Genomic DNA, 72,089 nt, shown 5'->3' with positions numbered 1-72,089 from the left:
CATAAAGATAACAAATAATTTAAAAGTGCTTTGTCGCTATTTGAAAACTCAGAAAATATGTCCTTATTTTAGTCTTTTAGAGCACTAACCATAATTTTGATGCCAATAAGACCCTCTCATATATGTAATTTCTAAAGGAATGCTCTAGGTATTACAGTTTTGATTACATCAAGATGATGTCAGGCGTTCCACACTTTTGTAATAAATATAGAATGTTAGCAATCTAGTTGTTCATTAGGATACTGTTGAGAGGCAGAGGCCAGGGGCACGGACTCTGAAAATTGAAGCCAGGTAGGAGGGTGCAAAGGCAACAATTTAACCACACTGAGCAGGCAGGAAGGGCCGTGGAAGCACAACAGACTATGGAGGGCAGTGGAAAGGGGGGCAGGGGCAACAAACCAACAATACAGGACTTGCAAGAGAGGCTGTTGGAGGGAAGATCTATTACGGGTCAAGGAAGCTAGGGGCGGTCCCCAGAGCCCCGGGAGCCACCACAGAACTGAGCAGGAGAGTGAGTCAGGGACAAAAGGGGCACCTTAATTTGAGCCGGGGTGCCTAGGAACGCTTGCTCCAAAAATGAAGAAAACAGACATATGAGACATGGAATTGGAGGCAGAATACAATGGCAGTTTAATGAGAAGATGCAACTTCAAAGAAACCGCAGAATAGAGACATAAAGTACAAAATACAGAATCCAGATAATCATACAGCTGTCATGATATTCTCTGTATCTCAATTAATGGACTGACAGAGAGAGAGAGAAAACACATCTATAAATGCATCATGAGAAACAAGTTACACCAAGGAAAATGTTACCTAGGAACACTCACATTTACTCTTAGAGCAAGCATTCCTGCAATTACAATACAACATCTTTTAAATGCAAAAGTAAAGAGAACAATGGTTAAACATAACATGACATTTCATATAGGTAAAATAGAATAAGATACTTCAAGCAAAGCAGAGCAAGACATTTTAAGCAAAGGAAGACAAGAGCTCCCAGTTCTTGGGGAAAACCTGCACAGCCTGTTAACCTACATACAGACGGCAAGGTTGTCCGTTGATATCTGTGGGTGCTCCCTTTTTATATCATTTTGTGGGCTCCTTTGCACGCTACATCTACCTACGTATGCTACCCAAAAGCTTTGTCTGCAGATTTTACCAGACATTTCGTCATTTACCCACTTAATGCTGACAATGGACTGGGTGAAAAGGTCAGTCTCTCAGGCCAATCGCTTATCGTAAGTTCCATAGAGCAAGCAGAAAATAATGGGTATTGTACAGAAATTCAATATATTCATGTATAAAATCTCCTCAGTTCTCCTAACTTGATGCTCTGCGGTTGCCACTTCCTTAAAAGCGGGAAACCTGCCCAGGAAGCAAGTACCAGTCCAGGATGCAGCCTACTGTATGTCGACAGCTTCAGGGGGATGTTGAACTTTGATACCGAGCACGGAGCACTCGGGTAGGGTGGGGGCTACTAGTTTGGAGCAGAAGGCCTCGCAGACCTGCCTTCAGACTGCTATACACTAAAATTGCAGAGCTATGGTCAATTTAACAAAGAGGCCTACATATTGAACAGAAGGGCCTACACAGGGGTTTTATGCTGGCTGAGTGGTAAGGATGTCTCAGGATAATTATATAGCAACACAGGACCCGCTGGTCAATTTAATACGGCCTACAAATGCGGCTGGCAGGGCAAGGACAAGGGTCTCATACTTCAGGTGTGGACAGAACGGGCCAGGGGCCCCCTGTGATACAAAATCTACCCTCCTTCAAGGCTGTGGCAATGTAATAGACCATTGTGGGCAGAAGGAAGAGGCAATGGTAGTACAACCATACATGCCAACAGACCCGATTCAGCCAGGAAACGTCCAATGTTTTTAAGCTCAAATGGGCTTTATTTGATCTGTCTCCTGTCTACAATATCCTCTTTTTCAATGTAACTCAAAGGGGAAAATCAATACCCCAGTTTTTTTTCAAAATCTCCCTCTTATCAAGTTCAAAATGTTCGCAAGTATGGTACATTGGATCATGGAAGGAAATGGGATAGGGACATGGACTTGGATAACAGAGGACAGGAGAGACATGGAGAGGTGCACCAAACTGACCCTGCAGGGCAGGCATCAGGGTTTGCAGCAGCACAATACACCACACAGGGCATGCAGGACGGGAGTGCAGCACAACAATCCATAGAAAGCAAGAGGGAGGGGACAGGACCATGCACATGGACAACAGAGAACAGAGGGGCAAGAGGCAATGGTAGCTAGCTGACCATAATGGACAGACAGGAGAGAAGGCTGCAGCATAACAGACCATAAAGGTCAGGAGGGACGGATCAGGGGCATTACAATGGAACAGACAAGCCAGGAGGGAGGGAGTAGGGGTCTGCACATGTAAACAGAGGGCTGGGGGCAAGGGGGCAGGGCAGGAGCAGCAAGATAGCCATGGAGGTCAGGCAGGATGGGCACTAGAAGCAAGACACAACATGAAGAGCAACAGTGAGACTGTGATGGCATACACACAGACCATGGAGGGAAGGTGGGAGGGGGTCAGGGGCAGCTAACTGACCACACAGGGAAGGTGGGAGGGGCCATGGCAGCACAGAAGACCATGCATGGCAAGTGGGAGGGTTAGTGGCAGCACAATGGCTATGATGGGCAAGGAGGAGGGTGCAGGGGCATGCACAAAGGACGATGGAGGATAGAAGGGAGGGTTAGGACCTGTGCACAGACAAGAAAGTTCAGGGGAAGGGGCCTCACAACAGACCACACGGGGCAGGCAGGAGGAGCAGTTGCAGCACAACAGACCAGGGAGGGCAGAAGGGTGTGGCAGTACAATGGACCATGTAGGACAGGAGGAAGAGGATAGAGGCATGGCATGTGGACAGGCAGGGTGGAGGTGGCAGGGACAGGTTACAGTCATCTGACAATGCTAGGCAGGTGGGAGGGGAGTGGCAGCTCAACAGAACACTCAGAGTAGATAGGAGTGGCAGGTCCATGGGACATGGTGGGCAAAAAGGATGGAGCAGGGGCATGCACAAAGACATCGGAGGGCAGGGGGAAGGAGAATAGGGGCAGCAAGCTAAGCACAGAGTTTAAGCAGGAGGTCAATGATGGGGCATAGAATTGGGCAATGGAGGGCAGGAGGAGTGGACTGGTACATCATACTAAATTGAGGGCAGTGGCAGCACATCAGACCATGCATGGCAGGAGGGAGGAGGCTAGTCCATGGATTCACACAACAGAGGATAGGGAGGAGGGGGATGGGGCAGCAAGCTAACTGTTCAGAGAAGGCGGGTATTAGAAACGTTATTGTTTTTAAAACATTTTGTCTGTGCAAACTACTTAAAATATGAACAAGTATGCAGCATAATCTCACTTTTATTCAGGAAGAAGAAGACGTTAGTGACTGTGACTCCGGGCTCACTTGGCAAAAACACCCCCTGACCCTCCACCCCCTATCGCAAAATGTAATGCCCTTGAAAAGGGTAGGTGAACACAGTGTTATATAGAACATAGTCCTGAGAGCACGATTGAAAATGAAAACTAGATATAGTGTATGGTATAAACTATGCACCAAAAAGTGTGATATAAGATGAACCAGGCGTGAAATATAATATGCAATACATTGTGCGCAGTGACAGATTCATTGGAGAGCGCGAGATAGCACAGGCACTAGCGCGTGCTATGCGATATGCGCCTTGGAGTGTAATATGCACAGGGCAGTGTTGTGTAACCTAACTAGTCTCTAAAGTTGTAATATAAAATATGTGCTGGGGAGTGTAACGTTGCACATGCACTGTGACAAAGATATGGATCCCAAATTGTAATATGTATGGCATAGCACTGTGCGTTATAACATAGGCATCGAGGAAGGCACGTTTGATGGGGCAATATAACCCGTGCGAAGACAAGTGTGGCATGACATATTCACGGGGTGGTGTTACAGTGCACATGGGCTAGAGAGTGTCATAGCATATGCACTAGCTAGTGGAATACAACACAGAGGTGTGTGGCACTCGGCAGGCAATGGTGGGTGTAACACAGCATTGGGCTCTGTCAGGAGCGCGCTGTGACTCGCAAGTGATGTTCGTCCCCTTTCCAGAGAGTAAAATAAAAAGTATTACACATCCGGCAGTGGATGTGTGTTTTATTAACCGTGAGGGGGGTTTCTTGCATAGTTTTGGTCGAATTTTTGTCGAATCCCCTTTGAATGGCTTGGTGTGCATGTGTATTAAATGTGCCCGTCAATAGCTACCCATGTTTGTATAAATAAACGACAAGGGTGTCTACCGGGATTAGGCACGGTAGAGCATCAGACATGTCAGAGCTTCACTAGTGGTGTAAATACATTCCACGTGGATTAATTGCATGCATAGTCGCCTTTTAATGAATATCACGCAAATCGTCATGGTGATAGGTACGTACGGTTTGTCCAGCATGTCCTAGGTGTGTCTATAAATATATATTTTTTAAAAATAATAAAAAACAGTGGCCGGCCCTGGGGATTGGGGTCAAAAAAATATAATTAGGAGACAGGCCCTGGGGGATGGGGTCATCAGGGCCAATAAATTAGAATAAGAAGGGGAACCACACAGCCCCCCTTCTTAAAAAAATAAAATAAATAAAAGACTGGCATTGTGCCGGAGGCCATGCCCCCTCCGTGCAGCACTCTGCAAACGCGCCCCCAACAGGCATCTCCAGTATGCGCCAGGGAGCTGCGCTGCAGACAGGTGTTCTGAGGCCAAGCCCCTTTTTACACCTCTCTGCAACGCAGCTCTGTGGCGCTTACTGGAGGTACCTAGTGGTCTAGTGTGACCCTAGGGACCCTTAGGATTCAAGGGGACTTAATCTCTCAACTTAGAACAGCCACAGGGCGCGTTTACACAGTGGTTAAGGGAGGGGACGGGGCCTGAGGTGACGTGTGCAAACACGCACCATGGCACGTTTTAAATTGGGGATATAATTTCCCTTCAATACTGAGGGCCCCTGGGGGCTAACTAGCCCACCAAGTGCTTCCAGTAAGCGCCACTGAGCTGCATTGCAGAGAGGTGGTCCAGGCTGTGCCACTTTTTACACCTCTCTGCAACGCAGCTCTGTGGCACTTACTGGAGGTACCTAGTGGGCTAGTTGGACCCTAGGGACCCTCAGGATTCAAATGAACTTAATCTCCCAACTAAAAACGGACACAGGGCGTGTTTACACAATGGTGAAAGGAGGGGACGGGGCCTGAGTTAACGTGTGCAAAAACGCCCCGTGGCCTGTTTTAAGAGGTAGTTTTAATCCCCATGCCCTAATATATACTAGGGGCTTATAGAGGAGTGTAAAGATCCACTTCCAACAACAGAGTAGTGATGATGGAGATCTTTATTAGTAGCAAGTAAAGGAAGCACCTCCAGCTATTCTTCCAGCATTACAATACTGACCTTCCCTTCAAAGATCAACATTCTAATCCACAACAAGTTCTACATTCCATTACAGGAAGAACTCTACACATCTCCCTCCTTACATTTTTCTTTATAAATAAATAAACAATAAATAAATAAATAAATAAAATGAATAGACATTCTGTTATACATCTAATACAACACAATGGAAGAACATTAATCCCCCATATTCACATTTGGGGTATTACATTTGGAAACATTTCCTACGCTCCAGGCAGAACCATCAGTCATAATGAGAATGTCCTTTTTCACCATTTTGATTTGTATCGGTTGTGAGAACTTGCTTTCACCCTTAGTAACAATACCTCCACGTTTTATGACCACCCAATCACCAACCACAAAATGATGATCCTTGACACTCTTCTTGATATTATAATACCTTGCAGCAGCATGTTGTTGTTCCTTCACATCATTCTTCACTGCCTCACGATCTACCCACACACACTCTCTATTCTTAAGCCAACCTGGAACCTCCTTCATGCCAGGTTCCCGTCCCTTAAGAGAGACAAAAGGTGACACCCCTGTCACTGAATGTGGTGTAACCCTGTATGACCAAACTAATTTCTTGAGTTCCTCTGACCACATTAAGCCATTAGAAATAGAGAGTTGAATATTATCCATAATCAAACGATTAATTCGTTCAACCAACCCATTGGCCTGAGGTCTGAATAATGCAACCCTCTCATGGTTGATACCCATTCCACAGAGGAATTCCTGCATCCTTTTGGAAACCAACTGAACCCCATTATCCGACACAAGTGTCTTGGGAATCCCCTCATTTATAAATATTCTTTCCATGAACCCAATTACTTTTTCAGTTTCAATGCACTCAGTACTTTCAACAACAAACCATTTAGAGTGATAATCTACCAAAACCATCAAGAATTTGTTACGTGACCCCAGTTTGACAATGGGACCTAAAAAGTCAATCGCTACCTTCTCCCACGGACGTGTAGGAAACTCTGGACACGCTAATGGCGGTTGCCTTATGACTTTCGTCTTGTCACTTCTTGCACAGGCATAACAATCTTTGACCACACTTTCAATATCACTGTCCATACCTGGCCACCAAAATGACTGTCGAACTCGTCTCTTGGCCATGTTCCTGCCCAGATGTCCCTCATGAGCTATGTTCACAATCTTACCTCTTAGACTAACTGGTGGTACTAACTGGCTTCTCCTCCATAACTTCCCTTCGCTCAAACTCAATTCTGATGCAACATTCCAATAACCTTTGAAACGACTATCTTGTGCATGATCATCTTTCCATCCTGTTGACACACAATCCATAACAGCTTGTAAAGTCACATCATTCAACATACCAGACTCCCATTCTTCCTTATCAAACGCTTGCTGAACATTACACTTAATTACTTCTACACTATCTTCTGAATCTGCATCTACAATATCAGCTGGTAATCTGGACAAGCAATCTGCTACCACATTTTTCAATCCCTTCACATATTCCATCTCAAAATTGTATTCTATAACCGACAGAATCCACCTTGAGATCCTTGGCGTGACATTACCTTCTAAGCCTCTCCCTCCTTTAAACAGATGTATCAAAGGTTTGTGATCAGTACGGACCTTGAAGGGTAAACCCCAAACAAAGTAGCGGAAATGCTTAATTCCCCAACAGCAAGCTAAAGCTTCTTTCTCGATCACTGAGTATGAGGCTTCAGCACCCTGCAACCTCCTGGATGCAAACCCAATAATTCTTTCCTCTCCATTGTACACTTGAGCTAGAACAGCTCCAACTCCAACTGCACTCGCATCAGTTGTAATAATTGTTTTCGCATTAACATTGAAATGACCAAGCGTAGGAGCATGGAGTATACAGCACTTTACCGATTTAAAAGCTTCATCACACTTTTCATTCCAATTAAACACAACACCACTTTTCATCAACAGTCTGAGAGGTTCTACTATTTCTGTGAATCCTTTCACAAACTTGGAACAATATTCTGCCAACCCCAAAAAAGATTTCAATTGTTCCTTACTAAGTGGAATGGGGGCCTCACTAATAGCTGAAACAATACTCTTTTTAGGTCTAATCCCTGCCTCAGATATTTCATGACCTAAATATGTCACCATTTTCCTCTTAAGTTGACATTTTTCCTTTTTAATTGTAAGCCCATGTTTTTCCATCCTTCTCAAAACCTCTTCAATTACCTTATCGTGATGCTCATCATTTTTCCCTACAACTAACACATCGTCTTGGAAGAACAGCACGTTGTCCAACCCAGAAAACACTTGCTGCATAACCCTTTGAAACACCGCTGCAGCGGATGCCAAACCAAATGGCATCCTGCAATAGCGAAAGGCTCCCAATGGTGTCACAAATGACGTGAGATGCCTTGATTCCTTGCAAAGATCAATTTGGTGATACGCTGATGACATGTCTATCACACTGAAAACAGCTCCACCCCCCATTGCAGTCAACATCTCAGATATATTAGGTAGCGGCTGTCTATCTACCCATATGTTACGATTCAAATCACGCAAGTCCACACACAAACGAATTTTATTTCCTTCCTTGGGAGCAACCACAATGGGCGCCAACCATTCCGAGGCCTCAATGGGCTCAATAATCCCTTGACTCAACAACTTGTCCAATTCATCCTGGAGAGGCCCTCTCATCAAGTGAGGAACATTTCTAACTTTATGGACAATTGGTATGGCGTTCTTTTTCAAGATGATCTTATGAGAAAAATCCACTAGCTTCCCTAATTTGTCAGTGAAAACACCAGGGAATCTATCCATCAGATTCGTTCCATAATTACCCACATCGTGAACAAAGGTGGATATAACTGGTTCATTGGCATTAGGATTTAACATTATCCCCAGATCTTTTTGGTGACGCCAACCAAGCAAATTTGAACCCTGTTTTGTCAAATAAACACGCCCATAAATTTTCTTTTCTTCAAAGCTTATTAACATCCACTTGAAGCCCAATATTTCTATTGTCCTCCCCCCATAACCTACAGCTTTGATGTCTGGACTATCCCACTCTTCTACATTACTCTTTTCTCCCCACACTTCAAGGTACATGTCCCTAGATAAAAGCGTGTATAGGCTTCCGGAATCAATTAACATTTTCACATTGTTCATGTCTAGACAAATAATAGAATGAGGCTTTTCTAACTTACCCGTGCTCTCCATGGGAATTCCCATATTGTTGACAACATTACAATCTCCTTCCGCAGGAAAGGACAAACCATCTACACATAACATTAGCTCTTGGACACTTTCACAGGTATCGTCAACCTCTTGTACATATTGGGTTTTGGCATTGCACACTTTGGCAAGATGACCTCTTCTCCCACATGCTCTACAAATAGTATTTCTAGCCATGCACCTAGTACTTGAAGCTATATGGCCAGGAGCCCCACATCGATAACATTTAACATTACGAGTGAATGCTGTAATTGCCATACTTCTTGGGCGTGTGTACACAGGTATTCCCTTATTTTCATGAAACGTATCTACTTGTTTACCTACTGGCCTAGGTTCCGTCTTCCCCAAGCTTTTTACAGTTTTAGTTTCATCAACATATGCATGTATTTCCGATCCCTTAGAATTTAAATCTTTTGATATCACTTCTTTTGGTGCAACTGAGCTACTACATTTCTCCATTTCTTTCATCCAAAGATCTGTGTGCTCAAGCCCTTTAGCTATCTGTATGGCTTCTTCTAAGGTACAATCTTTGATAAGAAGTTTCTCGCGTACTCTCTTATTATTTGTACATCTCACAATTTGGTCACGTATGAGTGAATCTGCTAATGTTTCAAAGCGACAGGTTAAAGAAAGCCCCCTCAAAGCACCCACATATGTTGCTATATCTTCATCTGGTTTTTGTATACGACAAAAAAATTTATGCCTTTCTAGTACCACATTGATCTTAGCGACAAACCTCACTTCTAGCATCTGCATACTCATTTCATAGACATTAGATGGTTGATCATCAACCATCCCTAGAGAAATTTCAGGCAGATCTTCATACAAGCGTCGCCCTTCAACACCCAGGTGATGAAGCAGGATAGCTTGTTTGCGCACTGGACCATACTTGTCTGCTCCAGTTGCTAGGATATACGTTAAAAATAATTTTTTCCATTCTTTCCAAAGAATGGGAGGATCTCCAGGAGTGAGAAGAAAAGAAGGAGGGGTCGCTAACCCTTGGTCAGCCATGGCTGATAAGACCAGTCGTACTCTTATTAATCTGTACTTTAAATTATTGTCAGTCAAAATCCAAATCCAATAACCTGTGGAAGAATAATTAGTAATAAATAATTAACAATAAATAAATACTGGCCAAACGCTGTGGAATTTTGGTAATCCTCTTGTGGAGTGAAAAACGAGACGAAATCCCGGTTGGGCACCTTCCCAACTCTCCAAAATGGCCGCTGTACGTGCTATGCGTGGTGCGCGTCGTTTTCTACTGGCAGTTGGGCACAGTAAACCAAGAAATAAACCTTCCCAACTCTCTAAAATGGCCGCTGTACGTGCTATGCGTGGTGCGCGTCGTTTTCTACTGGCAGTTGGGCACAGTAAATAAGGAAATAAGAATCGTCATTATCATCTCCCCTCGCACGCTTGGAACGCAGATGCAACTTTGAAAAATGACGATCGCTTGGTGAAATGACGGTTAGTTGGCGATCTCTCAGTTACGATAGTAACAATGTTTTACCAATGAAAACGGTGGTAGATAGCAAGCGCGTTATCGATAAAGTTAAAAATAAACTAATCCTTTGATTTAGTAGGCGCGTGCATTTATTCCAATTTTCCTGAAGTCAAATATGGCCAAGTTCAACAACGCATGCACACAGAATTAAATCCTTCCCGAAAGAAGAGAGTTGTCCAATTCACAGTGTTCCGCACACACGCACGATTTACTTCCAAAAAAATAATTTCCTTTCTCCACAGAAAGTCACAGTCAAATAAGCAGGCGAAAGTCTAGCAAAGCAAGAAATTACCAAAATGCTGAAAACGCAAAGTGTAGAAGTAGAAGAAATCTTGAATTCCAACAAGATGCAGGTATATCCAAACCTGATATCTTGAACACATATCCAAGGAAACACAGCTTTCGAAGCAGTGGGTTCTTCTTAAACCGAAATTAATCCAGGGGTGGAGGTACTTGCTGTCTGCCCCCTGCGCAGCATGAGTCCATCGTCGCCAATGTAAAGATCCACTTCCAACAACAGAGTAGTGATGATGGAGATCTTTATTAGTAGCAAGTAAAGGAAGCACCTCCAGCTATTCTTCCAGCATTACAATACTGACCTTCCCTTCAAAGATCAACATTCTAATCCACAACAAGTTCTACATTCCATTACAGGAAGAACTCTACAAGGAGGTAAGGCTAATCACAGGGGGACCCCAACGCATAATGTTCCCTAGTGTATGTAGGTGTTTTCGCTGTATTCTAAGTGTCTTTTAACATAGCACTGGCTCTAGGACTGGTTAGTCAGACTCAATTACCACCAGTATCCGTCTGAAAAAGTTGAGGGTACAGGATGATTTTGCAACAAGGCTTCTTTCTGCTCTTCTTTTTGTTCTTTCTGCACGTTATCCTTCTTCCTGCACTTATCTTCGTATTTGAGGACTTCTGTTGCTTCTTTCTGCACTTCTTTTGTTTCTTTCTGTGCATTTTTTCTTCTTTCTTCACATGTCCTATCTCTGTAGGCATAGTTAGAAATTAGCATTTAAAAAACCTTTGAAATTAACAGAAAAAACCATAGGTTTCAGGCACGTTATAGTTAGGAATTAGCATTTAAAAAACCTCAGAAATTCACTGAAAAAACCATAGGTTTCAGGGGTGTTATAGTTAGCTGGACTTTTCACTTGTACAAAACCATTGAAATTCTCCCGTTATAGTTAGTTCAGCTAACTATAACTCGCGCGCCCGCAATGCACTGCTGATGACGTCACATATTACATCACTCATGACATGGTCAGTGACATCACTCATGACATCACTGATGACATCTCAAATGACATCACTGATGACATCATCCTTGTGATAGAGTGGCAGACCTCCTCTCACCCTAATATAACCTTTGATACACACATTCAAAAATAGAGACTAAAATTTTCAAAACAATGGACATACCAATACCAGTTACAACAACCTCTTCAGTAATTCTAAGATCCACATACACATCCACTCATTCACCAACAGTCCAATACAGTCACTCATACATGTACTCACTCATCATATGTACTCATACACCTATACATCCTGTTACACAATGCCACTCATCCATAGAGTTACTCACACACATAGTCACTCATGCTAATAAAGAATCAAACATACATTTACTTGCATATACAGTTATACACACACCACCACACTTACTTCTACGGAAACTTACACATACTTAGTCTTTTAAACAATCACTTATAGAAACACATACTTATTCATACAGGAACTCTTTCAATCTCTCACTCTCACATATACTCACATATATACAGCAATAGTCACATATACTAGTTTAAAACATATGTAGTTACTCATAAAGACACTATTGAGACAGTCATTCACTCACTAACACACCCATACACACACTCATCCACCCATACAGTCCTGCACACATACTGTGTTCAACACATACAAACAGTGAGTCACTCATTCATGCACCTATGCACTACGTAATACCCCCCACCGAACCATGCAGACACTCCGACTGATACTCAAAAAACCAACTAATAACCTATATAGACACCCATGTAGCTACTCACCAACCCATGCAGCCACTTATACACAAAGTGAGAGACTGATACAGATATTTACATATTTAAACATTACTCACTAAGCCATGTATTCACTAAGATACACTTAATCAGTCAGTTACACAATCAATTTTTCAAAAACAAATCATCCATTTAGACACTTATATACCCATTTATTCTTCCATCGACCTTGAGATATACATATATAAAACATATTTAATTTTCAGAATAACACACATTCACTGGATGATGTCATCAGTGATGTCATTTGAGATGTCATCAGTGATGTCATGAGTGATGTCACTGACCATGTCATGAGTGATGTAATATGTGACGTCATCAGCAGTGCATTGCGGGCGCGCGAGTTATAGTTAGCTGAACTAACTATAACGGGGGAATTTCAATGGTTTTGTACAAGTGAAAAGTCCAGCTAACTATAACACCCCTGAAACCTATGGTTTTTTCAGTGAATATATATATATATATATATTACCTACTGGCGGTCGCCAGTAGGTAGTTATAGTTAGGACCACGTTTCCATAGGAAAACCTCAACATTCTATTTTGAATAACTTTGGCGCCGGTCGACGAATCCTCGCGAATTTCTCAAAATAGGTGGGGCGCTACGCTCCGCTCCTACCCTGAAAGTCTCGGGGGGATCCGTTAAGCGGGGGCTGAGATAAAAGGGGGGTCCCAAAACGCGTTTTTCCCATGCATTTTTCCATAGGACCTTTAGAACGAGCTACAGCCCGAACGGCTGAACAGAATTACTCAAAATTTGGCAGAGAGGTAGTCCCTAGGTCAAGGAAGTGCCTTTTGTAGGTTTGGTGTAAATCTGTTCAGTAGATTCTGAGAAAATAGCCTTTAAATCAATATATATATCTGAGCCCGCTTACGGTACGCTTACCGTACGCTTACGGTAAGCGTACGGTGGCGTGCGCGAGCGCGATTCTGATTGGCTCTTAGATCTTAGTAAACATTCGAATCAGCCGAAACCAGGAAGCGGCGGCCGCCATTTTGTGTATTTCACTCTGAAAAAAAAGAGTGAAAACAAGGAAAGGGGGCAATGAGGAGAGTTACAGACCCCCTAACATTTGTAAGGGGGTCAAAGAAGGACAGAAAAGTACAAAGAAAACATTTATTGATTTTAAAAAAAATCACGGGGTACGCGTACGGTAAGCTTACGGTAAGCGTACGGTAGGAAAAAAAAAAAAAAAAATGAAAATCAGATTTAAGTGTTTAGATATTAGGGGGCTCTAAAAAGAGCCGTTGTGTTTATGAAATGATTTTTTAGTGGTACCTACAAGTAAGTACCGATGCAGAGTCTAAGGTTCAAGAGGAAGACTCTGTTCCCTTCATCATTGAAGTGCACACCATCTCCTCTATAAATGTCTTGCATGTCATAACGCAAGTTGTTGTGGTAAATGGCACCCATACCATAGTCACGGAGGAAAGCAGAAACAGATTTGTTGACGTGCTTTCTTGCTTTGTCATCGCACCGCGTGCCCACCGTGCGTGCACGGCACTAACTGCGTAAAGTGGGCGCGCGGTGCGCGAAGCGCACCGCGTGCTCACTGTGCACGCACGGTGCGCGAAGCGCACCGTGCGCGCACGGAACGAACTGCGTTAAGTGGGCGCGCACGCCACGAATGGCGTAAAGTAACTTAGCATTTAAAAAACCGTACAAATTCACTGAAAAAACCATAGGTTTCACACACGTTATAGTTAGGAATTAGCATTTAAAAAACCTTGCAAATTCACTGAAAAAACCATAGGTTTCACACATGTTATAGTTAGCGGAAATTTTACTGATAAAAAACCAATGAAATTCCCCCGTTATAGTTAGTGCAGGCAACTATAACTCACGCGACCGCAATCTTCTGCTGATGACATATGTGTCTTTATGAAAAAAAAATATTTGTAATATATGTATAGCTAAAAATGTATGGAAGAAGACATGGGCAAATAAGTGTCTAAATACAGTATTAGCATCAGCAGAGGATTGCGGTCGCGTGAGTTATAGTTGCCTGCACTAACTATAACGGGGGAATTTCATTGGTTTTTTATCAGTAAAATTTCCGCTAACTATAACATGTGTGAAACCTATGGTTTTTTCAGTGAATATATATATATATATATATATACATATATATATATATATATATATATATATATATATAATGGCAGGAAGTGGTGGGAACCAAAGGACACTTTCGGAATGCATTGATGTCTATATGATAAGCAGGATGCCTGCTAACACAGCACAGTTTCTCCTATTTCCAAATGGAACACTAGAGTGGAGTATATGGAGCAAGGGTAACAGTTTAAAAAAAAAGCTGATCGGGCATGAGTCTCATTCGTCTGTGGTTATTAAAATGTTGTTCTTCACCTCGATGGTCACAGTCTCAGCAAGGTAGTAGAGATGGGAGCCCTTCTAATGGGCTTGCAGTGAGTGGTTTTGGTCTATATGATCTTGTAGTGCAGTGCCACAAATCTCTGACATTTTGACCTTGAAATGAATGTGGGGAGGGTGATAATTGAGTAATTCGTCAATATCTGGTGAGACCACTGTTAGGCAGTAGGATTTAGCAAATTGAAAGGCTGGAGGAGAATACATTTTTGGAAAGGAAATAATTAACTATGTTGCTGATACCTTTTAAAGCTTGGGACTGAAGGATTTGATAACAGAGGGTAGGATTGTGCCTTCTTCATTTGTTGTGGATTTGCAACATTTACAAATGTTGGTGAAATCTCTAAGGGTAATGGCAAGGGGGTAAGTCATTTAAATACAATTAGAAAAGTGCTTTGGGATGAGACATTTATGGTTAAAACATATCACAAGCCTTCAAGGGTAATTTTGAAGAAAATAAAGGTCCAGATGTAGTTTAGGCAAGGATTCACAGATGGGTGACTAGACTATACCTTCAATGTAGAATATATATTTCTGGCATCGGCAATGTAGCAGTTAACTGCTTAGCAAGGATGGTACCGGTAAAGAAAGAACTAGTGTGTCCTTCAGAGATTGAAAGATATTATGAATATGTGTGCGTAGTTACCAATGGAGCCATTAGTGAAGGAGACTGGAGATAGGAATTACTAAAACCTTTACAGAAAGGGCAAGTGAGGATGCCAGAGAAATAAAGTGTGTGTTGACTTAAAGTTGTACTGAACAATAAAGGTGTGCCAGCACAAGAAGAAAGTAGATGTGCTCCATATCTTTGTAAACAAGGAGCATTTCTGCTCTCTCCTTTACTTTACTTACTGTTCTGCACGAAAACTTAGTAAATGCACTACCCCAAGTCTTAAAACTTACATAAAGAGTTCTTGACTACCAAAATCTCTCTATGAAAATCCAAGATCTAGGAGAATTCTTAAATGTCTAACAACTCTCCTGGGGCCACTCAATTTAACCCCCAGGGGGTAGAGGGTGACTTTTATAAAAAAAGATTAGTGTGGCTACTGTGGGCAGTGCCACACAATATTTGGGAACATGTTTGTGCTACCTCCGTACTCTCAGGGGCACCACAAGCCGACTATAAACATTTTAAAATGCCATTGCAAGGGCTTATGGGGCGCACACCATTTAATAGTACTCATGAATATATAAATATGTACATGTAGGCAGGTGGATACCTGTGATGATATCCTCCTACCAGTCAGTCCATACATCTAGCGTACACTAAACCCTAAGACCATGATAACCTCCCCACATATACTAGACAAATATAAGGGGGTGTAGTGATCAAAAAGCAAAAATGCTGGCTTTGTCAGGGTGTCACTCCATTTATAAAAACAGAAACATACTTTAACAGATGAATGGAACACCTTTAAAATTCGGTTGTATGACAGAAGCATGCATGGCTAAACCACACGTGCCTCTAGAATGCAGCCCCAACAACGAATGTGTCTTAACAACGCATTTCTTTACCACGCATGCCTTCACCACACAAAGGGATATGCATGGTAAAAATCCCCCCCCCCCGCCCTGAGACCTAAAAACCTGGCCCCGCGTACTAAAAATGACCCCAGACCCGCCCTTGAACTCTAAAACTGCCGCCATTCCTGAAAACTGTACTTTACCCCCCACCCTGAGCCCTAAAACTCTCCCCCACATTCTAAAACCATCCCAGACTGAGCCCCCCACCCTGGGCCCTAAAATAGCCCACAACCCTGAAAACCTTCCCTTCCCTTCCCCAGCCCTGCCTCAGCCCTAAATCTCAGCCCCCACATCCTAAAAACGTCCCCTACCCCAGCCCCCTCAGCCTGAGCCCTCAAAACTGACCCCCACCCTTCAAAAACTACCCTGACCTACTTGCCCTGAGACCTAAAACCTAGCCCTCTGCCCTAAAAACAACCTCAACCCCCAAACCCTAAAAACTACACCCACCCCTAAAATCTACCCCAACTCACCCAAAACCTAGCCGCAGTCCCACTTACCAAACCTCATCCTGGAGCTTCCTCTCCCAATCCTTCCTCTTCCTGTGACCGCCCATCCATGCACCTAGACCACACACTGCCTTAACCACGCATATGCGTGGTAAAGGCAAGCGTGGTTCAGCTTGCGGGGATACCTCACCCAGCGCTGCGAATGTCGTTTCCCTTAAAATTCTTGTGATAGTACCACCTAAAAATAACATCTTTTAGAACGTGTAAGGATTCATGCTAACCTGGTGATAATCATTATCACATTCCCATAATCTTCATTAAGTCATATAGAGCAAAATGTACAAAAGTGTCTGTTTGCGATCTCCAAATAGTGATTAAGTGGGAATCCCTATTTAGAAATTGCAAAATGATATGTACAAAAGTAAGTATTCTGCTATTAGAGATTTCATCAAATTTGCAATCGCAATTAGGAACTTTCCCATTTGGAAATTGCACTGATGTGATTTCCAAATAGGAAATCACAATTTGGAAAAGTCATATTTTGGATGCAGATTGATGATATAAGAACAAGGAAGTTTAGACATGCAGGGTGTGGTCACAACTCATAAGCTTAGGTAGGTGCTGGAAGGAAGGTGCGCTTCTGTATGATTACTTGCAGCGACATTTACATTGCCTACAACACCATTTCTAAGGCTGATGGGGATAAGGACCTTGGCAGCAGGAAGAGGAAAATTCAATTTTCTGATAAACAGCTGGAGCTTTTGACTAAGGAAAGTTCAGCACACACACACCAGTTGTTTGGCAAATCATCTTTTTCTGTACCCGAGGCCCAGAAAACAAAAATATGTAACAGCATCCTAGAAAAAGTGAACTCTCTTGGTGCCACATAGAGGACCATACCAAAAATAAGTAATTGCTAGTATGGCCTAAGATCCTGTACAAAGGAGAAGGTGACCAGCAGGATGCCTGATGCTTTTGGCACAGGTGGTGGTCGCTCCAAACATCCTCCTCCCACTCCTATGGAATCATGTATTGAGGCGGTACTTGAACCTTAAAGTGTGGTGGGAGTGTCAGACATTGGCACCTCCAATCCTGCGGGCTCCAGCCAAGGTACATTTTCCACAACATATTGTTTATTAGTCTTCAAGTACAATATATTAGCTACAAAAGTCCATTAAAAAGTTTGCTGTAATTTGTCAATGCATTATGGGATTTGCAGTACAGCCAAGTTATACAGTGTAGTATATGTTCATGTATAAACTACATATAGCTATATATAATCTTCATGTCAAAAACACATACATCATATTGTAATCCTTACACAAACTTAGTAACCATTTATTTACAATAACTATGTTCATAAATTTCCACCAATCACACCCAGGACATGTCTGAAAACATTGAGCCTGATGAAGTAATTGACACACAATTGGAAATTGATGACAGCACAATTCCTACATCCATAAGTCAAACTCCAACTACTAGGAGAGCAAATGTGGCGCTGCTGTCAGACTTTGAGGAAGGTGATGAAGAGCAATCATAAGGCAGGAATACAGCTTCATCTGTGCACAGGACTCACAGACAATGTAGGGTTCAACAACGTACAGTTCACAATGATGATGTCTATGAGGACATGTCAGACAATTCATAATTGTTTGGTGGGCTTGAGAAATCAATTGCCACAGTACAGCACCTGCAAGTCAAACAGATAAAAACTGTGAATAGGCATCTGCAAAGCATGTCATGTTCAATGGTGAAATTGCAGAAAGGTTGAGAGCGTTGGATTGTTGGCATGGAAAAGGAGCAACTTATGCAAAGCCAAAGGCACAAGTAGCACATGGCACGCTATGACGCACTTACAAAGTCAATAAATGGAAGGGCAGTAGCAGCCACCACCACTCTTGCCAGGAAAACTGTGAACATTCAAAATGACATAGGCAATGCTGCTAAGATGTAGCAGGTGGTCTGGTCCAAGTGACCGTAACTCTGGAGAGCATTCATACACATAACCTGGCAGTCCCCAACATATTATTACCACCTGAAAGCAAAGACGGCTCTAGCCTTAGTGGCATTTCTGTGCCAGATGGATGCTGTACAAGGTGAACACGCCAATACACATCTGACACAGATATATCCCAAACTCCACAGCCAAGTCCTTCTGAAAATGAGACCAACACCAGAGGGTGTGAAAACTAACTTTTGTATGTACTCAGATGTATGTTACGAGATTGTTATATTTGTGTGCTCAAACTTTTTTCTTAGTTTAAGCAGAGACAACCTATAAGGATACAGTTGATGATAGAGAATTACAACACTTAATTACAACCTGAATAAAAGGTTATCTTTCAGTATTGGAAAAACATTACCATTATATGTGTTGGTTATTTCTTAAATATGGTCATCAATCTTACCATAAAAATAGTTGTTTGTGAGCTCTGTGCACCGTGCTCGACCCTCTGCTGCACATGTCCTGTCCTGTTGAATCTGTAGTGGTGGTAGCTCATCAGCTGCGTTTGATTCTGGGTCTGTATTGATGTTGTGAAGACACTTCCTCATGGTAATGTTGTGAAGAATAGCACATGTGGCTGTGATTTTGCAACAGGTCTCTGGTCTGTAAAGTAGTGCTCCACCAGGCTTATGTAGGCATCTAAAACGTGATTTCAGTATTCCAAAAGTACCTTCACTTTTATTGCATTGTGCCCTGATGTACTGCCTTTCACTTCTGGTTCTTGCATTCAAGTATGGTGTTAGAGTCCAAGGGCGCGATGTATATGTACCTTTTCCTTAAATAATATGAGAAGGAAAAATGTGAATATTTTACAAACAGTCTATTGTGTACTGTATAAATTGAGTTTGTTATCCTCTTACCATGTAAAAAACCTTTGCCAAATGGTTATTTATTCCACTGTGGCGAAACCTAAAGCAGTCATGTGGGCTGCCTGGGTATCCGACTACAAGCTCAGTTATGATGCATGAACATTGAACACTACTTGAACATTGAACACTACTTGAGCATTGAGTGAATGGGTGATGTTCCTACTTCTATAAATTAATTCCTTTGCAGAGAGGAGACATATGGCAATATGTGTACCATTAACATAACCAATGACATTTTGGAAACTGTGCTTCCCGATAAACATTAGTTTTGTGTGTTGTAAATCTAGGAGAGTGTTTGGCAAAAACCCATTTGGTTCAATTTACCAACCAAGATGTCCAAAAAAACACGTATAAACCTAGAAAATGCACTTTGAGACACTCTCCTTGAGACTGCTATAACTGCCTGGTAACTCCCTGAATCAAAAAGGTGTAGACAACACAATACCTGCACTTGTGTTGGGATTGCATTGCTTCTAACTATTGGAGTTTGTAGATGAGGATGTAACTCTGCAATTTAACTCAAAATTACCTCACTACTTAGTCTATACTTTTCACGTATTTTATCTTCAGTCTTTTCAAACAGGATGACACTCACCATAAATATCCTCTCCTGTCTCCTTCTCTGCCTACCAGTCAAAATCCTCATCTTTGTTGCTAAGATAAACAGAGCTGCAATTTTGAAAGAGCCAGATGCATTTTAGGTGATTTTTTATAGTTTACACCTGACTCCCACCTGAAACACATTAAAGGTATTTTCATTTTCTAACCGGCCATTTTGCAACGGTGAACAACCTTTACAACGCAACTGTTACAACGCACTACACTTACAACGAAATTTTTACAACGCAACATCCACTACAACGCATTCCATTACATAGCATGACACTACAACACATGTTTAAAAACTACCTTTACAACGCATTCCATTACATCGCATACTACCTTTACAACGCATACCATTACAACGCAATCCAACACTTACCCTACTGTTGCACCCCCTGGAGTTAGAATAGTAATTTTTACCCCTATACTATGCGTTGTAATGGTATGTGTTGTAAAGGTAGTATGCGATGTAATGGAATGCGTTGTAAAGGTAGTTTTTAAACATGCGTTGTAGTGTCATGCTATGTAATGGAATGCTTTGTAGTGGATGTTGCGTTGTAAAAAATGCGTTGTAAGTGCATGCGTTGTAAAAGTGTGCGTTGTAACGACATACATCCTTTTGCAACTAATCGTAATTAGGAAATCTTTTGTACATAGAGTTATCCAATCGCTTTTGGTATAACTAATTTGCAATTTCCAATTCCAAAATACAAAAAAATGCGATTCCTTTCGTACATACGAGTACACCATGGCTGCATACATATGACCCTCAATGCATTAGTATAATTATCAATAAAGCATTTCAAGCTTACTAAAATATGAGCTTTCATTTTATAATAAACATACTGCAGCCTTAGAACCAAGCCACAAAAATGTCAACATCCTAGAACTCCTCAACAAACATCAAAGCTCTACAAATACTGAAAACAGTATGAAAACTCTCCTGAGGTCACCAAATTGACCTTCTACGGCACTTAGGGTGACCTCATAAACAAAACATTAGAGGGCCTCCTGCGGTGAATGCCACACTTTTGGCAGCCCTACAAACATGTAGGAACATACTAGTGGTGCTCCTTCCCTCTCTAGGGCACCACAAGCTGAATATGCAAATTATCAATCTCATTTGCAAGGGCTTATAGGGTGCATTGCTTTATACTGTGCATTAATTTACAAATATATACAAGTAAACAGGTGAAAATAGCTCTGGTGATAGCGTCCTAACAGTTCACACCGGTAGCAAACCCAGAACCTTTAGACCATGATAAGCTCATAAATAATAGAGAAAAAATAAGCAGAGTTTGTAATCAAATGGCAGGCCTACTAGCTTTGTCAGGTGTCACCACATTCATAAAAGCAGAAACATACCCTAACGGACCACTTCAACACCACTTAAACCACTATGCATTATTGCACCTTACAATGACATTAATTAGTACTTGCAATAACTTACTATTTACTTGGTGATAATCAATAAAAATACTCCAACTATCTTTCACAAAACATATGAAAAATGATTCCACAAAGATGTAGGAACACACTTGTGAGATCCCTGCCCTCCCTGGGGCACTACAAGCAGAATATGCAAATTATCAATAATCATTGCAAGGGCTTATGGGGCGCACTAATTAATATTGCAAATTAGTTTACAAATATGTACAAGCAGGAGGAAATATCTATGGTGACACCCTCGTAATAGTCCACACACCTAGCAAGCTTTGAACTCTAAGATCTTGATACCCATACATATAATAGATAACATTATGAGGTGTGTAGCTATCAATAGGCAGATCTACTGGCTTTGTCAGAGAGTCACCACATTCAGATTAGCAGAAACATAATTTAACATGCCACTTCAACACCATTAAAACGGCTGGGAATTATACCAATCTTACAATAACAGTAATAAGAACTTGCAATTACTGACTGCTAGCTTGGTGAAAACCAATGAAACATTCCCATGACATGCTTGGGGTGCTCATGCCCTCTCTGGAGCATCACAAGCAGAATATGTGGAATATGCAGGGGTGCCGAAGGAGCTGACCAGTGATGTACTTCTTGGTCCCCGAGGAAACGGGTGCGCCCAGAGACAGATATTGAACGAGATCAATGGCACCAAGTAATTTCAGTATCATCTCTGCCTCTGGTGGGCTGTTTTGAACCCTTTTAGTGTCATTTTGTTCCTGGCGGCCTGCTCTAGCCACCAGGAGGGGTCTCTTCAGGCCTCCTGCTCCCTGCCAATTGCCCGTTGGTCAGGGTGTGCTCACCCTGCCATCTTACGTAGCCTTTCATATTTATTTTCAAGAGTCTTGTTATGGCACCATATTTGCCTATGTACTTTAAAAGGGCCAATCAGAGCATATCTAGATATCAACAGTCCATATATATTTGACTTTTTTCCAGTGTTAACCCCTTCATGCCCAAAACTGAGACCTTTTTAAATGCTAATTTGTCAAAAACAGCAAAATTGATTAATAAAAAAATTGCAAAAAGTATGCTTTGTGAGAAAAGTTCTATTTTTTGCCAAATTTGGTGTAATTCAGTTCAGCCACTTTTTCTATATTGGAGAGTAACATTTCCTATTGGAATAAACATAGGAAATCACACTTTTGGGACCCCATCTTTCTTGGCTCTTGCCTGATCAGCGCAAACATTCCACTAAGGAGTTGATGTGAATGTTTTTTATAGGTTTCATGCAGATTTGTTAAATGGCACCAAAGTTATTAGCAACACTCTGGTCTGGCTATAACTAACTATACCTAACTATATCTGCACAGTGGCTACCAAATCAGTGTCATGTTTTAGAGTTTCGATATTAACTGATAGTTGCGGTTAGGTCAGAGTTTCCAATAAACCGAAAGCTGGTTTTTTTTCTGCTAATAGCTTTAGAGCACTGGGGCATCACAAGCAGAATATGCAAGTCATGAATAGCCCTCACAGGGGCTTACGGGTCATTCCAGGCCGCAGAGGATCCTATCATCCGTCCATTTATGCAGACATATAAGTCAAGTTCGCAAAACTAAATGGACTCCTGGACCCATGATGGAACTTCTGTCTGGCTCATGCATTCATGACCAGTTTCAGAACTCAAGAGGGTTGGCAGACCATTGCTGACACCCTGTCGTTGGTTCATCAATTTGGGACAAGGAATGCAAACTTAGAAGGAGCTCATGCACCCTTTTAAGGCTCCATGAGTCCTGCAGGGCACATAAACACAAATAAGGCATACTTATTATATGTAATACTGTAAAATAAAAAGAAACTAAAACTGACAGAGCCATCTAGTAAATCAAGGTTAAGGACAGGATTTGGTTGCAGGGTCTGTGGGAAGGCCAGGCACTGTGTCCAAAGTCCACTGTGCATGACTGACGGTTGTGCATAGCTTGGTTTGGCCACCTGAGCAAGGGTTGGGGCTGCAGGGGCTAGCTACCTTGTATAGGTTGAGCCAAAGGATGTGCAGCAGGGGCTAGCCACCCATTGTAAGTTGGGCACAGCAGGGGTGAGTCGCCTGGGGAAGGTTTGGCACAGGGCCAGGCCAAATGAAAGGCCCAGTGCCAACTTAAGCTGCTCATTATTAAAGGCTGTTAACAGCAGGGAATTGCCACCTGCAGTAGAGTAGGCGCATGGACAGGGTTTGTTGGGTTAGTATAAATAGGTTGGCCAGACATATGATTTAAATAAAAAAGAAATGTATTTTTTATTTTATACAAATTTGTTTATACATACAAATATTAGTATCTTCACAACTGAGATTGGCAGAGCAATTTACATTGACATGGTAGTGAAATCCAGACAATGGTACATAGTTGGGTCTGGTGGCACAGAGGACTAAAGCAGCCACTGCAGGGGCCTGTGTTTGACCTCATGGTCACAGGTTTAAATCCCGGCAGGTCCACTCAGCCTTTCATCCATCTGAAGTCGATAAAATGAGTACCATTGAGTTGGGGAACAATAAACATCTGTTATTCAGTGCCAAGACTTCTACGGGTAATCATGCGCTTTACAAATACACCTGTTATGTTATGATAGATATTTTAACATATTGAAATCAATCGGCCCGTTGAAGCTTGTTGTGACACATTCACACCAATAGTAAAACAGATACTACAGCCAATAGTGCAACAGTTACTACAGTTGACATGTAAATCACCACAAAGTGTTCTTTCAAGGCTAGTTAATTTTAACTGAGAGGATAAGTAGTGTGCAACCAAATAGATGTTATTTAAAGAGAGTACCTTGAAAAGGGTATTTTGTGTAGTTATTTGTCCTAAAGGTATGGTAAAGGTACGAAAGCCTGTGTAACCTGAGCTGAGGAACTATAGTGTGCATAGAAGCACCAAGATAAGTGCATGGCCTGGCTGCAGGCCTATGGCTGCGCATATCGAGTTTGGCTGCTGGGTCTGCACCTGACCACAGATGGGCTGACAACCTACTTTTCTGCAGTCTTTTATCATTTGTTTTTTAAAATTATTTTGGGGGGGGGTCGAGGTTCCTCACTTCCATTCCTGAAGCCTGCAGAAATCAGGGCCCAAGAAAGGCCAGAGAGTCCTCTTTGGTTCCCTGAAATCGAGCAACAAGACCAACATGGCTTCATAAGTCCTGTCAGTTTATGAACCCAGCTCCTGAGTCTGTGGAACTTGGGAGGGGGCTAATAAGGGTCCAGGAGTCATAGCCTGGGATCCATGGACCCAGAAACTGGGCTCACGTTCATGAGAACTTTCCTTAAGGATCATGGACCCTAGGCAATTTCTGTGCATATTTCGGACCCCCTCCCTCCCAATCGGGCTTGGGTGTCAGGATGTACTCTCTCCGCCACCTTGTGTTCCCTTTTAATTTTATTTTCAGGATACAGAAACCAAGTTCTGTGTCCAGTAATGGCAGCTGCAAAAGAAATTTCACAGTTGCAGGCAGCCAATCAGAGCCTTTCGAACTTGCAGTCTTGACACCAGGTCTGTAAACTCGAAATGGACAATGTTAGAAACAATACCCTAGTTCAATCACATTTTTTTTTATTTGGCCTCATGAACTGTCCATGAACCAGGATATGAGAACAGGTCACTCACTAAGGGTCTGATTAACAAACTGAACTTTTAAGTACACTTTGAATAAGTTTACTACTTTTCGGTATTCACAACAAACTGCAATTTTTGTAGTAACTTACACTTTTGTATGAACTTATATTTTTGTAGTAAGTCCAGTACTATAGATGGCCAACCACTGCAACTGAAAGCCTCTCTCTTAAAAAATAAAGAAGGTAGGACAAAAAATTGGGGAAAGCGTGTCAATCAGCATTTATCCCACTACCTGGAAATCAATAATTTGCTGCATCCAAGTCAGTCTGGTTTTCGCCCCCGTTGCAGCACGGAAACAGCGCTAGTGGAGGTGGTTGAGTACATCAGGGCTACTTTAGATGTCTGGGGCAGGGTTGTGCTGATATGTTGGATTTATCAACAGAATTCAACACAATACCCCACTCAACACTCCTGCCACGTCTCCAGACTTTCGGGATCAGGCGGTAGACGTGGAAATGGCTGGCTTCTTTCCTGGAAGGTAGAGGTCAAGAGGTTTGGTGTCCACCGTTTGCGTCGGGGTCTTGTGATCTACAGGTGGGAGTGCCACAGGGTTCTGCCTTGAGACCCAAGTTATTCAATATATACCTCACTCATCTGGTGTTCTAGGCAGAGACTATGGGTGCAAAAATAGTTTCATATGCGGATGACACCCTGTTACTTTTTAGGGAGGAAGTACTCCCTGACGAAAAAATCAGAACTTGTTTGTCGGATATTTTTCAGTGGCTATCTCACCACCAGCTTAAGTGTAATGTGAGCAAAACGTAGCTACTTTTTTTGGTACAAGATCAGACGAGCCATGGCAGTCCTTTTGGCCGGAGGATGCTCCCCCTCCAATAAGTCACACTAGCTCTGTTAAAAATCTTGGGATTAAGTTTGATGGTGGGCTCTATTTTCTGGCACAGGTTAATGCAGTAGTAGAGACTTGTTTTGGTCTGCTGCAAGTGCTGAGGACGTTCCTCCATTTTCTGTCTCTCTCTGCTAGGAAACTGGTAGACCAAGCTCTGATAACATCTAGACTTGACTATGGCAATGCACTGTACCTGGGCCTACCTGATTACTTAATCAGTGAGCTGCAGGTGGTCCAAAATGCTGCAGCCCGAGCGCTTCTCTGCTTGCCTCTGAGAAATTAGGTATCCCCCTATCTTAGAGAGCTGCATTGGCTTCCTATTAGCAAGAGGATTCTTTCAAGACCTTGCTATTGATCCACAGAGCTCTTCATCAGTCTGGCACAGGGTGTACCTGAGAGCAAGAGTTAGTTTTTATGCTCCCTCCAGGTGTCTGCGCTCACCAACCTTTTTCTGGCCAAAACCCAAGGATTCATAGGTCCAGAAGGGGGAGCAGGTCCTTCTCATTTTTTGGGATCCTCTCTTTGGAATACATTTCCTTTGGAGTTACGCTGCATCTCATCCACACTACAGTTCCAGAAGAAGTTGAAATCATGGCCTTTTTTTGCATGATTTATGTTGCTTCTCTCAGTTTCTCCCCACTGGTAATGCAGAGCGCCAGGACACTCCTCGCAGTAACAGTACACTTTAGAAATGCCTTTTACATTACATTACTTAATATAAAAAGTTCACCTACAGGAAACCTAGCAGCAGTGATTCTAAAGGATGTCTAGGCAACAGTCAAAGAGTAGTGTGTTTATGTCCTTTCTGAATACAGCTTCTGGTGGGCTACTTGTTAGGGGGAGTGCATACCACATCTTCGAGGCCAGAAGAACAAAAGATCTTCCTTATCTTCTGGCCTTGTGAATGCGGGAAAGTTGGAGCAGTTTGAGTTTTGTTGGATCTTAGTGATCTCTCCTGGACGCAAGGTTTGAAGCTGGGCCTGAGATAGAGTGGGCCCTTGTAGGAGTAGGCCCTAAACGCAAGGATGACTGCCTTGAACTCAATCCATTTTTCAATGGGAGCCAGACGGCGTTCTGGATGATTTGAAGACACTGAATCAGAAACGTAGGCAACCCCAGGTACAAGGTGTTGGCGTAGTCCAACATGGAGGTGATCAAGGCATGAACTATCATTTTGCAAAACTCCATGGTGATCAAATGCAGCATCCTTCTTAAAGATTTAAATGTAAAGAAGCAGGTGGAGGAGTGCGACTTGATTTGGGCCTCAAAGGTAATGTCGGAGTCAAACTTCACCCCAAGGGATTTCTTACCATGTGTGTCGTAAAGGAGGGGAACCCATTGCTGTAGGACGCTACAGGCTTGGTTTGGGTGAGGTCTTAGTGCCTTAAAAGTATCTCAGTTTTATTTGAGTTAAACATAAAACAGTGAGAGTCCATACAGTCAACAATTGAATTGATACAGACCTTGAAGGCGCCCATGGTAATAGGTGCTTTTTCCTGAAAGGCCAGAAGGAGTTCGGTATCATCTCACTCCCCAAGACTTGACCAATTTCACCAGTGGTTCCAGATATATATTATAATGTGTGGGCCTAAGAGCCAAGCCCTGGGGGACTCCACACTCTAATGGTTTAGCAACAGGAGTAAAAGGTGGAATGAAGACTGCTTGCAAGCTTTCATTAATGAAGGATTTCAACCAAAGCAGGGCTTGGTTCCTAATACCGATCTTTTCTTTTTTCTCTGATTTTTAAATTTTTTTATTTTATTTATTCATTACATTTTCCAACGGACTACAAAGAACCAGAAAGAAAGCAATCTAACAGGTATAGCACAGTACATATTGACAAATGGATGCAAAGTTCATGTCATAGGGCATATAAATACGCTCGACTATCAGTTTTACATTAATCAGGGCATCAGAATATGATACAAATACAAAGACATTGCCATAAACAGGCATAAGAACCCATTTCACAAAGAACCATACCTCAGGACTTTGAGTCTGATTCTGCTAATGTAGACATCTTAGATCAATGTAGGGGGACTAGACCTGCACCTCTCTTACCTCGCCCGTTAAGGCAAGTCACTCCCCAATGTGTATGCTTGCAAGCGTACGGCCGTACACATTATCAACCAGAATTTTCCTTTCTGTACACTATCAGTGGCTCACAAATGTCTCTAGAGCGGGATGGCAACGGAAGGAGGTCAGCGTAGGCAGTAAATGGATCCTTACAGTATATAAAATCAGAGTATGTGTCACGACTTTTAATACACTCAGCCAGGACATTAAGAATATCATCACAAAATACTGGGGCCTGGTCTCAACAGAGATAGGCATCACAAAGGATCCTATTTTTGCATTCAAGAGAGGAAAAAACATTAAAGACACAGTGGTTAAGGCATACTTAGAACCCCCCAAAACACCAGACATCAGGAGTCTACTGAGTTTTCCTCCACTAGTGGGTCACCATAGATGCGGCCACTGCAAGACTTACCGTCAGACAGTCGTAGGCCCTTCATTTATGCATGACTGTAGGACTTACAACCTTTCCCGACACACGAATTGTAACAGTACTAATGTGATATATGCCATCAAATGCCCCTGCGACATGATTTACGTAGGGCAGACCACACAGATGGTAAAGGCCAGAGTACTGCAGCATACGAGCAGGATTAGGTGCAATGTACAAGGGACCTCCTTGGTTGACCATTTTAACACTAAGAGCCATAGCCCAGACAGTCTGAATTGGTGGGTGATAGAGAAGATACAACCACACCCCAGAGGCGGCTCGATTGCTTCTGTTCTCAACCTGCAGGAGTGTAAATGGATCCATTCTCTGGACACGGTTAGCACAGGTTTGAATGAACTTGAAGAAACATCCAGACAAATGGGTCAACTTTAATCATGGCCACTGTAACCTAACCTATTCGTTTTTAAAGACAGTGTCATGTTTTCATGCCTATGACTCAACAGCTAGATGTACTGCATCATGGGATACCATTTCTCATGGCATCCCACACATAGCCAATGTTCGTATGACCCATTGTAACCAGCAGGCTCCTTAATTATATGTTCATCCATTGTTGATGGGGCTTTTGGCTGCGCTATGCACCGCCTTATGTGACCGCTGACCCTAATGATTAATCACTGCTACTGTTTTTGAAAGGATGTGCCATATGCGTGGAATGTAATCTTGTGATGGTGATTTACAATTTTCAGAATGTACTAGCATAACAGTGAGCACCTCATTTATCTACTTCAATGTGAATTTGGCAGGTTGCCCCCTTGACCACAATATTGATTATTCGTGGTCCCTACGGTCCTTGTTCAATTTTGCAGTTTTGACTTATGTAGAGATAATGGGGACTCATGACCCAACTCTTCATCCCCATATGTGGAATGTAACCTTGATGGTGATTTGAAATTTTCATAAATAATGAAGCATATTAATTGGCTAATTCAATTTAAATATGGAATATAACCTTGATGGTGGTTTTAATTTTTAATTTGCAATGTTTCATAATGGATGAAGCATAACAATTGGCTAATTCAATGTAAATTTGGCAGGTTGACCCATCGACCCCAATAATTGTGAATGTTTTTCCATTGTCCAACTCTACTTCCCCTTTAACCTTTAATTCCTTTTCTTTATGAGAAGTATGATTCTTTCACCCAAGACGATTAGTCTCTGTGGCCATTTTCCACACCCCCCCCCCGCAAGATTGACAGATCGATTGCAGACAGCATCAGCATCAGCATCTAGCTGCTGCGAGCGAGGTTGTGATTGCGCAATCGGCGCTGTGTGTCCTCGTGCACGCCGATGTCCATCCTTCTGTTTAATCACAAGGCGTGCTCGGCTCTTCAGGACTGAAGGAGCCTCTATCCATATCCACGGTAAGCCCGCACGCTGACCTTCCTGGATCCTTGACAATTCCGTTAAGTTACCGGATTTACCCCTCTGACCTTAAATATTTAATGTATTACTTTCCAGGACGTCTGCCTGGTATGGAGATTAACCTGTTCGGAATAGTCCCCTCCACACACTAGTGTTGGAACAATTTTCCTTCTGCTATTAAGCCGCACTGCTAGTGTGGTTATTAATTTTAACCCACCTTGCACATCGTACTTAGGTACTTAACACGGGCCTTTGTATTACTTGATTTTTAGACTCACATCCACTTCCCCCATGGAGTCTAACCAATACCGATTGATTTCTAGACCATTTCGAAAGCCAATACTCATGTCGGGACTCCATCCATTACCCAGGGTGAGTTACGGTCCCTTGCCTACTCACTTTTTAGTTAGGCTCTGGTGTACAACCCCTTAAACAATGTCTCCCCACTCATAGGCTGTCCACCTGTCCTGAAGAAGACCCGCAGCGACACACTCCTCATGTGTCGTTTGGGTCGAAACGTCGACGCTTAATACTGTGGTTCAGCCTCCACATACTCTCTGGGCTCGACGGAAAGCATCTTAGCCACCACCAGAGAGAATCACTAATTTATTGAGCTGACCCCATTTAGATCCATATATAATTGTATATAATTTCACTAATTGTATATACACCTTGTCACCAGCACTTGCACCCATGTCACTTTAAATACACTTGTCACCACCTTACTTTGTTTTCACCTGGACAGCCTTGCAAATATGTCTACCCATGTTCTGATTGTAAATATCCAATAACAAAAATTGTTTGCAAAATATCTTTGTGTTCTCTTTTTCTTATAGGGGTGTTTCAAATTGTTTTTGCTTTGTCACGCGCTACTGAGTTATTCTCCCTTAAATTGATTGAACATAAATATTTGTTTGCACTTTCTGTTGATTTTTTCTTGATACACAAAGCAATTGTTGTTCTCCGACAGAGCCATTGTAACTTTTTGTGTACTCACCCAGTTACTCCATTGTATAATACCTTAATAGCCAGGTGCGGCATGTAAGAGGGGGACGGAAACAGTAGGTGGCGTAATGAGCCTACACACTAAGATAATAAAGCTCCATGACGGGAGCTTCAAACACTCCCCTGGAGAATGGCTGTGTCAGGACCTTCCATCCCATTCTAGGCTGTTTTTTGCCCCATGCCAGTTTGATGAGCAAGGATCGGAGCGTATTAAAAAAGGTTCGGCCAGGATTATAAGGTATATTAATAAACAGATATAGGAGCTTGGGCAGAATGTTCATCTACATCAATGCCACTCTTCCAGCCAGGGAGAGCGGCAATGTGACCCATCTATCTATTCAGGAACGTATAGTTTCAGTCGTTGTGCCATAGTTGGCACGGAGGGTTCTTTCTCTGTCTTTGTTGATGACCACCCAAAAATATTTTATTTTCTGAACGCACCAGCTCAGCGGGAAATCAGGGGCAAATTGTGGAGTGAGTGGAAATATCTGGGACTTATTCCAGTTTAGTTTTATTCCCGATATGTCCCCAAATTTTATGAATTCCCGAAGGATCGGATTGAGGCTAGAGCTGGGGTCGTGCAGATAGAGGGTAATACCTATATGTGTGCAAAAGGTTTCCCCTAAATGCTTTTAGGTCCAAGAGGAGGGGAGAAAGACAAATGAAGAAAAAGAACCTCTTATCTGACCTATCTTATTTGTGCTGTGTTAATCACTTATACTTTACAAAGACCCCAGAATACAAGATTATTTCAAAAACATTTTCATTCTTTTTATTGTTTTCTTTTTTTTAAATATAAATAGCAAAGCATTCATGTATGCTCTTTTAGCATGTAATTTATATACAGATCATACATTGCTACAACAATGTTTCCACATAGTTGAATTTCATAAACACTTATAAATTCAGAAGGCAAAACAGTTTAAAAGACCTGTGAGAAAGAACCCCCAAAGGAAATAAAGCATAAACCATCACAATAGCATTCTCACCTATCAGTCACTCTTACATACCATCAGACAATCTACACAGAAAAAAGAAAAGATTACTTTGTTTGTTAAAAACACAAACCAACTCTGGTGTGAGATCCTACTTAGGTTCTAATTCAATAAGTAGATTTTGAGTAGTTCTGAGATAATATAATCGGGACGTTGAGATTGAATTCTTCTATTGATCTCCCAGATGTATGGTTGGTACTCCCGGTAGAGGGTAATTCCGTCAACATATAGTGATATCAGTATATGACGAGAGGGATATTGAATAGCATATTCCCTATGGTGTTGCCTAATTTTGGCAGCTAAGGGTTCGATGGATAGGGCAAAAAGCAGCGGGCATTCCTGCTGCGTGCCCCTCGTAATGGCGATGGGGTCGGAGTAGAGCCCGTTGACTTGTACTATTTCCTCGGGCTGGGTGTATAGCAGCTTTATCCACCCCAGAAAAGGTTGGGGGAGACCCATTCTACTCAGTATAGCGAACATGTATCCCCACTCAAGGGAATCAAATGCTTTTGTGGCATCCCAGAAAATTCCCACTGCAGAAACATCCGGGTCAATGTCATGCAGTAACGCAAATGTAGTTCTCAAATTGTGTGAAGTGGCCCTTCCTGGTACGAATCCAGCCTGATCCGGGAGGACCAACTCATCAATTAGTAATGATAACCTGTTGGCTATGACCTTGGCCAGAATTTTGGTGTCACAATTAATTAGCGACAGCGGCCTATATGCAATGCAGTTGTCGGCTTCTTTACCCGGTTTAAGCAATTTTTGAGCTTCTCCTCAAGATGACATAAAAGACTGTATCAAATGCCGAGGAGAGGCCAAAGAGCATTACAAAAACAGGCATGTTTGTATCAAAGTTTTCTTTAATGTATTTTGAGACTTCAAGCAGGGCATTCTCTGCCCACACGAAATCAGGATTAGGAATCGTGGAGCAGATTATTCGACTCAAGAAAATGTGATACCTGTCTGTTAACATTTTTCTTGAATAGTTTGACAACCGTTGGCAGCAACTAAATTGGTCTAATATTGCAGAGAACTCTAAGGTCAGCCGATGGCTTCCTAAGTAGGGGGAGCAGCAAAGCTTGTTTCCAGCTGAGCGGAACCAGGGCTTATTCTAGGGTTTTATTTAGTAGTCTGTTCAGAATAGGGTTAACAACAGGGGAAGCCGATTTAAGAACAGTTGGAGGGCAGAGATCCAGGGGGATCCCGATGTACAATTTGCAAGGTCAGCAGCTGATTCCTCTAAGGTTATGGAAAGTAATTTAGAAAGTGACAGGAAAGGATAGGGGTGGGACGATGCTCCTGGGGTGATGGGACCCTGAGCCGGGAAATGGACAGAAATGTTTTGCATTTTTTTTAAAAAGAAATCATAGAGGCCTTCACATAACTCCAAGGAAGGAGAGAGGGTGTTTCTTATTGCATTGAAGGAGACATAAGAGTTGACCAGAATAACAACTCCTGCGATTTGTATGCTGCCTCTGAGATAGGTGTGGCAATAAAGCTTTTTTGGGCAGTCCGAATAGCTGCCTGATATTTTTTAAGAGCAGCCTGGTAACTAGCTTTTGCGCCCTTATCATATTTGGATCTCCATTACCTTTTTAACCTTTTGCATACTGATTTCTCTGACTTGAGAGCATCAGAGAACAATGGCCTTGAGGATTTAAGCCGTTTCGAGGAGTGACATTTTAAAGGAGCAATAGTGTCTATAGCATCCGCTAACCAGTTATTAAAGTCAGATGTGTCCTACACTATGTCCCCTGACTCAAGACAGGGAGTGTACTGGAGCAAATCCATAGATTGGGAGTCAGAGATTTTATGTAAGGGTTTCGATGAGGTCTTGGTCAATCCTTGGGTACCACAGGGAGCTGAGGATAATACCTTAAAAGGGACCATTACGTTGTCATACCAATTAAGTTCCAGGGCTGGTTGTAACACTACTGTCAAAGGATTTGCTAGAATGAGGTCTAATGTATGGCTAGCTTTATGTGTGCGCATGTTTATGAGTTGGTCAAGGTTGAAACCGTCCAAAAAAGACAGAATTTGCTGTGCAGGTTTATAGTAAGGGTCCTCCACGTGAAGGTTAAAGTCACCTAAAACCATAAAGTTGGCATTAAGCGAGAATAGTTGGTGAACTGCATCAGTAAGAAGCTGTAGGGAGTCAGTGGAGGTATCAGGAGTCCGATAGATAAGGGTGCCTCATAATGAGAAGGTAGGGGCTGAAATAATGGTGAGGACAACCCTTAAATATTGTTAATATTAGCCAATTTCGACACAGAGCAGGAGTAGGGAGATCTATGTATAATGGCCACTCCGCCCCGCTTTTGTCGGCTGTGTCGAAATGCTTAATAGAGAAGTCTGTGGGAATTGCCAAAGCAATATCAGCAGCTGAGCTGACTTTTATCCAAGTTTCAGTAAGAAACATCAATTCCCAGTTGTTTTCAGTAAGCAAGTTAAAGATGTCTAGTGCATGTCTGGGTAAGGAGTGACCGTTTATCAGGCACGCAGAAAAGGAGATTCCTGGTGGGATAAGAAAACAGTCACCAGACACACCATGTGGCCCTAAACCGTGATCCATGTCTTGTAATGAGCAGCATGGTTTAGGGGCCCCTACCCAGGGCATTTAAATCCCACTCCAGTTTTGTCCACCCTGATTTTACATTTAAGTTCTCAAGATAACATGCATAAAGCTAAAAATTCATTTCTCCTGTAGGTAAGGTCATGTGAGTTAAGGCAGGGCTTACTGGCAGCATGGGGGGCTTCGGGGGGCAGCCGACTGCAGGGAGGTCCCCCCCCGAGCGGTTTGGGAGGGGTTTGTGTGGGGGGGGTGCTGGCCTCGCGCCGGCCATTTTGCGTTTGGGCTTCCTTTTTTATAGCCCAAAAGTAGCCCAACTATAAAGCTTTTGGGCTCCTGCTCCCAGCCACCATTTTAGGTTCGGTGACCTGGTGGCTGGGAGCTTGGCTGTTAGTGTTTTTTGAGGTCACCTGGCCGTCGCGACCTACGCGACAGGCCTCGGGTGGCGTGGCGGCGGCCGCCTGCACTTCGCCAAAGCGGCAGAGGATTGTACCGGTAAGTGAGCGGGGCCGCCCGCGTTTTAAAAAGGCGGCCCCTGCTCAAGTCTCGCATTTTTCGTTGGGAGCATCTGGGGAGGCGGGCGGTGCGGGCGGGGAGGGCCGGGAGGTGTGGTGCACCGGGAAGGAGGCTGGGGGTGTAGAGGTGTGTGCGGAGAGTTCTTCTTCCTCCCCCGCTGCGAGAGGCAAGCACGGGGGGGGTCGGGGCATTAAGCGGCGCTCGGCATCGCTGCCTGGGGCTCCGCGGGAGGCATTTGTTGATACTCAGAGTGCTGGAAGGGGGTTTTTCAGAGCAGCGGGAGCCGGGGGCATTTTGCGCAAGGGCAGTGACGGTTTGTACCGTTCCCATTTTGCACGCGATGTCGGGGAGTGCGGAACCAGTGCAGGGAACCCAATTGGCTCCAGAGCATTAGCGAGTGTTGCGAAGGGGGAGTTCTCTGTTGGTATGGGGGCACAAGGCAGGCATGTGGGGCTGATTTGGGGTCGGAGGTGGCAGGAGGTCCTGGGGATGGTGGGCTTGATAGCCCGTTACTGTTTTCTTCACCTTTATCTTTCAAAGGAGAGAAAGGGTCTGTTGGGGAGAGTTCTGGTGAGGAGGGTGAATGGGCTCAGGTGGGGGGTGGCATTCCCAGCATGATGTAGCTTCAATTATAGATTTTGGGAGTGTGGGGGCATCAGTCTCTCCGCTTAGGGTGGGTCTGCTGTCCTCGGTCAAGGGAAGGGAACGTCAGAAGTTAGCAAGGTCGGGGGGGGCGTTGGTTCGGGTGAAGAAAGTTTAGCCTTTGGGGTTTGGAGCCGGCTGGGGGAGGGGCCCGGATTGGGAGGGTTTGGACATTTTCCCTTCATGGGCGGAAGGGGTTCGGGGCCTTGGTGAAGGGGACTCGTTGGGGGGTCTCGGGTTAAGGGGCGTGAAGGGGGTGTAGGTCAAATTTCTGGGGCTGGGGTTGGAGCTCGAGGAAGGGAGCGGGCAGGGTCAGGAGGTTCTCTGGTTCGCGGGGGAGGATGGGGTGGTGTCGCCTTCTCCGGTCGGTATGGGTTTTTCCGATGTTGCTAGAAGTAGTCGGCATAGGGAGACTTTTCGGAGTAGTTTAGGGGCAGAGGTGGCAGATAGTTTCCAGGGACCCAGCACACCAGTCCAACATTTTTCTTTACAGGTTAGGAAGTGTAGCAGCGCAGCGGACTCGGCAGGGCGAGGTGCGGCCCAGTTACGCCGAGGAGAAGGGAGGGTGAGGCCTGGCGTGGCACATTCCATACCAGCAGGGGATCCCGTCGCGGCCAGCACACGAAAGTCCGGCGCGACTTCGTTGGCCCCAACGTACGGCAGGTCACGGTGGTCGGCATTTACACAGGAAATGGATTGTCAGGCCAGTCAACGGTTGGGGGAGAACCGGCGTGTACGGTCGGCTCCCCCGCAAAGTGGACATTTAGGGGCCGCTGGGGCCAGTTTGAGTCATGCAGGGTCCGGTAAGGCCCGGGTGGTTGAATTTGCTAAAGAGGTGTTGCAGGCGGAGGAGCCAATTTTGCTGGACTATGAGAAGGATAGTCCTGAGGAAGGGGAATTGCTGGATTATGAGGAGGGGGGGCCTCCTCATGTGTCTCGTAGTTTTTTGCAGATCTCGGGAGCGGTTCCCCACAAGCAGCCAGTGGTGGTAAGAGCCAAAGGAGAGTGCGGCCCATCGGCGAGGGCGCTTCCTACAAGAGTTTCTCAGGAGAGGTTGGCACGGCGATCGGAGTCCATCCGAGCATCCTCTTTAGAGCCAGGTGAGATCGCTACAACACAGGCCAAACCTAAAATGGTGTCTGTGGGGACAGGGGGGGAGGGGAGTGGGGAGGTGTCGGAGGGGAGATTGTACAAAGGAAAGTATTTAAAAGACACAGGGGTAGGCACAGGGGATGGTGGAGTAGTGCTGGATACTACAGTCGAGAGTGGGACCAACACGGACGTAGTGGGTGGTAAAGAGCCCTTGGTAAGTAAAGAATTAAAAATTAAGAAGCTCCCTTATATGGGGGTGACAAAGCCTTTAGGTGCACATTTGATGCTGGCAACTAAAGAGCGCATATGGAAAGGGGAATACGTGGAGATTTTGAAACTTCTTCATAGGGAAGTGAGGTCTAAAGAAGGTTCTAAAGAGGAGGAATATGAACTAGCCAAGCGCCCTAAAGTACCGTTGACAATTGAGAATTGGACAGCGGCATTTTTGATTTACGCAGCGTTTACTGCGAGAAGTTTCCTGAGCGCCGCATGGCTATTTTTAAGTATATGAATGTCATACGGAAGGCCCAAATTACGGGTAGCGGTTTTGCATGGGCACAGTATGATGAAGAGTTCCGGGCGCGGATGGCATGGGACTCTGAAGCAAAATGGGGAGAGTTGGACAATCATTTGTGGCAGCATACAATGGGGGCGGCCCCTGGGGGTAAGACCATTTTCACAGCTAGTGGTTTGCCTTTAGTTTATTGGCCCTTTCAGGGGAAGCCCACCCGGGGCGGGGTGGGAGGCGACACAAACTGGATTTGGTGCATGCTGGGATTTCAACAAGGGTTTATGCACACGGGAATTTTGCAAGTACCGCCATGAGTGCTCTAAGTGTGGGAAAAGACATCCCCTTGTTAATTGTTGGGGCGTCAGACCGCCAGGCGGACAGCAAGGGCAGCAGTCGGGTGTAGGGATGTCTGGCAACGTACAGCAATCTCAGGGTGGAAGGGGGGGAAGGGGAGCACAGGGTTCTGGGCCAAAGGGCTCTTACAATTAGATTGGCGCAGCTTGAGGACGCATTGCGGGGTTATGAGAATTTGGGGGCAAGACAGACACTTTTGGATGGTTTTCGGTGGAGTTTTCATTTGGGTTACCAGGGACCATGACTCAGGAGGTGGGCGGATAATTTGAAATCCGCGTCAGAGCATAGCACGGTTGTGCAGGAGAAACTGAGCAAGGAAGTGCACGAGGGGAGGATGGCAGGCCCTTTTGATGATTGGCCGGTTCACAATTTGATCATTTCCCCTATTGGGGTGGTGCCTAAAAAAGAGGAAGGGCAGTTCCGACTGATTCAGCATTTGTCATGGCCAGAAGGGTCGTCGGTAAATGACTTTATTGATGAAGAAGCTGCATCAGTGTCATATTCCTCAGTTGACGTGGCTATGTCACTTGTAGTGACCGCGGGCGCAACTGCAGACATGGCAAAGTGTGATTTCAAGTCAGCCTTTAGGTTGCTTCCGGTCCACCCAGATGACTGGCCTTTGTTGGGGATACATTTTGAGGGCAAATGGTATGTGGACAAGGCTTTACCGATGGGCTGCTCTGTGTCATGTGCTCTATTTGAATTCTTCAGCACTTTCCTCAAGTGGTATTTCACGCAACGCACAGGTCACAATTTGTTCACACATTATTTGGATGATTTCTTTTTTGTCGATTCCCCGGGCTCCGTGGAGTGCCAGAGTGCTCTGGACACTTTCCACGAGCTCATGGAGGAGCTGGGGGTGCCATTGGCACCGGAAAAGACAATGGGGCCAGCTACAGCTTTATCCTTTTTAGGTCTCGGGACCATCCGGTCGGCAGACCGGAAGTCCGGAGATTTAATGTCTTTGAGAAGAGGGGCTTGCACCCGCCCCTCTTCTCTCCTGTTCTCCATTGGCTGGCCTCTTAAATGCTGGCCAGCCACTGGAGAAGAGGTCCAGTCACTCCGATTATGCCCCGTCCTTTTCGGATCGGGGGGCGTGTTTTTTAAAGAAAGTCTCGTTCTCTCCTCCAGCCAATGGCTGGAGGAGAGAAAAGACAAACACGCCCCCGAATCCGAATCCGCCACTGCCTTTCTCCGAGGCATTTCTTCTTGACCTCGGAGAAAGGCGGTGGTGTGCTTGTCCTCTCCCCCTGTGTTTAAATGCTGGTTCTGCAGCCTTCACGTAGCTCTGCTGGTCGGTTTCAGCACCTTTCACCGAGATCTGCTTTATGCGCCGGTTCTGGCGCTCAGCTGCTGGTTCTGCAGCCTTCACGGAGCTCTGCACCTTTCATTGGGATGTGCTCTGCGTGCAGGAGAGGTAGCGGGACTTTGTCCGGGGGAGCTTTGCCGCCATATGGCACCCGCTGCCCTGCGCGTGTTTGTGTGCCAAAGGGCTCTGAGAGGGAAGGTTACTCAGCTGTTTTGGGTAGCTGGCAGGGGGCGGGCAGGCAGCCCTGTGTGGCTGGACATCAGGGTGTGGGGTGGGCGGATCGCACACCGAGGCCTTTGTGGATTCTGGACGGCCTAATTCAAACAACAGACCGAGTTCTTAGAAATGCAGGCCCCACAGGAGGTCGACCCTAATCCCTGCACTCGGAGAGCTCGGTCACAGCCTGTGTGTTTATCAGACTGTTCTGCCAACCTGCCCCTCCTCTCTGTTTTCTCTGCTCGGCGAAGTAAACAACCCCTCGTTCGCTTGGATGCTAACACACACACTACCACGTAGGAGTGTGAAACGTACCAGGAAGATACCTCAGTGGGTAATGCGGCTGTTGCAGAGATGTCCGTAAAACTGCAGGTTTGAATCACGGTTAGGTTGAAAACTGTGCTTAGCGCCTACTGAGGAGAGTGTTTGCGTGACTCGTGAGTCACAGGTTCCAATCCCAGCAGGCCTTTCCTCCGGCCGAGGCCAGGAGAAGCAGTGGTGTTTCTCTTCCCCTCAGCGCTCACCCGGGCACCGCAGGGCTGAGCTGGGCACTGCCCTCTGGGATACGCGGGAAGGACTCAAGGCAGGCACCGAGGCCTTCACAGCCCAACTCTCCCTGAGTCCGCCGGGTCTTCCTGCTAGTGCTGTACCCCCCAGATGCTGGTGATATAGTTCCGCAGGATAAAGCGCTTGCTGGGTGCTGAGATTTGTGTATCATTCAGTGGTCTGCAGGTTTGGTCACGGAGGGGTTGAGCAAACGCTCGCCCTTGCAAGTTGTTTGAAATTATTGCTGTTAAGTTGAGTAGCAATAACTTGTTACTTATAGCTCCTCAAACCACACGCGACGACAGTAAGCACTACACAAGCGCCGTGTTATTATTCAGCGGGTCACAAATGCATCAGCTTTTGCTCTGGAATGCAGCCAATACGATATTTTTCATCAGCACATGTACACGGTATTAATTAAGCAATAACAAAAAGATTCAGGTCTGAGTGCAGGGGTTTGAGCCTGTGAGCTTCAAAATCTAAACAGACCCCGCCATTAGGTGCATTGACCCACAGAGGTATCTCCATTTGAATTTAACACGTGTCTTGTAAATTGCAGTGTTCAAAGGCTCCCGTGACAGCTACACAAACTAATTCGCTAGCTCACTGGGATGGGTCCCTCCTCCTGTACATTAAACAAGTCTCGGCAGCAAGCACATTATCCCTCCGGGCTATATTAGAAGTGTCAATAGCAATTAAACATGGATTTTCCTAACTGGTGACTTTATCATTTGTGGACAATACATGACATAGAGGGCAGGAGGGTGGCGCAGCAGAGCAGCAGGCTGGGCAGGGGGCCCCGGGGCCACAGGGTCGCCGGTCGTGAGCTGCCTGTCCGGGATTCCCGGTCCGGGCTCTGTCCCCGGGGTCCGCTGGAGGGTAGCCGGTGAATGCATTCCAGCGGGGGGCGCCCGGCCAGGGTCCGGGGGCTGCTGTGGGCTCCGCGGTGCCGGACACCTCTGGGACCCCGGATGCTGCAGAGCCGTGGGGCAGCACCTCCGCCGCAGTCAGGCAGGCAGCGAGCTGTCCACCTCAGCGCACTCCTGTCTCCTTCTCTCTCACCCCTCCCGTCTACTCTCTCCTGCCCACTCACTCGCTGTTCATCTCATGCTCCCTCTCCTGGAGTCTGTGCCCCCTCTCTGCTCCCACCTCTCTACTCCTCCCCCCACCCCCTTTACTTCCTCATCTCCGTCTCCAGGGACCGGGCGCGCAACACCAATTGGACTCAAAGGGCTTCATTCCCCCCACCCCGTGTGTGGCAGCCCGGGATGAGACAGCTTCCCAGTGCCCACACAGCCGCACCCGAGCACTTCACAGGTCTTTGAAAGACCATTTGCATGTTAATGAGGCCTCGCTGGTGTTTCACCCCTTCTAAGAGCCCCTGCAGCTCCACTCTGCCTATTGCTTCAAGATTCAGGCCAGCACCCCCCCCCCCACCCCCCCGCGAAAAAATGTCTTAGTCCCCCCCCTCGAAATTGGGCTCTAGTTGCGCCTCTGTGTGCAACCAGACCTCTTGCACGGTCTGGGAGACACAACCTAACACATTGCTTTTATAAGTGTTCCCCTTAACTTAATTGTTTTGTTCGGTGTTGATTTTTTCTTCTCCCTGTCACATAATAATAAAATGCACGATACAACTGAAATGCTTGTGACAAAACATCACCAGTAAAACAGTCCGATGTTATTATTTTTAATTTCACAATATTTATTGCAAGCATATAGTGGATTGGTCAGGTAGCTGCCTGTTTTCTCTTTTTGTTTTTGTGCCGCTTGCAAAATATCCATTGCGACAGCTTGCCAAGTCCAGATACATTGGGTTTGCCAATGCTTGTTTGTAGTTACTGTGACATGCGCACAAAGCACTGCATAACAAGCATTTACAATGCAACGGTCTCGGCATTGTTAAAGTTAGAGCTATTGGCATTGCTCATGACATTATTTTTGTTTGTTTTTGTTTTTAACAATGCCGTTTCTTTAAATGTTTTAAAAACAAACACATAAACAAAAATAATGTCATGAGCAATGCCAATAGCTCTAACTTTACCAATGCCGAGACCATTGCATTGTAAATGCTTGTTGGGTATTGAGATTGATTCTGTGGCAATGCAGGCTTGTCTGCCGGAAGACAAAAAATGCAAAATGCTGGCTTTGCTAGACAGAATGTTGTCCGAACAGAAGGTGATGGTGAGGGACATTCAAGTGTTACTGGGTCATCTTAATTTTGCATGCAGGGTTGTCAGGGCAGGTAGGACTTTTTGTAGGCGCCTGGGCCTTGCATTTGGCAGGACAGCATTTACCTCACCATCACGTGTGCTTGTCGGCAGGGGTGAAGGAGGACTTGCGCATCTGGTCTGTTTTCTTGCACTCATTTAATGGAGTGCCACTGGCTAGGGATGAGGATTTACAGTGGGATGTCCACATGTTTTCGGATGAAGCAGGCAGTGATGGTTTTGGCATTTACTGGCAGGGACGGTGATGTGCAGAGAAGTGGACGCAGGATTGGAAGAATGGGGGGAGGAGCATTGCTTTTTTGGAGCTCTTCCCGCTCTTGGTGGCTTTGACCATTTAGGGCAAGGAACTGGAGCATAAGAAGGTGCTGTTCCGGGTGGATAACATGGCAGTGGTTGAAATCGTCAACAGGCAGTCAGCCAGAGATGAGCAGATTTTGAAGTTGTTGAGAGTGTTTGTTCTGGGCTGTCTGCGATATGACATTTCATTCAGGGCTTTGCACGTTCCGGGTGTGGACAATGACATAGCGGATGCTTTGCCTCGTTCGCAGTTGGGGAGATTCCATGGGCTGGCCAAGGAGCCGGACAGGACACCGACCCGATCCCGGAGCACCTCTGGTATGTAGGCAACGTAGGGTATTTCAACTGGTGGTAGGTTCCCTGTCCGTTTCCACGCACGCAGCATATGCACTGGCGTGGAGGGAATTTTTGGCATCTGGAGCTCACAGGAGGGAGGAGTCTTGGTGCCGTTCTGAGGATGTTGTGCAGTTTATCTTAGACCTCATTGAGAAAGGCTTGTCTAGGGTTACTATTGCCGGGAAATTGGCGGGTATTTCTTTCATGGGTAAGCTCCTTTGGGGATATTCCCCTTCTGCTGGGGAAGTGGGGAGGAGGAGGATGCTCGAGGGCTGGGCTAGGGAGTGGGGAGGTGTTCCTCTGTCTCGCTCACCTATTTCTTGGCAGACGTTAGCACGTTTGTTGGAGATTTTACCTGCGGTTTGCAAGGTTGATTTTGAGGTTTCGTTGTTTGCCACCCTTATGGTGTTCAGGTTCTTTGGGGCTTTTCGGGTTTCTGAGCTCCTTGGGACTAAATCTAAGCGGGGCATTTGCTGGCAGGAGGTGTTTTTCTCAGACAAAGGATTGAACATTTGGCTGTCCAGTTCAAAAACTGATCAGAGGGGCATGGGTAAGGGTGTGTGGTTGGAAGCAGGAACTCCCAGCTGTACTTGTCCGCTGCATTTGGCAAGGCAATGGAAGATTCTGTCGGGGGGGGGGGTTGGGAGTGATTTGGTTTTCAAACATCTTGATGGATCCCGGGTAACAGATTATCAGCTGCGTATGGTTTTGCGCAAAGGGCTGCAGAAGATTGGGTTGGACGGGGCACAGTTTGGGACTCATTCTTTCAGGATAGGGGCAGCGACTGAGGCTCACAACCGGGGTTGGTCCCAGGGTGACATTATGCGGCTAGGGTGCTGGTCGTCAGACTGTTTTCATAAATATGTGAGAGTTAACGTAGGGGAAGCGCATGCGTTTACCCCCCTTTTGTGAGTCTCATTTTGTTTTCTCTTTTCAGGTTCTGTGGCTGGGCCCCATTCGAAGGAGTTCACGGTGTGGATTGTAGGGCATTCATTAATCAAATGGGCACATGTTCAGTCGTGCAAAAGTTGTTTCGGGGGTATGTTGGGGTTCAATGAGCATCTTTTTCGAATCATTTGGAAGGGAAAAGGGGGAATGCTATGGAGGGACCTTATTCCGTGTTTGAATAATGCTATGGTGAGGGGCCAGTGCCCGGATATTTAGTTGATACATTTGGGCGAGAATGATCTCTGTGGTGTGAAAGGTGTGGAATTACTTCGAGCAATGAAAAGGGATTTGGCCCTGCTGAAAGAGCGCTGGTCGGGATGCCATGTTTTGTGGACGGAATTGGTCCCGCGGAGGGTTTGGAGAGGGGCTTTGAACCCCAGAGCTATTGACAGGGCACGGAGGAAGGCGAATGCTGAGATTTCTAGATTTTGCCGCAGTCTGGGCTTTGGGAGAGTGACTCACAAGGAAATCCGTTTTGAGGCGGTGGAGTTTTTTCGGGATGATGGAGTGCATTTATCCAGGATTGGTATGGATCTATATTTGCTTGAAATTAGGGAGGTTTTGTCCAGATGCGTGAACGTCCAAGGTCATGGTCAAGGAGTTTAAAAGTTTTTTCTCTGTTGGGGGGCAGAAAGAAGGGTGGGCAGTTTTTACCCACGCCTTCTTTCTGGGTGGCGGGGGTTATTTGAATTTTTACAGTTTTGCCGGAGGTTGGTTGATTAATTTGTTGAGTTGGGTTATCGACAGGGAAAGGATAGGTTGGTTAATTTTAGTTTGGTTACACAGGTTGGGTGATTGATAACAGTTAAGGGGCAGGCAGGGGAGTTTGTTTAACGGAAGGGTTGTATTTAGAGGTTTATATGGGGTTATACGGTAATGTAATGTTTGATATTGTTGTAATGTTGTAATGTACGGGCGGGGGCGGGTTCGAAGAAATTTAGGGGAGGGGGCGGGGTGTGGGGTTAGGTATATGGTTTATTTACTGAGATTTAGTTTTGGAAGGCTTTTGCCAAGGTTTTAAATTGTTATGTGCACCTGTTCCAATAAAAGCGGCCTTTTTCACACAAATTCTTGGTCCGTGGTCTGCTTCCCCCCCACCCCTCCCTCCAAAAGCTGGTGCAGGCTGCGTTCTAGACGTGGACGGGCACAAACGTGCTTGCCTTTGGCACGCCTTTGGTGTACCAGCCGCGCATACGCTCCACAAATCCAATGTGCGTCCGCAGCAATAGTTGACTGGTGTCTGGCCTCAGAAAAAACTAGAGGGCACCTGATGGGAATGCTACGTCTCCTAGGAATGCGGAAGTGTAGTCTGAAAAAGGTAGATGTGCGGCGCAAGCGAAGCTGAAGAGACAGACTGCAAGTATTTGGCAGGATGATTTCTGCCAATGCACAATTCTCCCCCAGATGTGCAAAAAACGGCCAAGGTGCTTAAATTAACACAAGGGTATGGTTTTAAATGCTGGCACAATTCCCCCGTATCATGTGGACTGACGTAGCAGCGTATCCTCCCACAGTACAGATTCCATTTTAAAAATGCATGCAACAAGGAACAAAATCTATTTTTTTAAATATGCATAAAACAAGGAGCAGTTCAATTTTTAAAAGACACAGCGATTTAAAAGAAGTCTGGGCAAACTAACCGCTGCACATCCCCAGCATTGCTTTAATGTTATAATATCTCACCCGCAAAAAGATTAGAGCGGATTTGAAGGAAATGGTGGCTCTGCTACGCTTTGAAGGAATTCTGAAGCGTAGTCTGAAAAAGTGCGATGTGCAGCCCAAGGGAAGCTAAAGAGACAGAGTTCAAATATTTAGCAGGATGATTTCTGCCAATGTGCAATTCTCCCCGAATGTGCAAAAAACTGCTAAATCGCTCAAATTAACAAAAGCAAACAGTTTTAAATGCTGATGCAATGCCCCCATAACATGTGGCCTGAAGTAGCAGTGTATACCCCAACAGTACGGATTAAACATTTAAAATATGCAAACAAAAAGAAACACATTTTTTTTTTTTTAAATATGCATAAAACAAGGAACGCTTCAATTTTTAAAAGTCACTGAGCGATTTAAAAGAAATGCAGGCAAACTAATCCCTGCGGGTCCGCAGCATTGGTTGACTGATATAATGTCTGGCCCCAGAAAAGACTAGCGAGCGCCTGAAGGAAATGGTCAAAAAGCTTAATAGAGAAGTCTGTGGGGATTGCCAAAGCAATAACAGCAGCCCGAGCTGTCTTTTAACCAAGCTTCAGTAAGAAACATCAATTCCCAGTGGATCTCAGCAAGCAAATTAAAGAAGTCTAGGGCATGTCTGGGTAAGGAGTGACAGTCTATCAAGTACGCCGAAAAGGAGACTCCAATGTGCGGCCCAAGCGAAGCTAAAGAAACAGAGTTCAAGTATTTAGCAGGATGATTTCTGCCAATACGCAATTGGGGAATATGGGGAGCAGCACAGACCACTGACACCGAAATAGTGTGAAAAAGGCCGCTTTATTGAAACAGGTGCACATCACAATTAAAAGGCCCTTGGCCTGATGCCTTACAAAACTACAACCTCACTATACAAACTGTTACCTATGTTACACTACCCCCACCCCTAAGGTCCCCCACACAACATTTAAAACCTGCAATTCAGTACCTCCTACTGTGACCTTTTAACTTTGACCTTTACCCTTTCAACCCTACTGTGACCTTTTATCCTTTGAACTTTACCCTTTCACCTTTCAACCTTAACCTTTACGACTATTAACCTGTAACTAACCTAACTTCCTAAAGGACCTTAAAGATCCTACCTTGTGAACTTCTCTACTCATTCCCTTTCAGCCTGGACTGCCTCAATAACGAATAAACTTGGCTAAAACATGCCAACTTGACTGCCAACTGCCACCCAGAAAAAGGGGGGTGGGGAAACTTCCCCTTTTTCTGCCCCCCAAAAACCTAGGTACCGTCAGAGCCTCCGCAAGGGAAACCGGCACCAGACACAATTCGGCTCATGAGAAAAAGGGAACAACCCCCTAACAATACCTCTGAGTCATAAGATAAAGCCAGCCGCATGAACCTCGTGAAAAGACGTACTGACACCATAGACCCTTTCCATGCCTTGCTATTACCTCCATGTGTACAGCCCCCATGCCACACCCCCCATGGCCCGAACTCAACCCACCTAGCACCGCTTGACCATTGGCGTAACTCACCTGTATTTAAATTCCTAACCCCTACCCCCCCTGCCACCAATAACCTATATTAAAAGGGTAGCGACTACCTCCCCCCCAGGCCCCTTTCTCCTATACGATCCCATGTGCAAACGATACTGAGCGGATCCCAAGATACACAGAGTCTGCACCTCTTTTCTTGCTGGTCTTCCCATATTACCAAAGAATCCTCCAGTATAGAAACAGACCCACCGGAGACCTCCAACTAGAGCCGAACCTGAAAAACAACAATAACGTTTCAGCAAACAAAATATCTTATCAACACTTCCTGTACACATTGCTAACAGAATTCCATGTACTTCTCACCCAAGACCTCATGTCTGCCATGCTCCGACCCCAAGGCAAGCCTACCAAGACCTTGTGTGTCTGCTGCTCCCCAGCAGTACGGAGAACAGTGGAAATGTCGCCCCATTGCCCATCGTTGTGCCATAACCAGCCTCTGCTCGGTGTCACATTTCTCACAGGGAAGTGCCTCACGTCCCAGGGCAACATAAAAACTAGATACCTACGCTCTACATCTGCCAAGACCTCTCCAATCTGTCGTAGAGTTGCAAAAAAACTGTACGAATGCATTCCTCCGGCGGCTTCCCCTAAACTGACCCCTTTTAACCAGAACAATTCATATCCTAAAAATATCCCCCTAAAACCTCTCCAATAAGCTGGACAAGAACAACCACTATAGTGTTTTCCAGAGCCACACACGCGTAACCTATCGAATAACCTCTGCACATATGCCCCAGTCTCCGGCATCAAAGAGGGGATCCCACTCCTAAAATCCCCCACCCCAACCCCGACAACCTGTACCCCACTTGTCTGCCAACGGGGAGTATCGCTGCCCCAAAAACTACCCTCGGCTGCGGACCTTTCCGCTGTCCCGCGTACTAGCGACTATCCCTGTCCAAGCGGCTGCCAAAGAAACTGTACCCATCTTCAATCTTCACTCTGGTCTTTTATCTCCCTTGCTCCCTGCTAAGCAGGGCAGCACCGCAAGACTTGTAACCGAGTATATCTTACAGGAACTCACCCAACTGTGAGCCGGAGAAAGCATTTGCGATATCCTAGCCCTCCCCCGACGCATGACACTCTGTTAACATGCCATCGAATTTCGACCTGCGCATACCAACCCGGCAACAAATTCAGCCCCCTATAGGGACCCACTGACCACCCTTTTTATAACGGGCCCCTAAGCCAGGCCCTGGCTATCCCAATCACTGTCCCGCACCTTTTGGCAGCCCATGGAAACGGGCTTGGTAGATCTAACTCCTTGCTAAGTATGCCCCCTTGGCCACGGTATTAATTATAATGCCCATGGGTGGCAGCACCGTACTGGGACCAGCTGCTTTCCTTGTTGCCCCAAAAAATTCTGTGAGTGTGCCCCTGAGCTCCCAGCACTGTGCAGCCTCCTCTGGCAGTCCTTGGAACCGGCTTATCCTCTCTAATCCCTACCCGTACACAGGACCTCCATGGCCACTGTATCATGCCAGTACCGTTCTGGGCCACTTGACTGAAATGTTGCCAAGAGTACCCCAAATATCAACACAAACTCCTCCAGCATGTGCTATTGCCGTTCTGGGTCACCTGTCTGCTGTGTTGCCAATGGTACCCCTAAGGTCCACACTGAGCTCCTCGAGCATGCCCAGCAACCTCTGGTAGCCTTTGGAACCAGTGCTAAAGCCGTTGTGGGCCATGTATCTAAAAAGTTGCCAATGGTGCCGCAAAGGTCAACTCCGAGCTCCTCTAGCCTGTACTAGTGCAGTTCATGTGCTAGTGCCGTTCTGGGCCATGTATCTTTTAGGTTGCCAATGGTACCTCAAAGGTCAACTCAGAGCTCCTCAAGTATGTGCCAGGGCCGCTCTGGGCCACGTATCTTTTAGGTTGCGAATGGTACCTTTATAGGTCAACTCCAAGCTCCTCGAGCATGTGTAGAGCTGTACTGGGCTACTAGTCTTTTATGTTGCCAATGTTACCCAAAGGTCAACTCTGCCCAAGCATGTTTAGCTTCCCTGGCAGCCCTCGGAACTAAATGTGTTTGCTCTATCACCATTAGTAACCAGGCCACCATGGCCTCAGGCTCCATCTCACTGTCCTGTATTGACAGCCCCCGACCTGGGTCCAGCTGTCTGCTCTGGTGCCCAATGCACACCAAATCACCTATGATTCCCATTTGTATTTGCTTTATCAACGCCATTACCATGCCACCGTGGCCACACGATGCATCTCAATGGCCTACGATGACAGCCGCAAAACGTGTGCAGCTGTGTACTTGTGTGCTCCCATGTACCCCAAATCACCCCTGATCCCCAATCGTGTCGGCTGTATCACTATAGTAAACAGGCCTCACTGTGCACATAATGGCACTAATGCCAAAGGAAACCCCCAAGACCCACCTGAACGCCCCAAAATATCCAGCCTACCTGTGCAAACCGGCCACCCCACAATGAAAACTTAAGCAACACAGGCCTCCTCCAGTGCGACACTTCCAATCGAGCTACCCCCTGCTTAATACCCTTGGATGGAAAACCAATGCTGACTCTTCCATGCCTGAGAATCCCCCGACCATGCATGAGCAGTTTCCCTTAACCCCCTGGTCATTGACGTAATTTTTTTGATAATATACCTCCACACTCCAAAGTATTGAAAGGTCCCAGTTACTAGGTGTATTAGACGTTGCTCCCCACACGCCTGATTGTGTTGCTGTGTCCCTGCAGACTTCCGCCATTATAATTGGTAATAGAAGGTGTACCCCCGGGGCCTTTAAGCCTGCAGGCCTACCTACAAAATCCTTGGTGTGCCTTCCGGTATTAAGGCTCCCGCCAGCACCAACAGTATCAGCTTTTCTCTTTAATTGCAAGCCCATGCAGTATACCCACAGCTACGGGCCCTTCCCGTAGTGTAAACCGATGGTCCCCAGCTCAGCATTCTCCTACCCTCATACCTTAACCCCATCTTGAACTCTTGTGCCGAAGCTCCTCCCTCAATTACACCCGACACCCAAATTATGCTGCTGCGCTTTTACCTGGTGCTAGAACCGGTGTCCATTCTGGAGCCCGCCCTTTGTATCCTTTTGTTCTCCTCTTGTTGGGTTCTCCTCTGCTGTCCTGATGCCACTGTCCTTTCTGTTGCCGCTTGCCTGCTGAATGAACCTGGAAAATGTCATGAACAAATTGGTGAGATCCCCCCCCCCCCACCCTGGTGCAGATCGGAGCTTCTGAATCCCCTCTACTTCCACGGACGGAGTGATCTCACAGTCACACACGCATACACAAATCACACGCTGGTGGGGCCCATTTCACCATCATTCATCCTACCACTCTTATCCGTGCCATGTATAAGGGGAAACACACCTTTTAATACCTATCCAATCTGCCTGTACTTTGAGGTCAATGGCATCTACTAAGTTGCTTTTAAATCTAGCGAAATATTTCGAAGAATACACAAATAAATTCAATAAACATGACCAGAAATAATCACCCGACACAGAGATTCAAACAGAATTATTTGTTTATCTAAAATTGTAAGAAAAGCCAATTAAATGCAAATTCATTTCTCTCATATTTACCTATTCTGTCTCAATGTCAGTTTCTAAGTCAGAACCGGTCCTCTGTAGAAGAATTAGAGTTTCCTGCCGTCTTGTAGAGTCACCGTCCTCTCCGTCAGCATAGGGACCTCGGATCATCAGTTCGGGAAGAAGTGGCGCTAGACCTCTCTAGCCTACTAATATTTATACCAAAATTTACATTCTATAAAGTTACAATTCTTTGTTCAGAACGGATGAATGGCGGAAATAATGTCATCTTGGTACATTTGCGATATTGTGCGAGATTTTCTCACACATAGATTGTCCCAAATAATGAATAGAAAAATTGAATGTCCATGACTAATTCGATACATCTACGGATGTTTTATAAGATAATTTGTATCCCAATGGTGGGATCAACAGTTCATAAGTTCAGTTTTCATTTTCGCAACAATCTTCATGTTCAGGGGTTCTTGGCAACCATCCTGGATTTGTCGTCATGATCATGGCTTTTCAGTTTTGTCGAGTGGGCAAGGTCACAGGCAGCGCGAAGCATCCTTGCAAAAGTTTCCATCAACTCAAATGCAGGCTGTGGGTGGTAGCCATTTTGTGGTAGGCCACATTGGCCAACTTAAATGAAATAAGACATAAAACAAAATTACTGCACGGAAATGATTAAACAGTGTTATTCCCCTGCTAATACCCTTATGTGTATGTATTTATCTAGCCATTTGCAACATCAAAATCCATTAATGCATATTAATTATAAGCGCAAACACAATAACATCACATAAGCAACATCGATTTCTGTCAGTTTGCTCACCAACTTAGTTCACTTATTATTTTAGCCATGCAATAGCATTCCCACGTGTAATTCTTTTGTTAATAAGGTTGGTTAGACAACATTTGACAAACTTTTAATAATTAATAATTAATCAGTAGTACTTTTAGTTATAACATGCGAAAATGAAACAGGTATTCGGTTTTAAAGTAAAAACCCTGCTCCATCAATCCCCCCTTTGGTGATATCTAATCACCACAAAAATCAAAACCCCAAATATCAATTTAGTTTTCCCCTTTTGGAAGAATTCAAAATATCTTCTTGTTCATGTTTTTAAACCCTTGTTTCCATCTCATCTTCCTTTTTAGTTTCTATATACATGCTTTCTCTTAGCTCTTCTAATTCTATTTCTTGTAGATCTGTTTCTGGTTTCTTTTGTCTCCTATTAACATTTTCTTTTGTGATTTTCTTTTTATTTCTTCTATATCTACAACACATACATCCTAATCTAAGGATCAATAATGCAACAATTACACATGTTAATGGAAATAATATCTTACCAAAAATGGTACTACCTATTTTAGCTACAAAATTCTTAATAGCAATCATTTTATTAGCCATTCTAGTCCAGATACTTTAAGCTTCCAGTGGTACTAATTCTTCATGCAAATCAGTAATATTTTTGATATAAACCTTTAGATCTTTACTTTCGTCAGGAATGTAAGTGCAACAATTTTGAACTTTCAACATTCCACAGACTCCACCCTCTTTTGCCAAAAGAATGTCAAGGGCAAGTCGATTTTGCATCGCCATAGCACGCAAAGCAACCATTTCTGTATTAACCAAAAGAAAGCCTCCAGCGGTGCTTGTTGACAAGCGATCCACCACTGTTGACAGCTTCCGAAGGCCAAATGCATTTAAAGAAATTCCCACTGCTGGAATTAAAGCTCCAAAAATATTTCCTACAATTTCTGTCCATGTTTCTCTTCTATAGCGTGTTAATAGATTAGTTTGTTCAGCATCATCTACTCTATCTATGTGAAAAATCTTTGGAAAGACCATGCCAAAATAACATGTACCAAACCAATGGTCAGGCAAACGGTAATAAGCCTTGTTCCCACAAATATAATACACTCCCGGGAAAACTGGATCTTCTCCTCCTCTAAATCCCCATCCGGTTGCAATAAAGTATGTATCATGGCACTCACTAGTGCCTATAAAATAATAATCATATTGGGATCTCTTCCTGGTAATGCACAGTTTGCCTTTCTGTGGGGCATCTATAGCCATAGTTGGACTGGCTCCATTTTTCAACTCCTTTTCTTTCTCAATATCCCACATTGTCTCACTCATTGTATGCCCTTCTGCTTTCTTGTGCATGTTCAACCTTCTTCTCTCCACCATAGCTAGAAAATTCTTCTCTTCTCCCTTCAAACTGCAAGTTAAATTGTTTCTAAAAACATATTCTAAGGTTAATTCTTTGGTTTCTAAAAAAATCTCTCCTAAAGTGTTAGCTTCTTTTGCAGGATTCAGGGCTTTATTCATAGGCAGTTGCCCATGAATATTATCTACTTTAGACATATTATAATCTAATTTCCCTAATTGATAAAATATACTAATTAGCACACTACAGGAAATTCCATACGTAGCCGGAAGATGATGATAAGTCACTCCTTCCGAAACAGAGGCAGGTAATTGCATGCAAACATAGCAATCCCTTACTTCCATTGTCTTTACGTACTCATACAACAATTTAGAAAAAACATTGCTAGTAAAAATCATTAATTGACCTATCCTTATGTATATGTATATTGCTAGTTCTAGTCGGTACTATTTTCGATGAACTTTTCCCTATATTAGTTTTGTTCTCAGTATGACCTTCTAAAGTGTCTATAGTGACTCTAAATGAAATCAGTAGAGCAAGCACGCTCCAAAGCAGCATTAATAAACCTGTACAGCAGCAGCACATCTTGCACCATCTTTTCAGAAAGGTACATCTACTTTTATTATTCTCAGTGTTAGCCATTTTGTTAATTTGACCGTGTCTTTTGACTTAGCCTCTTCTACTCCTCTACCGAACTTTTAAGGGCAGCAAGTACCCAACAGATTTTTACAATCTACTAGTTTTAATATTGCTTCTTTTCTTCTCCCCTCCAAGTGATTTTCCTTGGATTTACTCAATTTGGATTTTCATCACTTTTCACTGTCTTTTCATCATCATCAAACTGTATCAGGTCCTGAACATCCGTCTCTTCTCCAATGTCGGATAACTCTCAGGATTCCCACAGCTTCTTCTTCTTCAGCAACCTCCTTCAGCAAAGCCTCCTCTGGACTTCCTTGGCTGTCCGCCTCTTCTCCTTGTTCAGGCAGTGCCACATACGTCCATTCCGGTGACTTGTACCTCTGGTTTGGTTTCCTTATTCTTTTAGTTCTCTCAGGTATCTTTGTTTCTTCTTCTTTAGTTGGATTTTGACTTGACACTTCGTTCACTTGTTCAGCTTTCGAAGAGTTAACTCGTGTCAGTCTGTACCTCAGTCTCTTTATCTTATTTGGCCAGAGATCACCTTTAGCATTTCTCTTTTGTCTTCCCTCTTTATTGTTTCTTTCTCCAAGCCAAGTTATCTTTCTCAGAACTCGTCCTCCATGTATATCATTGTCACTTTCATCGGACTCTGTCTCAGTTGCCTCTTGTTCATTAACAGTTTTCTTTTCCCCAACAACTTCCTTTTCTCCAACAGTCTCTTTTTCCACCAATTGAGATTTCCCTACTTCTGTCCCTCCTCGGGTCTCCGACACGCAATCTTCTTGCTGTCTACTTGTCCCTTCACCTGGCTTGTTGTTGCTTTTCTCCCTACCCCTCCTCGGGGTTTTTCCGCAATCTGTCCCTCACTGTCTTTGTCTGTCCCTTTTTCTTCAATATTTATCTCAGGTGGAACTTGTCCAATTTCCTCATGTGATTCAGGTGTCTCTTCTGTTGGAATGTTCTTTTCTTTTCTTTCTTTCTTTTTGTGTTGGTCACTGTCAATTAGAACCTCAGGTAATTCTTCTGAGTCTGAACTTGCTTCTGCAGTTTGCACTGTTCTCTTCAGAACCTCTTCTGGTGGGATGAAAATTTCCCTTGACTCACTTTCCCCACTTTCAGGATTCTTTTTCCTTCTTACTGTCTCACTGTCTGCATCATCACTGGAATCTGATTCTTCAAAGTATTCTTTTCCAGTACCATCTCTTGGATTTGGAACTCTCATTGTGTGACTTGCATGTATCCAATTTTTCACTCCAGCACACTTCACAGCAGTCGTTGTGGTCAAGATGACTTGTCTTGGCCTTCCCCACCTTGGAACCAGGCAATTCCTTCTTCTGTGGACTTTTATCCTTACCCAGTCCCCTGGGCTCAGATCATGGGCTGGTTTCTTTTCAAGTGTGGTGGCGTCTTCTCCAACCTGGTGAAACACAGAATGAACTGCGTCAGCCAGGCCTTTACAGTAATCCAAAATCATGGCATCAGTTATTGTCATCAACTTGTTGACTGGTACAAATGCATGTCTCATTGCACGTCCCATGATAATTTCATGTGGACTCAAACCTATCGTTCTGTCTGGAGTAGACCTAATGGTCATCAGGACTAGAGGCAAGACATCGGGCCATTTCATTCCTGTGGCTAAGCACATTTTGCCAATTCTGTTTTTTATGGTACCATTCATTTGTTCAACCACACCAGAAGCCTCTGGTCGGTAAGCACAATGTAGCTTCTGCTGTACACTCAATGCTTCACAAATTAGACCCATGATTTCATTATAAAAATGTCCTCCTCTGTCTGATTCAATGGTTACTGGGAACCCGTACCTTGGGATGAACTCTCTTAACAGTAATTTGGCCACTGTTATCCCATCATTTCTTCTTCTTGGATATGCTTCCACCCACCTGGAGAACAAACAGACCACCACCAGGACATACCTCAATCTGTTGACTGGGGGCATTTCAATGAAGTCTATCTGCATTCTTGTGAAGGGTCCTCCCTCCCTGCCTATTGTTCCTAGGCTCACCACTGTTTTCTTTCCAGGATTCAATTGCTGACATATCAGACATCTCTGGCAGAGACTTTCTGCTATTAGTCTGAACTTTGGACTGTACCAGGTTTGCTTAAAGGCTCTTATCATAGCATCCCTCCCCAGGTGTCCTTGGCCATGGTACAGCCTTGCCATTGTTGATAGCATGCTATTTGGCATGACTGGTCTTCCATCCCTATAGACCCACACATGATCTTTCTCTCTAGGTGCACAACCTGCTTTCACCCAATCTCTAATTTCTTCATCTCCTGCCTCATCCTGTAGCTGTTTTACTTCCTCCCATGTTCCCACCTCATTAGTAAACATTAAGGAACAAGAAGATATTTCTCTCTCTTTGCTCCGGTTAATGGAATGATTGTTTCTTGCACAGTATTGTGCTATGTCATTAGCAAATTTATTACCCACAGTAACAAAATCATCACCATGACCATGAGCAGCACATTTTACAACTGCTAGTTCTTTAGGCAGCTGTATTGCCTCTAGCAGCTTTCCAACCACTTCAGCATTCTTTATGGGAGTTCCACTTGAGGTCAGGAAACCTCTTTGTAGCCATAGCTGGCCAAAATCATGGACAACTCCGAAGCCATACTGGCTATCAGTCATCACAGTTACTCTCACACTCCTCCCAATCTTGCAGGCTTTTGTCAGTGCCACCAATTCTGCCACCTGAGCGGATTGAACTCCTTTCAAGGGTGATGCTTCCACAACTTCCGAGACTTTACACACAGCATATGCTGCACTCAACACTCCTTCATCTGTTCTCAGACAAGATCCATCCACAAACAACACATGATCACTTTCAGGCAGTGGCAGATCTCTTATGTCTGGCCTTGGCTTTGTACAGTAATCAAGTACATCCAGGCAGTCATGATCAACGTCATTTCTCACTCCCACACATTCAGCATCAGGCAACAGTGTCGCTGGATTCACATTCACACATCTCTCCAGGCTTACATTGGTTGCACCAAGAATGACTTTCTCATATTTAGTCAGCCAACTATGAGACATGAACTGTGTCCGGCTCCTTGTTTAAAGAATTGCCACATCATGAGGTACAAATACCCTTACAGGGTATCCCATTATGATTCCCTCACTTTGTTCCAGACTTTTGCAGGTAGCAGCTACTGCTTTCAGGCAACCTGGTAAACCCACAGCTACTGGGTCAAGAGTTGCTGCGAAATAGGCAATTGGCCTCGTCAGACATCCATGTTTCTGGATTAACACTGAAAGTGCACATCCATTTCTCTCACTACAATACAGCTCAAATTCCTTTTCATAATCAGGCATTCCTAGGGCAGGAGCTTCACATAGTCTGTCTTTTAACTCTCTGAATGCAGGCATTTCTTCTGGGTTTAGTTCCAATGGGTCTTTCACCTCACTTTTGGTCAATTTAATCAATGGTTTGGCAATCAGGGAAAAGTTACTTATCCACTGACGACAGTAACCCACCATTCCCAGGAACATTCTCACCTCTCTTTGTGTCATTGGGGCTCTCATTCCTCTAATGATTTTGATCCTGTCAATGGTCACTTTTCTCAGGCCTTTCTCAATATTATGTCCCAAATACTGGACTTCTTTCTTACAGAACTGCAATTTGGCTGGAGATACTTTTAACCCTCCATCTGTCAAGTGATTCAGTAATGCAATGGTGTCTACTTCACAAGCTTCATGTGTTTTTGATGCCACAAGTAGGTCATCAATATACTGGACCAAGACCGAATTTTCAGGCATTGTCAGACTTTCCAAAGATTTCTTTAGCAATTGATTGAATATTGAAGGGCTCACTGTATACCCCTGTGGAATTCGGCACCATGCCAAAATCCGTTCTCCAAATCTAAAAGAAAATATTGGCTGGCTGTCATGATGCAATGGGATTGAAAAGAAAGCATGACATAAATCAATTACTGTATACCATTCTGCATCATGAATCTGATACAAAATCACTGATGGATTTGGCACAATATGACAACATGACACAACAATCTTGTTAATTTTTCTCAAATCCTGTACTATTCTGAACTTTCCATTAGATTTCTTCAGTCCCATTATTGGTGAATTACATGGGCTGCTCAATATTTCTCTTAACACCCCCTGCTGAATCATCTTTTCAATTATGGGTGTTATTCCTTCAATTATTTCAGGTGTCAGTCTGTATTGCGGTATGTTTGGGTAAACCACTCCCTCTTTTACAGTAATCTTTACTGGATCTACATTTCTCATCAGACCCACATCTTCTCCAGTAAAATCCCAAACTGCTGCTTTCACTGTCTGTTTCAATTCTGGGGGTAATGCATCTGGATTCAATATTGCATATGTTCCCAAAGCCTCACATTCCCTGTTATCCATGGTCATTCTGTATAGAACATCCTCATCAGGTGTCTCAAAGGTTATTCCATCTGGAGTACAGAAAATAGTGCAATTCATCTTGATTAGCAGATCCCTGCCTAGCAAGTTCACAGGACTTGTGTCACACACCACAAATCGGTGCATGTCTGAAAATGTCCCTATTCTAACCCTTACTGGTTCAGTAAGTAGAGTTTTAATCTGTGTGTTGGACACACCAACCACTTGGATTGCTTCGTCCGAGAGAGGAAGATTCTTTATATCAGCTGACCTGACAGTTGATCTCGTGGCCCCTGTGTCAACTAGAAAAGTGACACTTTCACCATTAATTTTCCCATCTACAAAAGGCCCTGCCTGGTCTATTTCTAGAGTTGCGCCAAGTACGCACCCCTCTTCCTCTCTTCGGCAACGTCAGAAGTCTCCCTCGGAGTCGCTTCCCTCATTTTTCAGCCAGTACTGAGAAACTGCGCTTGCGCGTTTTGGTTTGATTACCTGTTCTTCATCGTAGAATCCCGACACTTGGCTGTACTTCTGAGATCCTCTTCTCTGTGGTAAGGGTGGTTTTGGCACCTGATTCTGCTGCTTATCAGCCTTCTTCTGTTGCCGATGCTGACCACACCCCTCACTCTGCATCTGTGAATTCAATGATGGATTATCATCATTAGTAGACGGTGGATTCTTACACTCGGATTTCCAGTGCCCCAATTTTCCACAGTTGTGGCATGGGAACTTTTTCTTGGCTTCCTCGATGTTCCCCTTTCCTTTTCCTGGACCAAACCTGGGTTTATTTCCTGGGTTATTTGCCTGTTCAACCAACTGAGCTTCCTGTCTTTCTGCAACTTTCACTTGTGCCCACATTGCCTTTTCTTTTAGCTTCCTCTGCTTTGCCTCAATCTCATCACTGAAGTATTTTGCATGTCTCAGAATCTCATCAATCTTCTTACTCTGCCAGTCTACGGTGTGCTGCCTTATCATTTCACTGATTTCCGGCCGCAAACCGTACACAAATCTATATACAAAATGGCTCAGGTCCTTGTCACCCAGATGTTCATCTCCACTGATCTGTTTGAAAGCTAATATTAATCTTTCCTAATATGCATGGACAGATTCCTTCAATTCTTGATGTGTTCGATCTATTTTAACCCAATCGGTTTCCTTGGGAGGTACCTTATTTTTCAAGAAGGCCATAACCTGCTCATACTTCTTCATTACCTCCGGGTCTGGAGCTCCTGTTTTTGGATCTCTCGGGTATTCCTTAGTGGGCCAGTCTATGACTATTTTACATTCTGCCCACAGGTCTGCTGGTACAATTATATCAAACAGACTATTCAGGTCAATCCACAGTACTTTTGACAGCTTTACAAATCTGTCGACCTGTCTGTACCACTCAACGGGCTTTTCCCTTAGTCGAGGGAAATCATTTGTAAATGATAAAATATCCTGTCTGGTCCATGGGACATGTACGTACCCACCTCCTGGAATCTCTCTCATGGGGTAAGCTGTCACTGCCTTCTCTTTTTCTTTCAGGGGGAATGCCGAGTAAGCTCTATCTGCCCCATCCTCTCGCTTTCGGTAGCATCTGTCTTTCCATCTTTCTACATCTACCCATTTCTTCAGCAAAGCAATCATTTCCTTAATCTGTCCTGTTCGGCCTGCATTGTTCAGATTCTCAATGTCCTTATCTGTAAAATCCACTCGGTAAGGCCTTTGTAAAGCTTTTACCTCATCCATGTCAATTCCCAATTCACTGGCTAATCCTTTTAATCTACCATGTATGTTCTTTGCTTTCCATGTAATACTCTTACACAGGAAGAGGATCTCCCCTTCCTGATAATTTTTCAGTGTTTCTGTAGGAATTGTTCCTACTATCATCTCTTCCATTTCCATACGTAGCCTAGCTACATCAATTCCCTGTGATTCCTTTTCTTTTCTCTGTAAAGTTTTCAGCCAATCATTCAAATCTTCAGCAGTTATCACAGATTTTTCTGCAGCCCCTGGTTCTGTCACTCTTTGTGGTTCTAAAATTGATCCTCTGTTCTCTTCCACACATCCAGAATTCAAACTTGAGTTAGTTTGCACACTCAATTCTCCTCCACATATGGTATGTCTCCACTGATTTTCTCCTGTTCTCCCCTGTGTTTCTCCTGCTGTCATTTCTGCCTGCTCCGGAGGAACAATCAATCTATTGCTCACATATGGTACTGTCAAACCATTCTCACCCATCCTCTGCTTGTCAAAAATTGGCATAACCGGGCCTATTGCCACAGGCACTGTAACTGCCTCAAGATTTTTAGTTAGTTCTCTGATTTTCTTTGTCAGTTCAAAGGTAGTTCTTGCTAGTTCTCTGGTCTTTTCATCCTCAAGTTCATTCTCCTTTTCTATCTCTCTTTCTCTCTCTCTCTCTCTCTCTCTCTCTTTCTCTCTCTCTATCTCTTTCTCTATCTCTCTCTCTTTCTCTTTCCGCCAGAGAACAACTGCTTTTCAACCCAGGGGTGGTACCCTCTGTCTTAATAATCCGCAAGGTGTCTCTCATCGGGGTCACTACTGTTTCTACCTCTGGTTCTCGTCTATACGGAGGTGGTCTTTTATAGAGCATGTCCTCCAAGACATCATCATCAGACTCGTTTGCCCCATATCTCCTGGGTTCTATATTATGTTCTTTTTCTGTACATTTCCTCCCTCCTGATTCCTCTGCCGTTCTAACAGGATATAATCCCTCGGTCATACTGGCATCACGCCACCTTCTCATTCGGTCATGATGGGTTTCGCGATCATACTTTCGCCCAAACATGTACCTGTAACTACCCCCACCCCTCTGCTTTTCTCGTTCATGCATTTCATCTTCCCATTCAGTCAATGCCTCGAACTGCGTCGGCATAGGCCGAGGCTCTAGATTCATCATCCGTTCCCGTAAATTCCTCAGTATGGCCAGATTAAATGAGCCATGTTCCGGAAAAGCTAAAACCCCATCTTCCCTTGTATACTTCACCCAGTTATCCAACCAAATACAGGTATGATACCCATACTTTGCAACCATCAAGGATGCCGGGGTTCTTATCGGGGGCAATAACTGTCCTTCCCTAGTCACAATATCTTTATCCTTGTCGAACCAGTTCTTTACTTTACTAAGCAAGGATTTTTTTTTCTTTTCCTCAGCGTGGTAGTACATTTTCTTATTTTTCCCAAGCTGCTTGTCCTTTCTACAGCTGTACGATCTCCTGTCCAATTGCAGCGCGACTCACACTAACGCACCAATCCTGGAGCGTCTATGTCACTGACTCAGTCCGCGAATCCCAGCGCGACTCACACTAACGCACCAATCCTGGATCGTCTACGTCACTGACACAGTCTGCGAATCCCAGCGCGACTCACACCAACGCACCAATCCTGGAGCGTCTACGTCACCCTGTATGTCTCCCAATCCTAGCGCGGCGTATACTAGCACACCAATCACCGTACTTCCACTGTTCTAACCCACTGTCCAATCACAGCGCAGTTTCCCTGACGTCAGCAGTCGCTGCAGTCGCTTCTGCTCCTGTCTCCTGTCCTTCTCGTCTACCCCTCCTTTACAAGACTACTCGGTAGACTTTGTTTCAACTTCTACGAGTCTGTTAGTTACAACATACAAACATCTCCATTGTCTGCTTCGCTAGCCACAGAACAGCAAAAGACCTTTCCCACGAGAATTCTGCCTTTCCCGAGAGCAGCGCTTACCTCTGCCCTACTACAGAATCGTTACTTCCGTTGATAAAGTAGCACATCCCTCTACTTTACCCTTCTAACAAGCACCAATTAACTGTTTTCTCCGGAATGTTCCTAAGAGTTTCACAATTAACCAGAATGCCTTCTCATTCACGCACTTTCATACCAGAAAATGTAGTTCATTCACACAGAATTCTGTCTTTCCCGAGAACAGCGAACAGTCTGTCCTACTACAGAATTATATCACACGTTAACAAAGCAGCGCTTACCTCTGCCCTGTCCTTCTAACAAGCTCCGAGAATACCTATTACCTCTCTAGTGGTAAGCTTTAACGGAATGCCATACGGATCCCTGAGACCTAATACCAGAGCTTCACAGATAACCTTCGCTATCATACACACCTCTCCCACACCGAAAATACGTTTCTAATGGCAACACACGGCGATGCTACCTCTTCGAACCCAGACAATGCGACGCGCAACTTCAATTGTCACACGTTTTCCCCTGTCTGCATACAGGGCCAACAATCCCGCCTTTTTCCGAGAGCAACACTCCCTCTGCTCTACTACGGAACTGTCACCGACTCCCTACGTCCCAGAAGCCGTTCACAATACATAAAACTCAACACAACTCCAACATATAGTGTTAGTACAAATTTCAATCAATAATCAACAAGCCTATATACACGCAATTTCACCAGACCAAGACAATAGTAAACCATCAGTCTGCTACCAAGAAACTGGTGCAGATCGGAGCTTCTGAATCCCCTCTACTTCCACGGACTGAGTGATCTCACAGTCACACACGCATACACACATCACACGCTGGTGGGGCCCATTTCACCAACATTCATCCTACCACTCTTATCCGTGCTATGTATAAGGGGAAACACACCTTTTAATACCTATCCAATCTGCCTGTACTTTGAGGTCAATGGCATCTACTTAGTTGCTTTTAAATCTAGCGAAATATTTCAAAGAATACACAAATAAATTCAATAAACATGACCAGAAATAATCACCCGACACAGAGATTCAAACAGAATTATTTGTTTATCTAAAATTGTAAGAAAAGCCAATTAAATGCAAATTCATTTCTCTCATATTTACCTATTCTGTCTAAATGTCAGATCCTAAGTCAGAACCGGTCCTCTGTAGAAGAATTAGAGTTTCCTGCCGTCTTGTAGAGTCACCGTCCTCTCCGTCAGCATAGGGACCTCGGATCATCAGTTCGGGAAGAAGTGGCGCTAGACCTCTCTAGCCTACTAATATTTATACCAAAATGTACATTCTATAAAGTTACAATTCTTTGTTCAGAACGGATGAATGGCGGAAATAATGTCATCTTGGTACATTTGCGATATTGTGCGAGATTTTCTCACACATAGATTGTCCCAAATAATGAATAGAAAAATTGAATGTCCATGACTAATTCGATACATCTACGGATGTTTTATAAGATAATTTGTATCCCAATGGTGGGATCAACAGTTCATAAGTTCAGTTTTCATTTTCGCAACAATTTTCATGTTCAGGGGTTCTTGGCAACCATCCTGGATTTGTCGTCATGATCATGGCTTTTCAGTTTTGTCGAGTGGGCAAGGTCACAGGCAGCGCGAAGCTTCCTTGCAAAAGTTTCCATCAACTCAAATGCAGGCTGTGGGTGGTAGCCATTTTGTGGTAGGCCACATTGGCCAACTTAAATTAAATAAGACATAAAACAAAATTACTGCACGGAAATGATTAAACAGTGTTATTCCCCTGCTAATACCCTTATGTGTTTGTATTTATCTAGCCATTTGCAACATCAAAAGCCATTAATGCATATTAATTATAAGCGCAAACACAATAACATCACATAAGTAACATCGATTTCTGTCAGTTTGCTCACCAACTTAGTTCACTTATTATTTTAGCCATGCAATAGCATTCCCACGTGTAATTCTTTTGTTAATAAGGTTGGTTAGACAACATTTGACAAACTTTTAATAATTAATAATTAATCAGTAGTACTTTTAGTTATAACATGCGAAAATGAAACAGGTATTCGGTTTTAAAGTAAAAACCCTGCTCCATTACCAATGGTCCCCAGCTCAGCATTCTCCTACCCTCATACCTTAACCCCATCTTGAACTCTCGTGCTGAAGCTCCTCCCTCAATTACACCCGACACCCAAATTATGCTGCTGCATTTTTACCTGGTGCTAGAACCGGTGTCCATTCTGGAGCCCGCCCTTTGTATCCTTTTGTTCTCCTCCTGTTGGGTTCTCCTCTGCTGTCCTGATGCCACTGTCCTTTCTGTTGCCGCTTGCCTGCTGAATGAACCTGGAAAATGTCATGAACAAATTGGTGAGATCCCCCCACCCCACTTCAGTACCTCCACCAAATTATCTTCAACTTAACACTCCCTGGGGTTGGGTTGTGATATTCCATGTATCCGACTCCATGTGCGGCAGCATTTTCCGCCTACCCTTGTGCTTAACTGCACATCCTTATAATATATTGACAGCAACAACAGGAACCGAACGCTTATCTTTTGAACCTGTGACCCAAAACGGCACACCACTTACCATTTGTGCCATAACTCCCTCCAAAGTGCTCCACCTTTATCCGTATACCCTTGTGCCTACATTGAAAAACCATACCATAACCTTCTGGCCGTACCATACCCTATAAGCTGCTTTCCGAGTCATTTTCTGCCAGGGGGAGTACTGCCCCCTTGGCCTGGTGCACTGCTGAAGCCGTACAGGGCCTATGTGGGGCAGTGATCTTGTGGTCCACAACCTTCCAGCCGTACCATACCCTAAAAGCTGCTTTCCGAGTTGATGTCCGCCAGGAGGAGTACTGTCCCCCTTGTCCTGGTGCACCGCCGAAGCTGTACGGGGCCTACATGGGGCTGTGATCTTGTGGTCCCCTGACGCACCAGCCTGGCCGTACTGTGCCCAGCCTTCTCTTCACCACGGGGTAATGGAACCGTACAGTGCCCTCCCGTGTCGGGAAAGCTGCAGAAGTGATCCCGCTGCAAATATGTGCTCCGGTGTGCTGGTCTCTGCCTGAATCTCGATCTGTCCCTTTCCCGGCCTACCATTCGGAAAAACCTACCCCCCTCCTAAAATACCTTAAACTTCCCTTCGCGCTCGCGCTAATTATATGCCTACTTCCTCTTCCCTATGCCATCCTGGTATCGTGCTGCTCCCAGAACAATCCCAATGTACCCGGACCTACTGTTACCTAACTAACCCTCCAAAAGGGGCATCCAGGTAAGTGCCCCGGGAGTGGGCGAGGAAATGCCACTCCGCTCCGAGGAAAAGCTAGGGAGCTGACCCCCTTACATGATATGTTGTAATGCCCTGAGTAATGAGATATGCGTGACATGCCGACACATCACCATGGCCACATCTCTGCCAGCCAGGAAATTAAAGAAAAAGGGGCAGAGAATCTTCAGCCCCCCACCCCGAAAGGCCCCAACCTCTGCTTGCTGTAGCTCACCGAGATTAAATCTGAAAAGGAAGAGTGGGGGCAGAATCAAGCGTGAAACTTGGGTTCAAAGGGGTCCCGCCCCCACTCCGTCAAGGGTGTCAGCCTGGGCAGAGGCAGCTGCCCGGGGCCAAGCACAGCCAAACCCCACTACTGCACTGGTCCCAAAAAGACCATCTACTTGTAAGGAGGCATTGTTGCTTTTCACCCCTTCTTAGAACCACTGCCTCTAAACGCTGTATGGTGATGGAAGAATCAAACACCCCCCGAAATTTTCGTAGCCCCGGCACAAAATTTGTCTTCAGATGCGCCTCTGGGAGCCCGAAAAAGGCTGCTCCCCCTCTACCCTTGCCCGGGAAATTCTCTCCCCTCCCCCCATACCCCAAGGCCTCAAACACCTTCATACGCTCCTAAAAAGGGGGCATGCGGGCAACAGGGGGGGCCTGTGCCAAAATACCCGCATCAGGTTCGCTCTCCGAAGACGAGAGCAACCCGATTCTAACCTGTGGTGGAGTACCGACGATGGTCACGCAAGTCGCCGCAGTGACGAGGCTCTCCTCCCTGTGGAGTTCTCCCGCATCACACGCAAGCTGCCGCAGCGACGAGGTTCTCCTCCCTATGGTATTCTCCCGCCCTCATCGACACCCAGCAAATGACAGGTCGCCCGACTGTAAAAGAAGCAGTGACGGACAGGCACGGCCAACGTGAGGGTGCCGTGACAAGAAAGGGAAAGCAAAAAAACCCTCACTAACTAAAATCAGGAACAAACTATGTTCTGCCTACGACCAGCCACCGTGAACACCACAAAATGGTGGCTGGTTATGCCAAAATGGCGACATAAATATCCCTTGGGCTGTAAAATAGCCCAACCAGCCCAATAAGCCCAAAGGGGGCGGAGCAGACGCCTTAGCCGCTCCCATTCCCAAACATCCCAGGGACAGACCTCCCTACGCTCGGCTGCTCCCCAAGACCCCCTTCTCCCCAGATGAGCAAACAACTGCCACAGCGCTCAAATTAACAAAAGCGAACGGAAGTAAATGCTGACGCAATGCACTTGTAACATGTGGCCTGAAGTAGCAGCGTATCCCCCAACAGTACAGATTCAATTTTTGAAATATGCATACAAAAAGGAACAAATTTAGTTTTTTACAAATATGCATAACATAAGGAACAGTTCCATTTTTTTAAAAGACACAGAGCGATTTAAAAGAAGTGCGGGCAAGCTAATCGCTGCAGGTCCACAGCATCGGTTAACTGACATAGTGTCTGGCCTCAGAAAAGAAAAGAGCGCACCTAAAGGAAATGGCGGCTCTGCTACCCTCCAAGGAATTGTAGAAGTGTCGTCTGAAAAAGTGCGATATGCTTCCAAGCAAAGCTAAAGAGACCGAGTGCAAGTATTTGGCAGGATGATATCTGGCAATGCGCAATTCTCCTCCAAATGTGGCAAAAAAACCTGCCAAGGTGATCAAATTAACACAAGCGAATGCTTTAAATGCTGACGCAATGCCCCCGTAACAAATGGACCGAAGAAGTAGTGTATTCCCCCACAGTACAGCTTCAATTTTTTAAATATGGATACAAGGAACAAATTCAGTTTTTTTAAAATATGCATAGAACAAGGAAAAGTTCAATTTTAAAAGACCCAGAGCGATTTAAAAGAAGTGCGGGCAAACTAACCGTATATATTTTTTTATTAATTATTTTATAAATAAATAATAAATGTGTACTATTTTATAATTAAATAATACATTTGTATTAATATATATTGTGTATGTATATTATATTACATTAATTTATATTTATTTATTTCATTAATTATTTTTAATAATTTAATTGAACAATATTTTCTGTGGAATTTTATTTTAAGCCCCTAAGGGTGTTCCAATAGCAGTGGTTGTCCATGGTTAGTGCTGGGCTTACTACAAAAGTGTACATCACTGCAAAAGTGTAAGTTAAAGTTACTAAAAAGGAGCAGTTTGTGAATATCGAAAAGTAGTAAACTTACACAAAAGTGTAAGTTACCTTTGTGAATCAGGCCCTCACAATCCAAATACCTCTAAATGTTAACTCTGTGAAACCCACTGTACAATTTTTTATAACAGTAATTTCTCGAAGACTACTAAATGGATTTACACCAAACCAAGGGAGGGTACTCTGCTGAGTACAGGTCTAGTTTCATACCAAGTTTATTTAGCCCTTTTTCTGCAGCAGAGAGCAAAGCTGAAATGGAAAACCACTTTTTTTATCCCGCCGCATTTTAATTACCACTCCCCATGTAGGTCTGCATGAAGCTTGCCATGCTCAACCTAAAATAGATCAACTTTTTGGGGGGAATGTCCTGCGAATTTGTGAAATTGCACTAAAGTTATTTGCAAAACAAAAAAGGATTCAAATTGGAAACTCGAAGGTAACAAGAACAACAGATTTGCTATCACTATGATATATGATAAATCATTTGAAATGCAGCTATCTATCCTGGTCCATTTCTTATGTAAAGTGAGCTCTAGATTCAGAGTGAGTATCAGCGTTAGACACGGATATGTACATTTTACACAGCAGGCATCTCTTCAGTAAAGGTTGTATGACAGAAGCATGCATGGCGGAACCACGTGTACCTCTACAACGTGGTTGCAAAATCGAATGCGTCGTAAACACGCATTCCTTTACCACACATGCCATTACCACGCATGCCTTTACAATGAATTTTGTTGTAAGGGCATGTTTGCTAAAGGGACATCCATGGTAAATTACCACAACCTGACCACCCCTCCCCACCCTAAGCCCTAAAATCCTATACCCATACCTCAGCCCCCCGCACTGAGCCCTAAACCGTCCTCGCCCTGCCCTTGAAACTATCCCTTCCCCTCCACCCACCATGAGGCCTAAAACCATGCCCCTACCAAAAAGTACCCAGGCCATAGCCCCTAGCCCCTCCCCCCCTGAGGCCTAAAAGGTACCCCCGCCCTGCCCTTAAAACTACCCCGATCCCCCCACTCTGAGCCCTAAAATCCAGAACCCTTTTAAAAAGACTACCTCGACCCCCCTACCCTAAGCCCTAAAACTGCACCCCACCCCGGCCCCAGCACTTAAAAATACCGAGCCCCTTCTCCCCGCACTGAGCCCTAAAACACTGCCCCTTCAAAAAACTACCCCACCCCTGCCCCACCCCATTCCCTAAAACCAACCCCACCACTAAAAACTACCCCCAAACCTGGCCCCAGTCCAACGTACCTGTTTGCCTCCAGAACCTCATGTTCCTAGGCTTCCTGTTCCTGTCCCCGCCCATCCGGGCACTAGACCGCTGTCTGCCTTAACCACACGTGGTTCTGGCAAGTGTTTTTATACTTGCGGGTAAATTATATGCTTGGCTCAGCCCGCATTGTAAAGGTTGTTTCCCCTTCGGTAAAACAATAATATCTGGAATAAAAAGGACACGTGATTGACAAGGAAAAGTAGTGAAAGTGTGTTTAGAGCACAGGTTGAGCTAGATAGTAGGATTTTGTGGTGCAGCAGCAGGAAGAAAAATAAGCCTACAATGTGATGCTTACCACCTTATTTGTTAACTGTCAATGCCTACAATTCTACAAAAACAACACAGCAGTTTGGATTAAAATTTCAAAGGTGATATTCAGAAAATGATGTCAGGCTGCGTCTGGTTCTAGCCTTACATTATATTTGCAAGGGATATCCTTTTCCTTTTCAATATTGATGAGGTGCGTGCCATGCCTCATTAGGCACCTGTGAGCCGTGCAACCAATATACAAAGCTTACAAAAAAAACACTTGGCATCTGGCTCATCATTATGATTAAAGTAGAATAGCGGGGCCGTAAGACAAGCATTACAGGTTCGAGGTGCCCAAAGCTCTTCAGAGCAGTACTTGCTCCATCAACGGATTCAGACTTGTGTTATTTCCACAAAAATGTACATTTTTTAATCTTCATGCATTTTTAAAGATACAGAACAAATTAAGAATCGAATTTCTGCATGGCACGTGTCCTATGCTGTCACATGGACAGTGGGTTTGGCAATCATAGTCCCAGGCTAGCAGTGCTTAATTTGTCAAAGAATGAGTGCCGGTGCCCAAAGCTCTCCTCAGAAGCCTGTGGCTGACACGACTAAATAAATACCGAGGTTGCATTGTCTGGAATCCAACTGATGCCTCTTTATTCCACTAACAGACTCTCCTTGCCTCTTTACCACGCTCTTGAAGGTTCCTGCTTTTTCCTTTCATAATGATTCTTCTGTCCTTCTCTTCCGCCTTCGTTCCCCTTTGTGAGTGTTCCCTCTCTTGCCTTCGTTAACTGTGTGATGAGGAAAATAAGAACCGATCCCCAAAAAGAAGTGCCATTGGCCCCATGGCAACAACCAGGCTCAAAATAAGCACTGAGGCTAAGACAGGGCAAATGTGGTGCCTCAAGGGTTCCAGTGATAGTCATGTGATAGGTGGGCACCCAGTAACACAACTCCCTTAGTTATGTACGGACATCAAACGTGAGGTGGTGGCAAAAACTCAGAAAGTGTAGAAGAGAACATGCCTCAATGGGAATTTAGAGGCAGACACAGTCACCTTACAACAAACTGGCTAGTGACAGTGAGTACCTGATGCCTCTGATTGGACAACTCTCTGGAAACTAGCTCGAGGAAGTGAAGTCTATGCATCCAATCAAAATATAATGAAACAACTCCTAATTTATGAGGGCAGGCAAAAAAGGTAAGAAATGCTAAATAACGGCATCAGGCAGTCAGACATGGAGGGGCTGCATTACAATGCACAATAGGTGTGGGACAGAGACATTCGGACTTCTTCACAAACTGCATTTTGTAGTACATTTTGTAGTACTACCTAAGCACTGCAAAATGCTATTCACAAACCTTGAAGTGTAAATCACCACCTCCACCGCTTTCCTACTGGGAGATCCCCACTCATGTAAGTGTACTACTAGGAGGTAAATGTGGGAGGGGTTAGGTGGAGTACCTACAAAAAGGGGCATACTTACTACTAGACAGGATGATTTTACCGAGGAGTAGTGCACTGTTTAGGTAGGATTATAGAGGGGTTTAAAGAGGGACCTGCACTGACCCACAAAAGAGTAGTCCCATTTCTTTTCACAAATTGCACTTGTAAAGTTACCACAGCCAAAAATTCACCCAGAACAGTAGTAAATTAATCCAGCTCAGCATTACACATGACCAACCACTGGGCTGCAACATCCTCCCATAGAAAGTAAAGATGGTAGGGACTTAATTTAAAACCCTATAGGAATTGATGTATCTACTGTTTCTATTTTTGCAGTGTTTGCATTATTAACTTGTACTAAAAAATTTGCTTCCACCGCCTATTTCAGGGGGTGGAGATATGAAAGTCTTCATTTTTGCTTAGCTGTAAACTCACATTTGTGAATAGCCAAAAGCACAAAAGTTACTCAAAAGTGTAAGGGTAAACTTACACATGTAAATTACTCACAAGTGTAAGATACATTTGAGAAGTGCCCTAAATGTGTGTAATGCCCGACCCTTTTCTACCACCTATATAATTACGTGTCAACCATAAGGTGCTTAATATTGCAGTTTTAGCATTTGTATTGGTGCAAACCGAGGAATAATATTAGATCACTTGAGAGCACTCACTTACAAACATCTGAAGAATGAAAGGCTGACTACGACATTGTGGAATACAAAATTATGAGGTTCAGGAAGCATCTTATGTCACTAGCATACACACATTTGCCGTACCTTCCAACCAGTATGATTTTCCTGCTGCACCCTACTGTACTGTTATTTACTATGATAACATATGATAGGATGATTTCCATGTTATATGAAAGCACCAAGACACTCACAAACAAAACAGCTTGCACTACTGCTACCTGCTTCTGCTACCTTGATCCAAACTGGGTACTTAATGGAGACATGTACACCACTGAAGGTGCTTTAGTTCTTCTCTGTGCAAGGGGTAGCTTTTGTAAATGTGGTTTCTGTTTTGAGTGTGCTCCTGTGCTTGCTCAGCATATAGCTTTTTTGTAATTGTTCTGTGCATGTGAAAGATGCTTGCACGGGTGCTGCACATCCTGAAACTTTCTGTGTGTGCGAAGGTGTGCTGCTTCTATTAGCACTTAGCATTCTGCTATGCTATTGCCCATTGCACTTGTTATGTGGGTGTGTGGAAGACTTACCCTGCTACTGATATTGTTATATCTTTTATGTCTTGGACGGCAGATTTCACGAAGGCATGCACATGTTTGTAGCACCAAGGAGGAGGAGAGAGCAAGGGGTGTTTGATGGTGAAAACCCCTTGGAAGGTGTATGTACGAGGCTTGAGAGTAATCATTGGGATTGAGGCAGGTGAGTTGCTAATATTGTGTTTGCATTCATATAGCATTTAGTGCCCCTGATAATGTGTTGAAATGCTTTGTGGTGATTAGAACACTACTCCAGAACCCTAGGTTAATGGCTAATCCAGTGGTCATTGGTTACTGGGATTAGTTTTGTGCTCTCAAGGAAACCATTCCATACATTTACTCTAGTTTTGGGGTAGTTTAAATACAGGAGCTCGGTTCAATCAATAGTGGGAAGTATGTGAGTTCATGCAGATGGTTGGTTGGCTGAATAGATAACATAGAAAGATTAGGTATTAGGCTGCAGGGATATGGCTTCTAAGAAGGAGACATTGTGATCTAAGTTGCAGAAATTCAATAATAAAGAATAAGACAGACAGTTATGCAAAATAAAGTGGGATATACTAGAGAGAGGAGGCATGCATAGAATGGAAAGTAAAGAGAAGATCATTTCATAAAAGAAAGGAGAAAACAACAATCCATAATTTTAAGCCAATGGCAATTTTTCATGCATGGTTTTAGGAAGATAATGCGAAGAAGCTTTTTGATATAACTTGCAGTCTAATGATGAAACACTGTACAAAGAAATAACAACTTTTGCATCTGAGATAGTGAATTGTATTGTAGCATTTCCATAGCACTTAGTGCCACTGTGTGGGGCCCTGCAGCTCTTATCCACACCGATACCACTGGAGGAGCACAATTTAGACTCCATCACGTACACCTTGAAATGCGCAATTTGGAATTCCCATTGGAGATTCTATCTACTGTTAATGTGTGCAAACATATTAACGCATTAACACAATTTAACTACTGCAAAACTGATGTTTTATAAACGTGTGTACTAATGTTCAGTTTAACATGAAGACATGTATTTTGTATTAACGTTGCATTTATGCCTTAAGTTTCATTTGCATATATTTTGAAAGTCATATTTGAAAGTATAAACATGTACGCTTTAACTCACTTAGTATTTCTTCTTGAGTTATATGTGCACAAGTATAACCATGTATTTGAAGTGCACATTAAATGCTTAGTTAAAGTTAGCACAACTAAACTTAATTCTGAAATGTTTTTTGCTCTGCCTGGCTGTTCCTTTCCTTTGCAGGGGCATCTTGAAGGTTTCATTAGCTAGAGAAAAGGAGTATTGTTGTCTGTATTGGTTCCTTGATAGTAAGGTCTGAGAAGAGAAATGTTGGCAAGAAATGTGAAGACCTAATGAGCAGATTTAGCCTCCC

At 44.3% G+C, this 72,089-nt stretch overlaps 1 long non-coding RNA gene across 1 annotated transcript; it reads right to left on the bottom strand.

Annotated features, from left to right (window-relative positions):
* Positions 1–50,116: 50,116 nt before the first annotated feature.
* Positions 50,117–57,978, bottom strand: LOC146785730 (uncharacterized). The gene is made up of 2 exons (XR_014970467.1): positions 57,831–57,978; positions 50,117–50,777 (listed from the first exon to the last, which is right to left on the bottom strand). It is a non-coding gene; the product is annotated as an uncharacterized LOC146785730 (long non-coding RNA).
* Positions 57,979–72,089: the final 14,111 nt, after the last annotated feature.

This window comes from Triturus cristatus, chromosome 11 (genome assembly GCF_964204655.1).
Source record: "Triturus cristatus chromosome 11, aTriCri1.1, whole genome shotgun sequence".
Lineage (NCBI taxonomy): Eukaryota > Metazoa > Chordata > Amphibia > Caudata > Salamandridae > Triturus > Triturus cristatus.
The sequence above is the reverse complement of the archived record's forward strand: the minus strand, read 5'-3'. Positions and strand labels throughout refer to the sequence as shown.